The sequence below is a fragment of the Ochotona princeps genome, chromosome Y (genome assembly GCF_030435755.1).
Source record: "Ochotona princeps isolate mOchPri1 chromosome Y, mOchPri1.hap1, whole genome shotgun sequence".
NCBI classification, from domain to species: domain Eukaryota; kingdom Metazoa; phylum Chordata; class Mammalia; order Lagomorpha; family Ochotonidae; genus Ochotona; species Ochotona princeps.
The window spans coordinates 23,287,011-23,359,099 of record NC_080866.1 but is presented as its reverse complement, the minus strand read 5'-3'; positions in this window follow the sequence as shown (position 1 = coordinate 23,359,099).

Genomic DNA, 72,089 nt, shown 5'->3' with positions numbered 1-72,089 from the left:
CCTTGGGCTCAATAGGCATTGGACAGTGAGTGACCAAACAACGTTGCCGGGAGACCTGCTAGGAGAGCTGAATTTATGTGAAGTGACTGACCCTGTTGGAGTTGTTTTGGCACTGGAAGGCCTCTGCTACTGGATCGGACTGTTGCCATTCACCACCTAAATGTTTTCCCCAGGTTTCACCTCCACTTTCAGACATATGTGCTGCCAGATCACTTGTTTCCAAGGCAGCTGCAAATGGCTAGACTTTTGAACTTTTCTCTTGTTGTCGAGTTTTGTGTGGGGAATCAACCTGCATGTTTAATCCCATTAGGCTCAATGGCCACTGGACAGAAAATGACCAAACAGGGTTTCTGGGAGACCTAACAAGAGAGCAGATAGTATGTGACATGAATGAGGCCTTGATTTCCATGGTAGCTGCAAATGGCTTGTGCGCTCAATTTCTCTCTGGATATCGAGTTTTGAGCACCTTGAGTGAGGATTTCCATCTTTGTTACGTGTGTGGGTGTTCAGACAGCCTGATTCCATCACACTGGGCTGAGTGGGCTTTGGACAGAAAGTGACCAAATAGGGTATGCAGGAAACCTGATAGGACTGCTGATTCTATATGAATTGAATGAGCCAGGTGGAGTTGTTTTGGCACTGGAAGAGCTGTGCTGCTCTTTCAGGCAATTGCAATTCACTACCACACTGAGTTCTCTAGATGTCGCAGCCGCTTTCAGACATATGTTCTGCTAGAGCACTTGGTTTCCATGGCAGCTGGAAATGGCTTGGGCACTAAATTTCTCTCTTGGGGTGGAGTTTTTGGTGCCTTAATGAGGATCTCCTCCATGTTTTCTGCTGGTTCTCAGCCAGCTTGATTCCATTGCACTGGGCTCTGTTGTCATTGGACAGGAAGTGATCAAACAGGATTTCCGGGAGACTTGTGAGGACAGCTCATTCTATGTGTAGTGAATGAGCCAGATGGAGTTATTTTGCCACTGGAAGACCTGTGTTGCTGCTTCATGCACTTGCCATTCACCACTACACTGAGTTTCCCAGTTGTCACAGCCACTTTGATACATATGTGCTCCCAGAGCACTTGGTTTCCACGGTAGGTGGAAATGGGTTGTGCGTTGAATGTCTCTCTGGATGTCGGCTTTTGAGCGCCTTGAGTGAAGATCTCCATCTTAGTTTAGTGTGTGTGCTCAACCTGTATGTTTCCAACCCATTGGGCTCAATGCTCATTGGACACAAAGTGACCAAACAGGATATCCAGGAGACCTGCTAAGAGAGCTGATTTTATGTGAAGTGAATCAGACTCGTGGAGTTGCTTTCGCATTGGAAGGCCTGTGCTACTGCTTTGGGCAGGTGCCATTCACCACCACCTAAATGATTTTCCCAGGTTTCACATCCACTTTCAGACATATATGCTGCCAGATCACTTGTTTCCAAGGCAGCTGCAAAAGGCTAGGGTGCTGAACTTTTCTCTGGTTCTCGAAATTTAGTGCCTTGAGTGAGGATCTCCATCTTTGTTTAGTGCAGTTTGATTCGTTCAAATTTTGCTAAATTGGCATTGGACAGGAAGTGACTAAACATGGTTTCTTGGACACCTGTCAGGACAGTTGATTGCATGAGAAGTGAATGAGCCAGACAGAGTTGTTTTGGTACTATAAGACCTGTGCTGCTGCTTCAGGCAGTTTCCTTTCACCACAACACTGACTTCCCTAGGTGTCACATCTACTTTCAGACATATGTGCTGCCAGAGCACTTGGTTTTCATGGCAGCTGGAAATGGCTTGGGCGCTGAACTTCTCTCTGGCTCTGGATTTTTTCGCGCCTTGTGTGAGGATCTCCATTTATGCTTACTGTGTGTTCTCAACCTGCTTGATTCCATCACACTGGGCTCAATTGGCAGTGGAGAGGAAGTGACCATACAGGTTTTTTGGGAGACCTGTCAGGATAGCTGTGATGGTATGTGAAGTTCATGAGCCTGGTGGAGTTGTTTTGGCACTGGAAGACCTGTGCTGGTTTTTGCAGCAGCCTCCATTCACCACAACACTGAGTTTCCCAGGTGTCACATCCACTTTCAGACATCTGTGCTGCCACAGCACTTGGTTTCCATAGCAGCTGAAACTGGCTTGGGCGCTGAAATTCTCTCTGACTCTGGATTTTTTCGTGCCTTGTGTTAGGATTTCCATCTATGTTTTCTGTGTGTGCTCAACCTGCTTGGTTCCATCCTCCTGGGCTCAATTGGCATTGGACAGGAAGTGACCACACATGGTTTCTGGGCGTCTTGCTAGGACAGCTGATGGTAGGTGAAGTGAATGAGCCTGTGGAGTTTTTTTCACACTGAAGACCTGTGCTCATGCTTGTTGTAGTTGCCATTCAGCACTACACTGTGTTCCCTAGGTACCACATCCTCTTTCAGACTTATATGCTGTCAGAGCACTTGGTTTCCATGGCAGTTGTAAATGGGGAGACTCGCAAGATGGCCTACATAGGAGGAAGACTGTGAGGGAGCTCACAGACAGAGAGGGCTAGAACGTGACAAAAGAGTAAGTGGAGCAGCATAGAACTATAGGGAGAAGAACGTGAAGTTCCCTGGACAGTTTGGAGCCAAAAAAATCCACACAACTCGGAAGAGCAACCAGGGAAAAACAAAACAAAGGGCAGAGAAGACGACTTTCCGCTCCTGACCTGCTGAGTCACCTTTGAGTGCAGCCGCTGAAAGCCGCAGAAGACTTGCAGACTGACCCGCACACGCTGTGGCCGTGAGGACCGGCAGTGATTGGGACCCGCTGGCATCTGCTCACCCTGGTCACCAGGACCCACCAGGACCTGCGCCCGCTGCGGACATCAGGACCTGAAGTCACCGGGACCCGGCGGCATCCGCCCACCCTGGTCGCCAAGCCCCGCAGGGACCTTCACCAGCCACAGCCTCCAGGTTCCATCCACTTGCACCCGCCGGGACCTGCAACGGACGCAGTAGCCAAGAGACGCACCCACGGCGCTGGTTCCCACCAGAGGAAGAGGCAGACTGCAAGAACCTGAGGTTTGAGTGAGTTGGGTGGGGACAGTGGTGGGTTGGAGGCTCCGGGAGTTGGCCCCCCAGGGGCATGCACAGAGCCTGAACACAATTGGTGCTAGTCTCCCTGCCCCTCCCCCCCCGACTCCAGCGTCTAGGGACACATGGCGAGTGCCTTGAAACTGCCAAAACTGTGTCTGGAAGGCGACGCACAGTGGTCCTGAACACTAAGGAGAAAGGCAAAAGGCACACTGAATACTCCCCCGTGCCCTTGCGGTCTGGCACTCAGCTGGGCGGTGCTATCCCACAGGAACCCAAGCACGCCTTTGGGCTGGGCAGTCCTGTGCTAGTGCTGGGGCGGTCGGTCCCCTGCAAGCGCTGGGGTGGGTGGGCCTGCGCAGGAGGCGCTTCCAGAGAGCACCTGGAACACCCCACGCCCTATAGTCCCATGCTTGGGAGACGCACCAGGAGAGCACTGAGGACCCGCGTGCAGGAAGCATTCCCAGAGAGCACCTGGAACCTCCACGCCCTGCAGTCCCTGGCACTGGGGACACACCGAGAAAACACCTAGAATCCTCCGAGCCCTGTGATCCCACGCACTGGGGGCGCGCACAGAGAGTGCCTTCACTCCCCCACGCCCTGTGGTAGCATACCTGTAGGTAACGAGCTGAGAGTGTGCTTTGAATCCGCTGGGCCCTGGAAGCGGCGCCCTGAGGTCCAGTGTTCTGGAGACGCACCAAAAGTGCCTTGAAAATTCCCACACCCTGCTACTCCACGCCTGCAGACTCCGATCTCTACAGGATAGTGCTTGGAGACCCCTCAGCACACTGGTGCCTAGGTCTCTCAAAAAAGAAACACTAACACAATGGGAAGAAATACCAGAAAAGGTAATGATCCAGATGAGAGTGCCAACACCCTACCAATAAAGGATCAAAAGCCAATGTCTATTTTGGAGATGTGAGATGAAGACATAGATGATCTAACAGACAACGAATTCAAAAAAATGATGTTAAAATATGTCAGAGACAATGAGAAGAATTGGGAAGACTTCAAGGAATTCAAGAACCACATAGCATCAGAAATACAACAAATGACAATAAAATCCTTGACTTAGAGCACAAAATTGAGAGCCTAACCAACAGAACAAATACAGCAGAAGAGAGGATCTCTGAAACGGAAAACACACAAAACGAACATACCCAATTCATTAAACAGCTGGAGACAAGTCTGAACAAAGCCAATAAGACCATACAAGAAATGAAAGACAACCTCAGAAAATCGAATATTAGGATTATTGGCCTTCCTGAAGGAGCGGAAAAAGAGTCAGGAATGCAAATGGTGCTCGACGAAATTATACAGGAAAATTTTCAAAACACTTGGGACATGAACCCAGCCCAAATCCAGGACGGTCAGAGGACTCCCAGCACATATGACCAAAAGCGATCTTCACCCAGACATATGGTGCTCAAGTTCCACTCCAACGAAGACAAAGAAAGAATCCTAAGACAAGTACGAAGCAGAGAAAAGATCACATACCGAGGAAAACCAATCAGGATCACTGCTGACTTCTCTGAAGAGACTTTACAAGCAAGAAGAGAATGGACAAAGATCTTCCAAATCCTGAATCAGAACAACTGTCAACCAAGAATATTGTACCCAGCAAAGATCTCATTCGTATTTGAGAATGAAATCAAATACTTTCACAGCAAAGAGAAATTAGAAGAATATGCCAGCACAAAACCAGCTCTACAAAATCTCCTTAGAAATGCACTAAATCCAGAATAAAAGCAGGTGAATCATAAGCAAAGATGGCACACAGGAAGGTCTCCCCACTAAAGTCCACACAAGGAAGGGCAATTACACAGATATCAACACCCACAAAAACAAGTATTGCAGGGCAAAATCACAACCTCTCAATTTTAACTCTTAACACAAATGGCCTGAACTCACCAAAGTCATAGATTAACAGAATGGATTATCAAACAGCACCCAACTATCGGTTGCCTATAAAAGACACATCTAACCAGAAGAGATTCTAAGAAGCTGAAAGTGAAAGGTTGGAAACAGATATCTCATGCCAATGGACGAGAAAAAAAGGCTGGGGTAGCTGTCTTAATTTCAGATGATGTGGACTTCAATCTGACACACATCAAAAAGGACAGGGAAGGACATTATATATTGGTGAAGGGACTGATCTATCAGGAAGTAATTACCATTGTGAACATATATGAACCAAATGCAAACGCACCTAGCTACGTGAAGCAATTACTCATGGACTTAAGGGGAGACATAGATATACACACAAAAATAGTGGGTGATCTTAACACCCCGCTAACAACAATAGACAGATCAACAAAACAAAAACTCAACAAAGAAACAACAGAGCTCATACAAACAATAGAACAACTGGACATGACAGATATTTATAGAATTTTTTACCCTAAGGCCACAGATTATACATTTTTTTCAGCAGTGCATGGCACCTTCTCCAGGATCGACCACATGATAGGACACAAAGCAAACCTAAATAACTTCAAAAAGATAGGAATCATACCATGTATCCTCTCAGACCACCACGGAATGAAACTGGAAATCAGCAATTCAAAATGCCCCAGGAAATATAGAAACTCTTGGAGGCTGAACAATATGCTTTTAAACGAACAATGGATCAGAGAAGAAATTAAAGATGAGATCAAAAAATTTATGGAAACCAATGAAAACTCTGACACAACATTCCAAAATTTGTGGGACACTGCCAAAGCAGTGCTACGGGGTAAACTCATCGCAATTGGAGCTCATGTCAAGGCCCAAGAGAGGCGCCAAATACAGGAACTAAACACACACCTCCAGGAATTGGAAAAACAACAACAGAAGAGCCACACACAATAGGAAACAAGAAATCATCAAAACAAGGGAGGAAATCAACCAGATAGAAATAAAAAAAATACACAAAATCAATGAATCAAAAAGCTGGTTTTTTGAAAAGATAAACAAGATAGACATCCCACTGGCCCGACTGACAAAGAAAAAACAAGAGAAGGCAAGAATTAACAACATCAAAGATGAAAAAGGCAACATAACAACAGACACCGCATCCATTAAGGACATAATTAGAAATTACTACAAAGCACTGTACTCCAACAAATCAGAAGATCACCAAGAAATGGAAAAGTTCTTAGACTTCTACCACCTGCCAAAACTTAGCCCAGAGGCAACAAACGACCTGAACAAACCCATAACTGAAGTAGAGATTGAATCAGTGATTAAAGACCTCCCAACAAAGAAAAGCCCAGGCCCAGACGGCTTCACTCCAGAATTGTACAAAACATTCGGAACAGAACTGACCCCAATCCTCTACAAACTCTTCAAAACAATAGAAAAAGAGGCAACCCATTCAAACTCATTCTATGAAGCCAACATTACCTTAATCCCAAAACCCGACAGAGACCCAACTGAGAAGGAAAACTACAGACCTATCTCTTTGATGAACATGGATGCTAAGATTCTCAACAAAATCCTAGCCAATAGAACTCAAAAACACATCAGACAGATCATTCATCCAGACAAATCATTCATCCAGATCAAGTAGGATTCATCCCTGGAATGCAGGGATGACTCAACATTCGGAAATCCATAAATGTGATACACCACATCCAAAAATTGCAAAACAAGTACAACATGATAATATCAATAGATGCAGAAAAAGCTTTCGACAAAATCCAACATCACTTCCTACTAAAAACCCTAACCAAGGTAGGCATAGATGGAAAAATCCACAACATAATTAAAGCCATATATGAAAAATCCAACTTTTCTCTGTTATTTTGGACGGTATCTTGCTGGTTACGTCTTTTTCCATCTTGGGGCTGTTCGCATACACTATGGCTGTTGATTTTTGTTCATTAATTTTGTACCCTGCCACTCTTCCAAACTCTCATTTAAGATCTAGCAGTTTCTGTATTGAGTCTCTTGGGTCTTCTATCTAGAGAATCATGTCATCTGCGTGTAGTGAGAGTTTGACTTCTTCGATTCCCATTTGGATTCCTTTTGTTTTTTTTTTTTTTCTTGTCTTATGGCCTCAGCGAGTACCTCTAGGACTATGTTGAACAGCAGTGGAGAAAGCTGACATCCTTGTCTTGTTCCAGATTTCAGTGGGAAGGCTTCCAGTTTTTCTCCATTCAGTATGATGCTGGCGTTGGATTTTTCATATATTTGTTTGATTATGTTGTGGATTTTTCCATCTATGCCTACCTTGGTTAGGGTTTTTAGCAGGAAGTGGTGTTGGATTTTGTCAAAAGCTTTTTCTGCGTCTATTGATACTATCATGTGGTACTTGTTTTGCAATTTTTGGATGTGGTGTATCACATTTATGGATTTTCGGATCTTGAAACATCCCTGCATTCCATGGATGAATCCTACTTGATCTGGATGAATGATCTGTCTGGATGAATGATCTGTCTGATGTGTTTTTGAGTTCTATTGGCTAGGATTTTGTTGAGAATCTTAGTGTCGATGTTCATCAGAGAAATAGGTCTGTAGTTTTCCTTCTCAGTTGGGTCTCTGTCGGGTTTTGGGATTCAATCTCTACTTCAGTTATGCGTTTGTTCAGGTCGTTTGTTGCCTCTGGGCTAAGTTTTGGCAGGTGGTAGAAGTCTAAGAACTTTTCCATTTCTTGGTGATCTTCTGATTTGTTGGAGTACAGTGCTTTGTAGTAATTTCTAATTATGTCCTTAATGGATGCAGTGTCTGTTGTTATGTTGCCTTTTTCATCTTTGATGCTGTTAATTCTAACTTTCTCTTGTTTTTTTTTCTTTATCAGTTCGGTCAGCAGGGTGTCTATCTTGTTTATCTTTTCAAAAAACCAGCTTTTTGATTCATTGATTTTGTGTATACTTTTTTTGTTTCTATCTGATTAATTTCCTCCCTTGTTTTGATGATTTCTTATTTCCTGTTGTGTGTGTGGCTCTTCTGCTGTTGTTTTTCCAATTCCTGGAGGTGTGTGTGTAGTTCCTGTATTTGGTGTATCTCTTGGGCCAAGACATGGGCTCCAATTGCGATCAATTTACCCTGTAGCACTGCTTGGGCAGTGTCCCACAAATTTTGGAATGTTGTGTCAGAGTTTTCATTGGTTTCCATAAATTTTAGATCTTATCTTTAATTTTTTCTCTGACCCATTGTTCGTTTAATAACATATTTTTCAACCTCCAGGTGTTTCTGTGTTTCCTGGGGCATTTTGAATTGCTGGGGAAGGTGCCATATACTGCTGAAAAAAATGTATAATCTGTGGCCTTGGGGTAAAAAGTTCAATAAATGTCTATCAAACCAGTTATTCTATTGTTTGTATGAGCTCTGTTGTTTCTTTGTTGAGTTTTTGTTTTGTTGATCTGTCTATTGTTGTTAGCGGGGTGGTAAGGTCACCCACTATTATTGTGTGCATATCAATGTCTCCCCTTAAGTCTGTATGTAATTGCTTCACGTAGCTAGGTGCGTGGGAATTTGGTGCACATATATTCACAATGGTGATTACTTCCTGATGTATCAGTCTCTTCACCAATATATAATGACCTTCCTGTCTTTCTTCCTGTCTGTCAGCTTGAAGTCTATATCATCTGAAATTAGAAAGGCTACTCCTGCTTAGAGCTAGAGCCACAGATTATACATTTTTTTCAGCAATATATGGCAACTTCCAAAGGATCGACCACATGATAGGACACAAAGCAAAGCTAAATAACTGCAAAAATATAGGAATCATAACATGAACCACACAGACTACCATGGAATAAAACTGAAATCTAGCTCTAAGCATAATCATTCAGACATAGACTAGAACCTCACCATGATACTCAAATTCACACAAAACAACCTCTTCATCCTCAATGGAGCCACAGCTTTCATCCTAACCTCTAGAGTAACCCTAACTGTATTCTGAATCCACACAGTCCTTTCCACAGTCCTAACAATAACCCTCAATCAAAGCACTAACTCAAACCAAGCCTGAACCAGAAATGGAACCCAAACTCTCTATCCAGCATTAATCCAAACACTATACTTTACCTAGTACTAATCCTCACACAAATCCTACTTCATGCCACATACAAAACCTAAGTCTGGACCTAACCTTATTTGTCAGTGGAACCCTCACCCTCACCCTAACCCTAACCCTAACACTAACCCTAACCATTGGGATAACCATAACTCAAATCTCAAAACCTAAGAGTAACCTCACTACTAGACTTGACCTTTAGCATTAGACCTAGCTCTCACCTTAATTCCACCTAAGCAGAATCCTAGCTCTATTCCTACTAGTAACCCAAATCAGAAACCTCAATTGAACCTTAACACTCCACCTTGCCCTAACCTGAAATCTAGGCTTTGACATCACTGCAACCACAAGCCTAGATAGCATTCTAACCCTGATTCCAACCCTGTATCCAACCATGGTATTGATCCCAACCATCTCCCGGAAGTCATCTCTTTTACACTATGGTGATCCACTTACATGACACTGGACTGCACTAGGGAAACTGCACTGAGAGCCGTGACAAGAAATGGAATGTAAGGTCTGCCTATGGAAATCAGCTTGGCTTGGCTCTTCCACATTACATAGGTTATTCCACACACTACCTCTAATGGAGAACTAGGATTAGATTGGCTCCTTGAAGAGACACAAGGATTCTCATCGACGGAAAATGGAAATGCTTTCATAGTGCCGCTGTTGAAAAGGTCCTAAGCTTCAACACATTGTCAGCGGATTTACAAACTCACATTCAAGGGAAACCCAACCCCACACACTCACGCTCTGCTGGGTTCCATGGAGTCTGCACGTCTTCTCTGCTAGGGCCTGTGGTGAGAAGGAACAAAGAAAGCAGAGCTTGAAGCACTCACCATCTATCTCTACTCAACAGAGGAGACTGCCTGTCACCATGGCTTTTCTAGAAAGCTGAGGCTACAGGATTCTGGGCTGCTATAACCACGCAGTTGCTGATTGGACAGCTTGTAGGGCCACACAGCCCTGTGAGGTCTTAGAGATGCAGCCAATTAGAATGCTCCCTGTCATCAGGACAGCCACAGGGAGTGACGTGAGTGAAGCAAGAGTGATGCCCGAGCGTGTGCTGGGCAGAATCAGGCTGGATAGCAAGACGCATTGGTTCCAGTGGAAGACAGGCCTGCAAACACAACCAACCCAGCAACTGCAACAAGCAGCTGATCGGGCTGATGGGCTGTGCCGGGTCCTGGGCTTGCTAGTATAGACAGAACCTGGACTGGGAATACCTCAGACATAGAGGAGATCTTTGGGGATCTCCCCATTGAAACTGCTGCACTCAGAAATCTAACCATGAGAAGACAGAGGACAGAACAAGTCAATCACCCACTTCAGCCATGTATTGGCAGAAAAAACCTGGGCAAACGCAGACTCTAAGATGGACTGTGTCAATCAGTGTATGCTGCAGAGACCTCATCGTGCTTACAGTTGCATGATTGGCAGCAATTCATGACTATCAAAACCACTTGAGAAACAAAGAAACAAACAAGAAACCCACTTGAGCAGGACTCTCGCAGCAGGCCCCACATCAGGGTAATGGAGTCGGGAGGAGACTGGGTGGGGCTTCTTCCTTTATCTCTCTCCCCATTTACCCCTAGATATAGTCAAAGAATGGGATGTGGAAATAATAGCCTTACTCACTGTCCCATAGCCCTTGAACCTTTTGACCCAAATCAACTACATACAGATTGTCAACAATAGAATTCAACAAAAACAAAAGGAGTTAGGGTTAGCTTTAGGAGTTTGATTTGTGTTTGAGCTTGGAAAGCACTTAGTAGTAGTAGTAGAAATCGGGTCATGATTTGGTCTAGGGGTATGATCAGGTAAAGTCTAGGGCTTGGCTTAGAGTTACAGAAAGGGCTGGCCTCAGGGAAGATTTGTTTCAGGAAGCCAGTTGGTTCAGTTGAAGGGAATCTTTAGTGTTGTTTTTTGACACTTGGGGCTATGACTCTGCTTGGCTTTCTGTTGAGCTTGAATGCTGCTATTTCAGTTAGATTGTTGTAAAAATGTTGGGATTACGATTGGCGTAGGAGTAAGGTTAGGGCGAGGAGTAGAGATGGACAAAGATGAAGGTTAGTATTTGGGACAGGGTTAAGTCAAAGCAGAGGTCGATGAGAGTAGCGCTAGGTGTAAGATTAGAATTAGGGCTACTTCTACAGGAAGAGTTGAGACTAACCCTGCCTGTAAGGCTGACTGAGTCGCTTGACTTTTCATAGATGTAATCAGCAGACAGGCTAGAGGCCTAATCCTAAACCTCACGTTGACCCTAGTCATAATTTCAAGCTAGAGTAGCCATAACTCTTTTTGCATTTAGCAATTATGACGTTGTATTGGAAAGTAAGATATACAGCACTTACCCAACCCCTAGATCGAAGACTACTACAAATACGTATTACAACCTAGAGCACACCCAAAGCCAGATAGGTTGATCTCCAACCCTGGCCATCATCCTAACCCGCATGCTGATACTAGCTCTAGCTCTAGCTCTAGCCACAATCCTAAAAGTGATCCTAGCCCTAAACCCAACCAAATCCCTAGTCCCAACACCAACTCCAACCCTGACACAGATGGAGACATCACTGTCATACTAAGCCTAGCCCTAACACTGAACCCAATCCCAGCGACATTTCTAAACCTAAACAGCAATGCTAATGGGAATCATCACCCCCATTAGAACACTAAGCCTAAATCCAACTGTAGCCTAAAACTTCACCACAAGATTTGCACCTAACACTAGATTTGGACCTAACCTTAATCCTACAACAACTTTCACACTAGCATTAGCCCACACCCTAACATGAACTCTAGCTCTAAGCATAATCATTCGGACATAGACTAGAACCTCACCATGATACACAAATTTACACAAAACAACCTCTTCATCCTCAATGGAGCCACAGCTTTCATCATAACCTCAAGAGTAACCCTAACTGTATTCTGAATCCACACAGTCCTTTCCACAGTCCTGACAATAACCCTCAATCAAAGCACTAACTCAAACCAAGCCTGAACCAGAAATAGAACCCAAACTCTCTATCCGGCATTAATCCAAACACTATTCTTTACCTCGTACTAATCCTCACACAAATCCTACTTCATGCCACATACAAAACCTAAGTCTGGACCTAATCTTGTTTGTCTGTTGAAACCTCACCCTCACTCTCACCCTCACCCTCACCCTCACCCTAACCCTAACCCTAACCCTAACCATTGAGATAACCATAACTCAAATCTCAAAACCTAAGAGTAACCTCACTACTAGACTTGACCTTTAGCATTAGACCTAGCTCTCACCTTAATTCCACCTAAGCAGAATCCTAGCTCTATTCCTACTAGTAACCCAAATCAGAAACCTCAATTGAACATTTATACTCCACCTTGCCCTATCCTGAAATCTAGGCTTTGACATCACTGCAACCATAAGCCTAGATAGCATTCTAACCCTGATTCCAACCCTGTATCCAACCATGGTATGGATCCCAACCATCTCCCGGAAGTCATCTCTTTTACACTATGGTGATCCACTTACATGACACTGGACTGCACTAGGGAAACTTCACAGAGAGCCGTGACAGGAAATGGGATGTAAGGTCTGCCTATGGAAACCAGCTTGGCTTGGCTCTTCCACATTACATAGGTTATTCCACACACTACCTCTAATGGAGAACTAGGATTAGATCGGCTCCTTGAAGAGACACAAGGATTCTCATCGACGGAAAATGGAAATGCTTTCATAGTACCGCTGTTGTAAAGTTCCTAGGCTTCACTACATTGTCAGCGGATTTGCAAACTCACATTCAAGGGAAACCCAACCCCACACACTCACGCTCTGCTGGCTTCCATGGAGTCTGCACATCTTCTCTGCTAGTGATTGTGGCGAGAAGGAACAAAGAAAGCAGAGCTTGAAGCACTCACCATCTTTCTCTACTCCACAGAGGAGGCTGCCTGTCACCATGGCTTTTCTAGAATGCTGAGGCTACAGGATTCTGGGCTGCTATGACCAGGCAGCTGCTGATTGGACAGCTTGTAGGGCCACACAGCCCTGTGAGGTCTTAGAGATGCAGCCAATCAGAATGCTCATTGTCATCAGGACAGCCACAGGGAGTGACGTGAGTGAAGCAAGAGTGATGCCCGAGCGTGTGCTGGGCAGAATCAGGCTGGATTGCAAGACGCATTGGTTCCAGTGGAAGACAGGCCTCCAAACACAACCAACCCAGCAACTGCAACAAGCAGCTGATCAGGCTGATGGGCTGTGCCGGGCACTGGACTTGCTAGTATAGACAGAACCTGGACTGGGAATACCTCAGACACAGAGGAGATCTTTGGGGATCTCCCCATTGAAACTGCTGCACTCAGAAACCTAACCATGAGAAGACAGAGGACAGAACAAGTCAATCACCCACTTCAGCCACGTATTGGCAGAGAAAACCTGGGCAAACGCAGACTCTAAGAAGGACTGTGTCAATCAGTGTATGCTGCAGAGACCTCATCGTGCTTACAGTTGCATGATTGGCAGCAATTCATGACTATCAAAACCACTTGAGAAACAAAGAAACAATCAAGAAACCCAGTTGAGCAGGACTCTCGCAGCATGCCCCACATCAGGGTCCTGGGGTCGGGAGGAGACTGGTTGGGGCTTCTTCCTTTATCTCTCTCCCCATTTACCCCCAGATACAGTCAAAGAATGGGATGTGGAAATAATAGCCTTACCATTTGACCCAAATCAACTACATACAGATTGTCAACAATAGAATTCAACAAAATCAAAAGGAGTTAGGGTTAGCTTTAGGAGTTTGATTTGTGTTTGAGCTAGAGATGCACTTAGTAGTAGTAGTAGAAATCGGGTCATGATTTGGTCTAGGGGTATGATCAGGTAAAGTCTAGGGCTTGGCTTAGAGTTACAGAAAGGGCTGGCCTCAGGGAAGATTTATTTCAGGAAGCTGGCTGGTTCAGAATGAAGGGAATCTTTAGTGTTGTTTTTTGACACTTGGGGCTATGACTCTGCTTGGCTTTCTGTTGAGCTTGAATGCTGCTATTTCAGTTAGATTGTTGTAAAAATGTTGGGATTACGATTGGCGTAGGAGTAAGGTTAAGGCGAGGAGTAGAGATGGACAAAGATTAAGGTTAATATTTGGGACAGGGTTAAGTCAAAGCAGAGGTCGATGAGAGTAGCGCTAGGTGTAAGATTAGAATTAGGGCTACTTCTACAGGAAGAGTTGAGACTAACCCTGCCTGTAAGGCTGACTGAGTCGCTTGACTTTTCATAGATGTAATCAGCAGACAGGCTAGAGGCCTAATCCTAAACCTCACGTTGACCCTAGTCATAAATTCAAGCTAGAGTAGCCTTAACACTTTTTGCATTTAAAATTACGATGTTTTATTGGAAAGTAAGATATGCAGCCCTTACCCAATCCCTATTCCAAAGACTACCATAAATACGTATTACAACCTAGAGCACACCCAAAGCCAGATAGGTTGATCTCCAACCCTGGCCATCATCCTAACCCGCATGCTGATACTAGCTCTAGCTCTAGCTCTAGCCACAATCCTAAAACTGATCCTAGCCCTAAACCCAACCAAATCCCTAGTCCCAACACCAACTCCAACCCTGACACAGATGGAGACATCACTGTCATACTAAGCCTAGCCCTAACACTGAACCCAATCCCAGCGACATTTCTAAACCTAAACAGCAATGCTAATGGGAATCATCACCCCCATTAGAACACTAAGCCAAAATCCCACTGTAGCCTAAAACTTCACCACAAGATTTGCACCTAACACTAGATTTGGACCTAACCTTAATCCTACAACAACTTTCACACTAGCATTAGCCCACACCCTAACATGAACTCTAGCTCTAAGCATAATCATTCGGACATAGACTAGAACCTCACCATGATACTCAAATTCACACAAAACAACCTCTTCATCCTCAATGGAGCCACAGCTTTCATCCTAACCTCAAGAGTAACCCTAACTGTATTCTGAATCCACACAGTCCTTTCCACAGTCCTGACAATAACCCTCAATCAAAGCACTAACTCAAACCAAGCCTGAACCAGAAGTGGAACCCAAACTCTCTATCCAGCATTAATCCAAACACTATTCTTTACCTAGTACTAATCCTCACACAAATCCTACTTCATGCCACATACAAACCCTAAGTCTGGACCTAATCTTATTTGTCAGTTGAACCCTCACCCTCACCCTAAACCTCACCCTAAACCTAACCCTAACCCTAACCGTAACCCTAACCCTAAGCATTGGGATAACCATTACCCTAACACTAACCATCGGGATAACTATAACTCAAATCTCAAAACCTAAGAGTAACCTCACTACTAGACTTGACCTTTAGCATTAGACCTAGCTCTCACCTTAATTCCACCTAAGCAGAATCCTAGCTCTATTCCTACTAGTAACCCAAATCAGAAACCTCAATTGAACCTTTACACTCCACCTTGCCCTAACCTGAAATCTAGGCTTTGACATCACTGCAACCATAAGCCTAGATAGCATTCTAACCCTGATTCCAACCCTGTATCCAACCATGGTATTGATCCCAACCATCTCCCGGAAGTCATCTCTTTTACACTATGGTGACCCACTTACATGACACTGGACTGCACTAGGGAAACTGCACTGAGAGCCGTGACAGGAAATGGAATGTAAGGTCTGCCTATGGAAATCAGCTTGGCTTGGCTCTTCCACATTACATAGGTTATTCCACACACTACCTCTAATGGAGAACTAGGATTAGATCGGCTCCTTGAAGAGACACAAGGATTCTCATCCACACAAAAAGAAAATGTTTTCATAATACCAGTAATGATAAGGTCCTAGGCTTCTACATATTTTCAGCGGATTTGCAAACTCACATTCAAGGGAAACCCAACCCCACACACTCACGCTCTGCTGGCTTCCATGGAGTCTGCACATCTTCTCTGCTAGGGCCTGTGGCGAGAAGGAACAAAGAAAGCAGAGCTTGAAGCACTCACCATCTTTCTCTACTCCACAGAGGAGGCTGCCTGTCACCATGGCTTTTCTAGAATGCTGAGGCTACAGGATTCTGGGCTGCTATGACCAGGCAGCTGCTGATTGGACAGCTTGTAGGGCCACACAGCCCTGTGAGGTCTTAGAGATGTAGCCAATCAGAATGCTCATTGTCATCAGGACAGCCACAGGGAGTGACGTGAGTGAAGCAAGAGTGATGCCCGAGCGTGTGCTGGGCAGAATCAGGCTGGATTGCAAGACGCATTGGTTCCAGTGGAAGACAGGCCTGCAAACACAACCAACCCAGCAACTGCAACAAGCAGCTGATCAGGCTGATGGGCTGTGCCGGGCCCTGGACTTGCTAGTATAGACAGAATCTGGACTGGGAATACCTCAGACACAGAGGAGATCTTTGGGGATCTCCCCATTAAAACTGCTGCACTCAGAAACCTAACCATGAGAAGACAGAGGACAGAACAAGTCAATCACCCACTTCAGGTACGTATTGCCAGGACAGCTAATGGTATGTGAAGTTGATGAGCCAGGTGGAGTTGTTTTGGCACTGAAAGAGCTGAGTTGCTGCTTCAGGAAGTGGCCATTCATCACCACACTACTTTCCTTAAGGCGGCATATCCACTTAGAGACATATTTGCTGAAGAGCACTTGGTTTCCACAGCAATGGGAAATGGTTTGGGAGCTGAACTTGTCTTTGGCTGTGGAATTTTGAGCGCCTTGATTGAGGAGTTACATGTTAGTTGTGTTTGTGTGCTCAACATGCTTGATTCCATCCCACTGGTCTAAAAACTCATTGGAGCGCAAGTGACCAAACAGGGTTTCCTAGATAACTGCCAGGACAGATGATAGTATGTGAAGTTCATGAGCCAGGTGGAGTTGTTTTGGCACTGGAATTGCTGAGTTGCTGCTTCATTCAGTGGCCATTCACCAACATCCTACCTTCCCTTGGTGTCATATCCACTTAGAGACATATGTGCTGCCTGAGCACTTGGTTTCCACAGCAATGGGAAATGATTTGATCGCTGAACTTGTGTTTGGCTGTGGAATTTTGAGCGCCTTGAGTGAGGAGTTACATGTTAGTTGTGTTTGTGTGCTCAACATGCTTGATTCCATCCCTCTGGTCTTAAAACTCTTTGGAGCGCAAGTGACGAAACACGGTTTCCTAGATAACTGCCAGGACAGATGATAGTATGTGAAGTTCATGAGCCAGGTGGAGTTGTTTTTGCACTGGAACAACTGTGCTGCTGCTTCGGGCAGTGGCCATTCACCACCACCCTACCTTCCCTTGGTGTCATTTCCACTTAGAGACGTATGTGCTGCCAGAGCACTTGGTTTCCTTGGAAACGGAAAATGGCTTCGGAGTTGAACTGTCTTTGGCTGTGCAGTTTTGAGCGCCTTGAGTGAGGAGTTCCATCTTAGTTGTGTGTGTGTGTGATCATCCTGCTTGTTTAAATCACACTGGGCACCAGGGGCATTGGAGTGGAAGTGACCAAACAGGGTTTCCTAGATAGCTGCCAGGACAGCTGATGGTATATGAAGTTCTGAGCCAGGTGGAGTTGTTTTGGCACTGGAAGAGCTGTGTTGCTGCTTCGGGCAGTGGCCATTCCCCACCAATTTGCTTTCTTTAAGTGTCGCATCAAATTACAAACATAAGTGCTGCCAGAAGCACTTGGTTTACATGGCAACGGATATGACTTGAGTGCTAAACTTGTCTTTGGCAATGGAGTTTTGAGCGCCTTGAGTGGGCAGTTTGATATTAGTTTTGTGTGTGTGCTCAAGCTGCTTGATTCCATCACACTGGCCCCAATGGTATTCGGAGTGGAAGTGACCAAACAGGTTTTCCTAGATAGCTGCCAAAACTGCTGATGGTATGTGAAGTTCATGAGCCAGGTGGAGTTGTTTTTGCACTGCAAGAGCTCTGCTGCTGCTTCGGACAGTTGAAATTCACCACCACAATACCTTCCTTAGCTGTCACAGCCACTTACACACATAAGAGCTGGCAGAGCACTTGGTTTCCATGGCATCGGGAAATGGCTTGGGCGCTGAACTTGTCTTTGACTGCGGAATATTAAGCGCCCTGAGTGAGGAGCTCCATGTTAGTTGTCTGTTGGTGCTCAACATGCTTGATTCCAACACCATGGTCTTAAAGGGCATTGGACCGCAAGTGATCAAACAGGGTTTCCTAGATAGCTGCCAGAACAGCTGATGGTATGTGAAGTTCGTGAGCCAGCTGGAGTTGTTTTGGCACTGGAAGATCTCTGTTGCTTCTTCGGGCAGTGGCGATTCACCACCACAATACCTTCCATATGTGTCATATCCAGTTTCAGACATATGTGCTGTCAAAGCACTTGGTTTCCCTGGCAACGGGAAATGGCTTGGGCGCTGAACATGTCTTTGACTGTGGAGTTTTGAGCGCCTTGAATGAGGAGCTACTCTTTAGTTTTTTGTGGGTGCTCAAGCTGTTTGATTCCATCACCCGCGCCCAATGGGATATGGAGTGGAAGCGACCAAACAGGTTTCCTAGATAGCTGCCAGGACAGCTGATGGTATGTGAAGTTCATGAGGCAGGTGGAGTTGTTTTTGCACTGGAAGAGCTGTGCTGCTGCTTCTGGCAGTGGCCATTCACCACCACACTAACTTCTTTAGGTGTCATATCCAGTTTCAGACATATGTGCTGCCAGAGTACTTGGTTTCCATGGCAACGGAAAATGGCTTGGACGCTGAACTTGTCTTTGGCAATGGAGTTTTGAGCGCCTTGAGTGAGTAGCTCCATGTTAGTTTTGAGGGGGTGCTCAATCTGGTAGATTCCATCTACTGGGCTCAATGGGCATTGGAGTGCAAGTGACCAAACAGGGTTTCCTAGATAGCTGCCAGGACAGCTGATGGTATGTGAAGTTCATGAGTCAGGTGGAGTTCTTTTAGTACTGGAAGAGCTGCACTGGTGCTTCGTGCAGTTGTCATTCATCACAGAACCTACAATCCCTTGGTGTCACATTCAGTGTTCCACATAAGTGCTGCCAGAGCACTTGGTTTCCATGGCAACAGGAAATGGCTTGGGCGCTGAACTTGTTTTTGGTGATGGATTTTTGAGCGCCTTGAGTGAGGAGCTCCATGTTACTTTTGTGTGGGTTCTCAAGCTGTTTGTTTCCTTCACACTGGGCCCACTGGGCATTTGGACCGGAAGGGACCAAACAGGGTTACCTCAATAGCCGCCAGGACAGCTGATGGCATGTGAAGATGATGAGCCAGGTGGAGTTGTTTTGGCACTGGAAGAGCTGTGCTGCTGCTTCGGGCAGTGGCTATTGACCACCACAGTACCATTCCTTGTTGTCATATCCATGTACAGACATATGTGCTGCCAGAGCTCTTGGTTTCTTTGGCAACGGGAAATGGCTTGTGCGCTGAACTTGTCTTTGGCTGTGGAGTTTTCAGCGTGTTGAGTGAGGAGCTCCATGTTAGTTGTGTCTGGGTGCTCAACATGCTTGATTCCATCCCAATGGTCTCCATAAGCATTGGAGCGTTAGTGATCAAAAAGGGTTGCCTAGATAGCTGCCAGGACAGCTGATAGTATGTGAAGTTCATGAGCCAGGTCTAATTGTTTTGGCCTTGGAAGAGCTGTGCTGCTGCTTCAGGCAGTTGCCATTCACCACCACACTACCTTCCATAGGTGTCATATCCACTTATACACATATGTGCTACCAGAGCACTTCGTTTACATGGTAATGGGAAATATCTTGATCGCTGAACTGGTCTTTGATTTGGAGTTTTGAGCGCCTTAAGTCGGCAGCTCCATGTTAGTTGTGTTAGCTGCTTGATTCCATCACAATTGACCCAATTGACATTTGACCAGGAGTGACCAAACAGGGTTTCCTAGATAGCTGCCAGGGCAGCTGATGGTATGGGAAGCTCATGAGCCAGGTGGAGTTGTTTTGGCACTGGAAGAGCTCTTCTGCTGCTTCGGACAGTTGAAATTCACCACCACATTACCTTCCTTAGGTGTCATATCCACTTTCGCGCCTATGTGCTGCCAGAGCACTTGGTTTCCATGGCTAAAGGAAATGGCTTGTGCGCTGAACATGTCTTTGGCTGTGGAGTTTTGAGCGCCTTGAGTGAGGAGTACCATGTTAGTTTTGTGTGTGGGTGCTCAACATGCTTGATTCCATCACACTGGGCTCAAAGTGCATTGGAGCGGAAGTGATCTATGAGGGTTTCCTAGATAGCTTACAGGATAGCTGATGTTATCTGAAATTCATGAGCCAGGTGGAGTTGTTTTTGCACTGGAAGAGCTGTACTGCTACTTCGGGCTGTGGCCATTCACCACCACATTAGCTTCCCTCGGTGTCATTTCAACTTTCAGAAATATGTGCTGCCAGAGCACTTGGTTTCCATGGCAACGGCAAATGGCTTAGGCGCTGTTCTTGTCTTTGGCTGTGGAGTTTTGAGCTCCTTGAAAGAGGAGCTCCATGTTAGTTGTGTGTGGATGATCATCCTGCTTGGTTAAATCACACTGGGCTCCAGGGGCATTTGAACCGGAAGTGAGCAAATGTGGTTTCCTCGATAGCTGCCAGGACAGATGATGGTATGTGAAGTTGATGAGCCAGGTGGAGTTGTTTTACACTGGATGAGCTGTGCTGCTGCTTCGGGCAGTTTTGTCATTCATCAGAGAATCTACATTCCCTTGGAGTCACATTCAGTGTTCCACATAAGTGCTACCAGAGCACTTGGTTTCCATGCGCATGGGAAATTTCTTAGGCTCTGAACTTGTCTTTGGCTGTGGGGTTTTGAGGACCTTGAGTCAGAAGCTCCATGTTACTTGTGTGTGTGTGATCATCCTGCTTGATTAAATCACACTGGGTTCCATGGGAATTTGGACCAGAAGTGATCAAACAGGGTTTCCAGGATAGCTGCCAGGACAGCTGATGGTATGTGATGTTCATGAGCCAGGTGTACTTGTTTCGGCAACCGAAGAGCAGTACTGCTGCTTGGGGCAGTGGCCATTCACCCCCACACTATCTTATATAGGTGTCATATCCACTTAGAGTCATATGTGCTGCCAGAGCAGTTTTGTCATTCATCAGAGAATCTACATTCCCTTGGAGTCACCTTCAGTGTTCCACATATGTGCTGCCACAGCCCTTGATTTCCTTGGCAACGGGAAACTGCTTTAGGCGCTGAACTTGTCTTTGGTTGTGGAGTTCGGAGCTCTTTGAATGAGAAGCTACATGTTAGTTGTGTGTGGGTGCTCAACCTGCTTGATTCCATCCCACTTGGCCCAACGGGTCTTGGAGCTCTAGTGACCAAACAGGGTTTCCTAGATAGCTCCCAGGACAGCTGATGGTATGTGAAGTTCATGAGCCATGTGGAGGTGTTTTGGCACTGGAAGAGCTGTGCTGCTGCTTTGGACAGTTGAAATTCACCACCACACTGCCTTCCTTAAGTGTCATATCCACTTTCATACATATGTTTGACAGAGCAATTGGTTTTCATGGCAACGGGAAATGGCTTGGGCGCTGAACTTGTCTTTGGCTGTGGAGTTTTGAGCGCCTTGAGTGAGGAGCTCCGTCTTATTTTTGTGTGGGTCCTCAACCGGCTTGATTCCACCACACTGGGCCTAAATTTCATTGGAGCACAATTGACCAAACAGGGTTTTCTAGATAGCTGCCAGGACAGCTGATGGTATGTGAAGTTCATGAGCCAGGTGGAGTTGCTTTGGCTCTGGAAGAGCTGTGCTGCTGCTTTGGGTATTGCCATTTACCACCACACAGTGTTCCCCAGGTGTCACTTCCACTATTCCATATATGTGCTTCCAGACCACTTGGTTTATATGGTAACGGGTAATGTTTTGGGTATTATACTTGGCTTTGGCTCTGGAGTTTTCAGCACCTTTAGTGAGGAGCTTCATGTTAGTTTTGTGTTGGTGCTCCAGCTGTTTGATTGCATCACACTGGGAAAAATGGTCACTGGAGCGGAAGTGACCATACTGGGTTCACAAGATTGCTGTCAGGACAGCAGATGTTATGTGAAGTTCATGAGCCAGGTGGAGGTATTTTGGCACTGGATGAGCTGTGTTGCTGCTTTGGGCAGTGTCCATTCACCACCACACTACCTTCCCTAGGTGTCATATCCACTGTTCCACATATGTGCTGCCAGAGCACTTGATTACCATGGCAGCGGGAAATGGCTTGGACACTGAGCATGTGTTTGGCTGTGGAGTTTTGAGCCCCTTGAGTGAGGAGCTTTATGTTATTTTGTATGGCTGCCCGAGGTGCTTGTTTCCATCACACTGGACACAATTGTCATTGGATCACAAGTGATCAAACAGGGTTTCCTAGATAGCTACCAAGACAGCTGATGGTATGTGAAGTTCATCAGCTAGGTGTAGTTGTTGTGGCACTGGAAGACCTGATCTGCTGCTTCGGGCAGTGTCCATTCACCAATGAACATATATTTCCTTGGTGTGACATCCAATGTTCCACATATATGCTGCCAGATCACTTGGTTTCCATGGCAAACTGAAATGGCTTGGGCGCTGAACTTGTGTCTGGCTGTGGACATTTGTTCACTTTGAATTGGAGCTCCAGTTTGGTTTTGTGTTGGTGTTCAACCTCCTTGATTCCTACCCTCTGGTCTCCATCTGCATTGGAGCAGAAGTGCCCAAACAGGGTTTCCTAGTGAGCGGCCCCGACAACTGATGGTATGTGAAGTTCATTAGCCAGGTGGAGTTGTTTTGGCACTGGAAGAGCTGTGCTGCTGCTTCGGTCATTGGCCATTCACCACCAAACTACCTTCCATAGGTCTCATATCCACTTACACACATATTTGCTGCCAGAGCACTTAGTTTCCATGGCAACGGGAAATGGCTTGTGCGCTGAACTTGACTTTGGCTGTGGAGTTTTGAGCGCCTTGAGTGAGGAGTTCCATGTTGGTTGTGTGTGTGTGCTCATCCTGGTTGTATAAATCACCCTGAGCTCCAAGGTTATTTGAACCGCAAGTGACCAAACATTGTTTCCTAGATAGCTGCCCGGACAGCTGATGGTATGTGAAGTTGATGAGCCAGGTGGAGTTGTTTTGGCACTGAAAGAGCTGTGCTTCTGCTTCAAGCAATTGCCATTCACCACCACTCAGTGTTCCCCAGGTGTCACATCCACTTTAAGACATATGTGCTGCCAGAGCACTTGGTTTCCTCTGCAACGGGCAATGGCAAATGCGCCTAACTTTTTCTTTGGCTGTGGAGTTTTGAGCACCTTGAGTGAGGAGCTCCATGTTAGATTTGTGTCGGTGTTCAATCTGTTTGATTCCATCGCAAAGGCTAAATGGGTATTGGACCGCAAGTGACCAAACAATGTTTCCTAGATAACTGGGAGGACAGCTGATGGTATGTGACGTTCATGAGCCAGGTGCAGTTGTTGCGGCAATGGAAGAGCAGTGCTGCTGCTTTGGGCAGTGGCCATTCACCAGTGAACCTACATTTCTTTGGTGTGAAGTCCACTGTTCCACATATGTGCTGCAGAAGTTCTTGGTTTCCATGGCAACGGATAATGGCTTGTGTGCTGAACTTGTCTTTGGTTGTGGAGTTTTGAGCGCTGTGAATGAGGAGCTCCATGTTAGTTTTGTGTGGGTGTTCAACCAGCTTGATTCCATACCACTTGGCTCAATGTGTATTGTAGCGCATGTGATCAAACAGGGTTTCCTAGATAACTGCCAGGACAGCTGATGGTATGTGAAGTTCATGAGCAAGGTGGAGTTGTTTTGGCACTGGAAGAGCTGTGCTGCTGCTTCTGGCAGTTGCCATTCACCACCAAACTGTGTTCTGTATGTGTCACGTCCACTGTTCCACATATGTGCTGCCAGAGCACTTGGATTCCATTCCAATGGGAAATGGCTTAGGCGCTGAACTTGTATTTGGCTGTGGAGTTTTGAGTGCCTTAAGTGAGTAGCTCCATGTTAGGTTTGTTTGGGTGCTCCACCTGCTTTATTCCATCACACTGGGCTCAATCGGCATTGGACGAAAGTGACCAAACAGGGTTTCCTAGATAGCTCCCAGGACAGCTGATGGTATGTGAAGTTCATGAGCCAGGTGGGGTTGTTGGGCACATGAAGTGCTGTGCTGCTGCTTCGGGCAGTTGAAATTCACCACCACACTACCTTTCTTAGGTGTCATATCCACTGTTCCACATTTGTGCTGCCAGAGTACTTGGTTTCCATGGCAATGGGAAATGGCTTGGGCGCTGAACTTGTCTTTGGCTGTGGAGTTTTGAGCGCCTTGAGTGAGAAATTCCATGTTAGTTGTGTGTATGTCATCATCCTGCTTGATTAAATCACACTATGCTAAATGAGCACTTGGACCACACGTGACAAAATACTGTTTCCTAGATCACTGCCAGGACAGCTGATGGTATGTGAAGTTCATGAGCCAGGTGCAGTTGTTTTGGCACTGGAAGAGCTGTGTTCTGCCTCACTCAGTTGTCATTCACCCCTACTCTACCTTCCCTAGTTGTCATATCCTCTTTCAGACATAAGTGTTGCCCGTTGCACTTGGTTTCAATGGCAATGGGAAATGGCTTGGGCGCTGAACTTGTCATTGGCTGTTGAGTTTTTAGCACCTTGAGTGAGGAGCAACATGTTAACTTAGTGTGGATGCTCAACCTGCTTGATTCCATCACACGGGTATCAATTGGCATTTCTCAGGAAGTGACCAAACAGGGTTCTCTAGATAGCTGCCAGGACAGCTGATGGTATGTGAAGTTGATGAGCCAGGTGGAGTTGTTTTGGCACTGGAAGAGCTGTGCTGCTGCTTCGAGCAGTTGTCATTCACCAGCGAAGCTGCATTCCCTTGGAGTCACATCCAATGCTCCACATGTGCTGTCAAATCACTTGTTTTATATGGCAGTGGGAAATGGCTTGGGAGCTGAAACTTGTCTTTGGCTGTGGAGTTTTGGGCACCCTGAGTTAGGAGCTCCATTTTTGTTGTGCCGTTGTGATCAAGCTGCTTAATTCCATCACACTGATTCCAATGGTCATTTGGCCGGAAGTGACCAAACAGGGTTTCCTAGATAGCTGCTAGGACAGCTGATGGTATGTGAAGTTCATGAGCCAGGTGGAGTTGTTTTGGCACTGTAAGACCTGTTCTGCTGCTTTGGGTTGTTGCCTTTTACCACCACTCTGTGTTCCCTAGGTGTCACATCCACTGTTCCACATATGTGCTGCCAGAGCTCTTGGTTTTCATAGCTCGGGAAATGGCTTGATCACTGTACTTGTCTTTGACTGTGGAGTTTAAATGCCTTGAGTGTGGAGCTCCATGTTATTTGTGTGTGGTTGCTCAACCTGCTTGATTGCATCACATTGGGTCAATGGGCCTTTGACTGAATGAAATCAGACAGGGTTTCTTACATAGAAGCCAGGACAGCTGATGGTATGTGAAATTCATGAGTCAGGTGGAGTTGTTTTGGCACTGGAAGACCTGTGCTGCTTCGGTCATTTGTCATTCACCAGTGAACCTACATTCTCTTGGTTTCACATCCACTGTTTCACATATGTGCTGCCAGAGCACTTGGTTTCCATGACAGGTCTAAATGTCTTGGGCGCTGAACTCTTTTGTAACTGTGGATATTTACATGAGTTCTTTGAGGATTTCCATCTTTTTTTTCTTTGTGTACTCAAGCTGCTTCATTTTATCCCCTGGGCTCCATGGCTATTTGACTGGAAGTGACCAAACAGGAGCTCCGGGAATCCTTCAAGGACTTCTGATGGTATGTGAACTTCATGAGACAGGTGGAGTTGTTTTGGCACTGGAAGAGCTGTGCTTCTGCTTCAGGCAGTTGCCATTCACCAATACGTTTCACATCCAATTACAGACATTAGTGCTGCCAGAGCACTTGTTTACCTTGGGAGGCTGTAAATGGCTTTGGCACTGAATTTCTCTTTGGCTGTGGAATTTTTCATGGTTTTTGTGACGATCTCCATCTGTTTTTTGTGTGGTTGCTAAACATATAAATTACATCACCCTGGGCTCAATGGGCATTTTACAGAAAGTGACCAAAGAAGATATCCCAGAGACCTGACTGGACAGCTGATTGTATGTGAAGTGAAAGAACCAAGTGGAGTTGTTTTTACACTATAAGACCTGTGCTGCTGCTTCAGGCAGTTGTCATTCACCAACACACAGAGTTCTTCAAGTTTCACCTTCCAGCTACTTTCAGACATATTTGTTGGCAGATCACTTGGTTTCCATGGCAGCTTGAAATGTCTTGGGCGCTGCTATGCTCTGTGGCGGTTACTGAAACTATAAATTACATCATACTGAACTCTATAGGCATTGGAAAAAAAGTGACCAAACAAGTTTTCCCAGAGACCTGCAAGTACAGGTTATAGAATGTGAAGTGAATGACCCAGGTTGAGTGTTTTGGCACTGAAAGAGCTGTGATGCTGCTTCGGGCAGTTACCATTTACCAACACACAGCCTACTCCAAGTGTCACGTCTCAGCCGCTTTCAGAAATGTGTGCTGTCAGAGTACTTGGTTTCCATCTCAGCTGGAAATGGCTTGGTCACTGAACTTCTCTCTGGCTGTGCAGTTTTGAGTGATTTGAGTGAGGATCTCCATCTTTGTTTTGAGTGTTTGCTCAAGTTGCTTGATTCCATCCAACTGGGCTCAATCGGCATTGGACAGCAAGTGACCAAACAAGATTTCCCGGATACCTTGTGGACAGGTGATGGTATGTGAAGTGAATGGGCCAGATGGAGTTGTTTTGGCATTGGAAGACCTTTTCTGCAGCTTCGGACAGTTGCGATACACCACCACATTGAGTTCTCTAAGTGTCCCGTCCACTATCACACAAATCTGCTGCCACAGCACTTGGTTTCCATGGCAGCTGGAAATGGCATGGGCGCTGAAATTGTCTCTGGCCATCCAGGTTTTCACACCTTGAATGAGGATCTCCATCTTTGTTTTGTGTGGATATTTAACCCTCTTGATTCCATCAACCTGGGCTCAGTTGACATTGGATAGGAAGTAACCAAACTTGATTTTTGGGAGATCTGCCAGGACAGATGATGGTATGTGAAGTGAATGAGTCAGGTGGAATTGTTTTGGCACTGGGAGAGCTGTCCTGTTGATTCGGGCAATTGTCATTCACCAACACACTGAGTTCCTCAGGTGTCACGTCGACTTTCAGATATATGTGCTGCCAGAACACTTGATTGCCATGGCAGGTGGAAATGGCTTTTGCGCTGAAATTGTTTCTGGGTGTCGAGTTTGCCACTCCTTGAGTGCAGATCTCCATCTTTGTTTTGTGCTGTTGCTGAGCCTACACATTCCATCAGCCTGGGCTCAATGAGCATTAGAGCGGGAGTGACCAAACAACATTTCGTGGAGACCTGTTTGGACAGCTGATGGTATGTGAAGTGAATGTGACAGTTCGAGTTATTTTGGCACTGGGAGAGCTGTCCTGTTGATTCGGGCAATTGTCATTCACCAACGCACTGATTCCTCAGGTGTCATGTCGACTTTCAGATATATGCTGCCAGAGCACTTGGTTGCCATGGCAGGTGGAAATGGCTTTTGCGCTGAAATTGTTTCTGGGTGTCGAGTTTGTCATGCCTTGAGTGCGGAACTCCATCTTTGTTTTGTGCTGTTGCTGAGCCTACACATTCCATCAGCTTGGGCTCAATGAGCATTGGAGCGGAAGTGACCAAACAAGATTTCGTGGAGACCTGTTTGGACAGCTGATGGTATGTGAAGTTCATGAGCCAGGTGGAATTGTTATGGCACTGTACGTGTTGTACTGCTTCTCCAGGCAGTTGCCATTCACCAACACACTGAGTTCGCCAAGTGTCACGTCCACTGTCATACATATGTGCTGTGAAAGCACTTGGTTTTTTTTTAAAACATATTTTTGTTGCCTTTCATTTTTTTACTTAATTACATTTCATTATGTGATACATTTTTTATGTACTGGGATTATCCCTGCCCCTACCCACACCCTCCCCTATGACAGATTGCTCCACCTTGTTGCATTTCCATAATTCAAATTCAGTTGACATTCTTTCATTGGAGGTATTTACCAAGCATAAAGTCCAGCATCTTATTGTCTTGGTAAGTTCCATGGTTTGTTTGTGAGACCATCTCTGGTCTGATGGTAGAGCCAGCAGAGTATCATCCCAATCCATTAAAAGCCCCAACATAATATTTCCAACCATTTACCACATTGTGCCAATAATTGACATGGTATTGATTAACTAATATATTACTAGGAAAATGCAGGTTCTCAACCACAACCTGTAGCTTCTTCTTAGACATTTCAATTTTGCTTTATATTCAACCATGCTCTATACACATTAAATGGCTATAGATTGCTATTCAGCTGTCTCATGCGTATTTAAATTTTAGTCTTTAGCAGTTTATAGCATTGAAGCATGTTTTCGCTGAACCTGGCTGTTTTTCAGGTGTTCTAACTGTATGATTCCAATGGGATTTAAGTCAACTGTTTAGGTGAGCATGTTTAGGAGGGGTGTGCAGAGAAATCATCCATACCCCAGTGAGGAGTAACGAATCTTTGTGTCCCACCCAGTGAGTTATAAGTTCATCCCCGCTGAATGTTTCCTGTCAGTTTCTAAGCTTTGCTTGTTGTTCTCTATCTATTCTAGTTTTGTTTGTTTATTTGTTTTGAGGGGTTTCTGGGATGCTCCTGATGGTTATAACGAGAGGGGGTGGGGACCCAAAATTGGAAGCAGAAAAGGACCAGAGAAAGTTCCTCTCCCTAGTCCCAAAGGAAGTTTACTGTTCTTCTGTTTCTGCGGACCACTCAGGGATACTGGTTGTTGTTCCAATGACCTTGGATCCTGCAAGGTAGGATTTGGGCTTCTTCCATCCTATGTGGTAGATCCAAATGGGGGTGGTTGACCTCAGAGTTCTTGGTCTCCGAAGGCACTGCATTTCCCCATGGTCTCCTTGGCAGTAGGGATGTAGTCCTCGGTGCTCATACTGATAGTCCTTGGTGAGGATCTACGAGTCTTGGGATAAAAGCCTCCTTCTGTCCACCTGCTCCACTCTGGGGACCCCTCCCTGCTCTAAGGGCATGACCTCCTGTTAAGAGGTTGTTAGGATTATTCTTGATTCCTCCATTTGCCTTTGTAGTTTTGCTATTGTCTAATGCTAATTCGAGTCTGTTGTCTATGAGTTACCAGTTATGATCCTGATAGGTTATATTTCCCGTCTTCCTCACACCTTCTGGGTGATGCAAGATTTCTCTGCTCTTCCTCCCCATTTCCAAGTATCATGGGTTCTTACAAGTACATTAGGTTTTACAATTCTTTGATGTAGATCATAAGCAATCTGCCTCATATCATTGGTTACTTCACAAAATCTTATTGCATGAGATACAGGCTGTTGGGGGTTGAGATAATATTACTGGTTTTGGATTGACATCATTTCATAACAGCCACATCGATCACAATAACAACAACAACATCAACAACAAATTGTAGCACCCTGCGAAAATCATGTGCCACTGAGTATGCAACACATGCTGAACCAAAAGGAAACACAGAAGTCTTTTGGGAAATGTGATGCCCTCGTATACTTCATGAGCACTTGATGAATTCTACTAGAGAATAGAGATTATTTGGAAGCAAACAAACTGACATAAAAACATCAAAACATATATGATACAGCCAAAAGAGCAAACAGATAATCACCGGAAAAAAAAAAGTATAGATTGGACTGTTGGAGTTACACTTTCCATGTTGGCCTCCTTATATGAAAGAGAATATATGGTATTTGTTCTCTTGCGAATGACTCATTTCACTGAGCATAATGACTTCTAGTTGGGACCACCAGAATTTAAATAGAATAATATCATCCTTCTTAATAACTGAATAATATTCCATAGAGTAGATGTACCACAGTTTCTTTAACCACTCTTCCTTGGACGCACATCTGTTTTGTTTCCATGACTTTGCTATTGTAGATTGTGCTGCTGTAAATATACGATTAAAGATCCCCTTCTCATATGCAGATTTCACTCCTTTTGGGTATATTCCTAAGAGTGGGATTGCTGGGTCATATGGCAGGTTTATTTGCAATTTTCCAAGCACTCTCCATACTGATTTCCACAGTGCTTGTACTAGCCTACACTCCCACCAGCAGTGAAGGAGGGTGCCGGAGTCCAGCTCTGGCTGAGTTTGGAGCTCGGGAAGGGTGCGTGGATGAGGCGTGAAGAGAGAAAGAAAGGAGACGGACCACCAGGATTCCTTGAACATAGTGGATAAAGCGAGAAAGCTGTCCGCTTTATTTATACAGAAGCAGTACAAAGTTTTTTTCTTAGGGCATATTGACATAGCTTCAGGGGGCACAATTTACAACTTCTTGAGAAATGATTGAGGAAGGATTCCACATTCCTTGCTTATCTTGGCTTGCCAGTCTTCATCTGCTCTCCTCAGGTCTGGACTATAACCTAGGCGCCGCCTGTGTCAACCAGACCCCTATCTTGTATGAGTTAAAAGGTCTGGGGCCTTGGTCTATGGGGATTGGGGTTATTGACATTAGTTGGCCATTAGGTCTGTAAGCTCACACAGTTTGTTGACCAAACAAGTAAAGCAAGGATTATAACGGTGGAAAGAATTGAAGTTAGCAATGAGCTAAGTTACTCTATTTAAGTTTCAACTCTACAATGGATGAGTGAGTGTTTCCAAAGACAATTCTACAAATTATTTCAGTATTAGACAAGGCATTATCCATTCCAACGTTGCAGCCAAGAGTTTCTCAGTAGACAACACATCTTATGCAGTAATACACTCCTACTACAATTCTTATTCTACAACTTAGCTATCACGAAATGGGAGAAATACATCAAGAGAGAAAAAACATGAAGATCTAAGACAAAAAGCTTTAAACATTACATTCCTCTACAACTGCAGGCTCTACAACTTCATAAGTGATCAAACAATAATCAAAAATATATCTTTATGATATTAGTGAAATCACCCTGTATTTCCTCTAGCTAAAAATTTGTGAAAACAACTAAAGCAAATACATTTTCTATATTCTAAAGAATTGCAAGGACAGGCTAACCTTTTAAGACCACAGTGACTATATTTTTTGCCTTAGCAGGAAAGCCTTCAGATTTACAGTAGCTATATTCTTCATCATAGCAGGATGGCCTTTAGGGTCACAGGAACTATATTCTTTGTCATAGCAGGATGGCCTTTAGAGTCATAGTAACTAAATTCTTTGTCATAGCAGGATGGACTTTAGGGTCACAGTAACTATATTTTTGTCATAGCAGAATGAGCTTTAGGGTCACGGTAACAGGATAAATTTTAGGGTCCCTCTTATCAAGCCATTTCCTAGAAAGCATGATAAATATCTGGCCAGAATTTCTGGCAATGGGTAAACAGCACAGACTTAATTATACTCCTGTGTGTAGTTAAAGGCCCACTCACCAGGACATCCTCAGTCACATTAACTCTTAACCTCACGTTGGTTGTAAAAGCCATCTCACAGGGGCAGACAATGCATCAATAGATTACAAAATTCTTAGTGGGGTGGTTGAGTGCCCATGCGAAGGGGGGTGAAAACTGTGTCAAGGTGGTGAGAAATGAATCCACATAGTCCTGCTAAGCAGCTGGTAGCTCCACGGGCCGGGCCAGCCAGGGAGCTGTTCTCTTTACACCTTCGTGTTATTCACACCTACTGCATGGACCCCATCAGGAGGGTGCCTTTCTCCCCACATCCACGCCAGCAGGTGTTGTTTTTTAAGTTCTGAATGTAGGCCAGTCTCACTGGAGTTAGGTGGTACCTCAAGGTGGTTTTCATTTGTATCTCTGTGATGGCTAGAGAGCCTGAGCATCTTTTCATATGTCTGTTAGCCATTTGAACCTGTTCTTTTGAGAAATGTCTGTTCATTTCTTTTGCCCATTTTGCTACAGGGTTGGTTTATTTTACTGTGCCTGTGTTTCTGAAGCTCTTTGTAGATTCTGGATGTTAGTCCCCTATCACTCGTGTAGAATGCAAACATTTTCTCCCATTCTGTTGGTTGCTTCTTCACTTTGTTAATTGTTTCTTTTGCTGTACAGAAGCTTTTTAGTTTGATGTAGTCCCATTTGTTCATTTTGGATTTGATTGCCTTTGCTTTAGGCGTCTTTTCTAAGAAGTCTTTCCCTGTTCCTATATCTTGGAATGTGTTTCCTATGTTTTCCTTTAATAGTTTGATGGTTTCTGGGTGTAGATTTAGGTCCTTGAGCCAGTTAGAGCTGATTTTTGCATAGTGCGACAGGTGCGGGTCTTGCTTCTTTATTTTGCAAGCTGCTATCCAGTTGTCCCAACAGCATTTGTTGAATAGACCAGGTTTTTTTTTTAACCCGGATTGTTTTCCATTTTCTTGTCAAACATTATTTGACTATACATGTGTGGATTCCCTTCTGGTGTTTCTGTTCTGTTCCACTGATCTTCTTCTCTGTTTCTGTACCAGTATCAGACTGTTTTGATAACCACTGCTCTGTAATATGTCTTGAGGTCTGCAATTGTGATTCCTCCAGTTTGATTTCTATTTTTCAGGACAGCTTTAGCTACTCGTGGTCTTTTGTGATTCCAGATGAACTTCTGTATCATCTTTTCTATTTCTGAGAAGACTGTTGCTGGGATTTTGATTGGGATTGCGTTGAATCTATATATTGCTTTTGGTAATACGGCCATTTTGATAATGTTGATCCTGCCAATCCAAGAACATGGTAAGGTTCTCCATTTTTCGTGGTCTTCTTCTATTTGTTTTTTAAATGATTTATAGTTTTCATCATAGAGGTCTTTCACATCTTTAGTTAGCTTAATTCCTAGGTATTTAAGATTTCTTTCCTTTATTTTAAAGGGAACTGCACTTATAATCTCTCAGCAGTGGAATTATTTGTGTACACTAGTGCCATCAATTTGTGTTAATTAATTTTGTATCCTGCTACTTTGCCAAAGTCTCTTAGGAGTTTCAACAGTCTCTAGACTGGGTCTTTTGGTTCTCCTATGTAGAGAATCATGTCATCTGCGAATAGCGATAATTTCAATTCCTCATTTGCAAGTTGCATTCCTTTAATTGCTTTTTCTTGCCTAATAGCTCTGGCAAGGACTTCCAAAGCTACATTGAAGAGTAGCAGTGAGAGTGGACATTCCTGTCTAGTTCCAGATTTTAGCGGGATGACTTCCAGTCTTTCCCCCTTTAGTATGATACTGGCATTGGGTTTATCGTAAATTGCTCTGATTGTGTTATAGATTGTTCCTTCTATGCCTATCTTGTTTAGGGTTTTTAACATGAAGTGGTGCTGGGTTTTATCAAATGCCTTCTCTGCTTCTATTGAGAGGATCATATGGTTTTTATTTGTCAATTTGCTGATATGATGTATCACATTTATTGTTTTGCGAATGTTGAACCATCCCTGCATGCCTGGGATGAATCCCACCTGGTCCTGGTGAATGATCTGCCTGATGTGTTGTTGGAGCCTGTTGGCTAGTATTTTATTGAAGATCTTTGCATCTATTTCATCAAGGATATCGGTCTGTAGCTCTCTTTTTCTGTTGTTTCTCTCTCTGGCTTTGGTATTAAGGTGATATTAGCTTCATAGAAAGAGCTTGGAAGGATTGCCTCTTTTTCTATTGTTTGGAAAAGCTTGTGTAAGATTGGGGTAAGTTCCTCTTGGAATGCTTGGTAGAATTCGGCAGTGAAGCCATCTGGTCCTGGACTCTTCTTGGTTGCGAGGGCTTTAATTACTGATTCAATCTCAGTATATGTTATTGGGCTGTTTAGATTGTTAATTGCTTCTTGACTCTATTTTTTCTGATTTGTTCGCATATAGTTGCTTGTAACAGTTCCTGATGATTCTTTGTATTTCTGAGGTATCTGTTATATCTCCTTTCTCATCTCGGATGCTATTGATGTGTATTTTCTCCCTCCTTTTTTTAATTAGTCGAGCTAGTGGGGAGTCTATTTTGTTGATTTTCTCAAAGAACCAGCTCTTTGATTGATTGATCTTGGTCTCTATTTGGTTTATTTCCTCCCTTATTTTGATGATTTCTTTTTTCCTACCCATTTTGGGATTGCTTTGTTGTTGTGTTTCTAGTTCCTTCAACTGTAAGGTTAGCTGATTTACTTGGTGCTTTTCTTGTTTCTTGACATAAGCACTGATTGAAATGAACTTTCCTCTCAGCACCGCCTTGATTGTGTCCCATAAGTTTTGATAAGTTGTGTTGATGCCTTCATTTGTTTCCAGCAATTTTTTAATTTCCCCTTTGATTTCGTCTCTAACCCATTGCTCATTTAGTAACATATTATTCAGCCTCCATATGTTTGTAAGTCTTCCTTGGTGTTTTGAATTCTTGGTCTCAAGCTTCACTCCTTGGTGGTCTGAGAAGATGCATGGTATGATTTCCACTTTTTTAAATTTGCTGAGGCTTGTTTTATGGCTTATAATATGATCAATTCTGGAGAAAGTTCCATGTACTGATGAAAACAAGGTGTATTCTCTGTAGGATGAAAGGTTCGATAGATGTCAACTAAGTCCATTTGCTCTAGAGTTTGGGTGAGTTCTATTGTTTCTTTGCTGAGTTTCTGGTTCTTTGATCTGTCCATTTGCATTAATGGGGTATTATGGTCTCCCACTATGATCGTATTGGAGTCTATTTCTCCCTTTAAGCCCGTTAATATTTGTTTCACATAGCTAGATGCTTTGGCATTTGGAGCGTAAACATTTATTATGCTGATCTCTTCCTGCTGGAGGCTTCCTTTGATCATTATGTGGTATCCTTCTTTGTCTCTTTTGAGGCTCTTCACATCAAAGTCTATGTCATCTGATGTAAGAATGGCTACACCTGCTCGCCTTTCTTTACCATTAGCTTGAAATATCTTTTTCCATCCTTTCACTTTCAATTTTTTCTGATCTTTGTTGGTGAGATGCGTCTCCTGTAAGCAGCAGATAGTTGGGTTTTGTTTTTTGATCCAATCCTCCAATATATGGTGTTTGAATGATGAGTTTAAGCCATTTACATTCAGCGTTATTATGGATAAGGGGCAGTTTGGTCCTGTCATTTTGGCGATGTGTTGTTCTATGATTGGGTTTTCGGTTAACCTTTTAGTGGGATGTTCTCCACATTTGCCTTTGTTTCTGGTGGTTGCTGTTTCTTTTTTCTTTCATGGGAACATCCTTGAGTATCATTTGCAGGACAGGTTTAGATGAGACAAAATCTTGAAGTTTTTCTTTATTGTGGAAGAATTTTATTTCATTTTCAAAGAGAAAAGAGAACTTTGCAGGGTAAGTTATTCTGGGTTGAAAATTTTTCTCTTTTAGAATCTGGAATATGTCACTCCAGTCTCTTTTGGCCTGTAGTGTTTCCTCTGAAAGGTCAGCTGTGAGTTTGATTAGGGTTCCCCTATATGACACCTGATTTTTTTCTCGTGCACATTTAAGGATTTTTTCTTTTTGTTCAACTGAAGAGAGCTTGATTATCATGTGTTGTGAGGAAGTTTGTTTTTGGTCAACTCTGTTAGGGGTTCTGTAGCCTCCTGTATATTACTTTCTAATTTTTTGCTCAGATTAGGAAAGTTTTCCTGTATTATTTCACTGAATAGGCCTCTAATCCCAGCTTCTCTTTCTGCACCTTCTGGAACTCCCATAACTCTTATGTTAGACCTTTTAATTATATCTTTTAATTCTTGGATACTTTTTTTAGCTTGACCTAGCTCTGCTTCCAGCTTTTTGCTTGTTTCTTCATGGTGACAGAAACTATCTTCTAATTCTGAAATTCTTTCTTCTGCCTCATTCATTCTGTTGTTGAGACTCTCCACTGTATTTTTAGTTTGCTCTACTGTATTCTTCATTTCTGATATATCAGCCTTAATTTGATGTATTACGGCTATTTCTTCTTTGAACTCTTGTTTGTACTTCTCATTGTTGACCAGCAGCTTTGCAATGAGTTTTCTGAGTTCTTTGTCCCCCATTTTCTCAATGTCTTCCTCAGTTAACTCTGGGAGTGGGCGAAGCTTTTGCTCCTTTGTTGGAGAGACTTCAGTAACATTCATAGTGCTTTTGTCTTGTCTTTTACCTTTTGTAGTTGCCAATCTGGTTGGTGAAATCATCTCTATGGTGTATTACCTACAGGTCTATAAGTTGATTGTTATGTTCAATCAGTGCCCTGGGTTTGGGGAACACAGCTGCCAGGAATAGTTGCTTCCTCTGTGGCACTGATTTTGTAAGCAGCACTGAGCTTGTTGTCCCCTACTGGCCAATAAGTTTAAGTACCTCTTGCGGTTATTTGGGGTGGAGTTGGAAGCGTGCCTTTTCGGAGCTGTTTTTTTTTCGTGGAGCTAAGACAGAGGTATTTTTGTCCCCAGGTCAGCTCTTGGGTGATTCAGCTGACCTCCCTTCAGTGTAAGAGCGTCTGCTCCCATGACACTGTTATCTGAGAGTTGCTGAAATAGCGCTTGCGCAGTTTGCCACTCCTCCTCTTGCAATTTATCAGTGTTTGGAGCACATGCGTCAGTGTCCAAGATGGCACCCGTATGAGGCAACAATAAAGATCAGGGGGCTGTCTCCATCAACTCCAGGGACCACACAGACCCCACAGGCTGCAAGGCTGTTGCCGTGGGCTCAGCTCCGTGCAATTAACCAGCAACACGCCCACTCTGGATCTCCACTTAGGGTTCACACCTGCTGCCCTGCCACCCAATATGGCTCCAGGTGGAGAACTGCAGCTGCTGTCTTTCAGTTCCACGGACCACACAGACCCTGCAGGGAGCAAAGCTGGTGCTCCCCTCCACCCTTGGATCAGTCCCGTATGAACAGCCAGAAAGGAGCCTGTGTGTTGCTCTGTCAACTCCGTGTTCTGTCTCTCCACACAAGATGGCACCCTCAGTCCCCGACTTTCTCTGCCTGCAGCTAGTCCCAGTCACTCAGATTGTCTGTCCGCTCCCAGACCACACTCACTTTCCTAGCTCACCACGTGGACACAGGCTCATCTGGCGGTCACAACGTCTGTGTGGAGGCCACTGCTGGATGTTTGGCTGGCGCTGGAAACGGATTGCTGGAGCCTGGATCACCGGAGCCTGGATCATTGGAGACCGGATCACTGGGATTTGAGTTGCTGCTTGCCGACTGCTGGTGGGAACTTCTATCCACTACAACACTGCTGTCTCATTTCCGCAGCTTCCCTGTGTCCAGGGGGGTTCCTGGTAACACTGCTTACTGCCTGAGCCCTACTTATCCCCTGTAATCTGCTTATTGTACTACTCCCTGCCTAAAGATTCTCCACCTTATCAAATGTGCTGAACTCTTTGCTGTCATCTTGGTTCCTCAGCACTTGGTTTCGATGGTAGCTGGAAATGGCTTGGGCATTGAAATTCTCCCTGGCTGTTGACTTTTGCATGAATTCTATGAGGATCTCCATCTTTGTTTTGTGTGGTTGCTGAACCTATAAATTATGTTATACTGGACTCAATGGGCATTGGACAGGAAATGACCAAACAAAATTTCCTGGAGACCTGCCAGGACAGCTGATGGTATGTGAAGTGAATGAGCCAAGTGGAGTTGATCTGTTACTGTAGAAACTGTCCTGCTGCTTTTGGCAGTTGCCATTCATTAACACACTGAGTTCCTCAAGTGTCATGTCCACTTTCAGAAATATGTGCTGCCAGAGAACTTGGTTTCCATGGCAGCTGGAAAAGGCTTGGGAGCTGAACTTGTCTATGGCTGTCACTTTTACATGTGCTCAGCCTGCTTGATTCTCTCCAACTGGACTCAATGGGCATTGGAACGGAAGTGACCAAACAGGGTTTCCTAGATAGCTGCCAGGACAGCTATGGTATGTGAAGTGAATAATCCAGGTGCATTAGTTTTGGCACTAGAAGAGCTGTGCTGCTGCTTCGGGCAGATGCCACTCACCACCACAAGCAGTTCCCCAAGTTCACCTCCCAGCCACTTTCAGAAATATGTGCTGCCAGAGTTCTTAGTTTCCACAGCAGCATGAAATGACTTGGGCGCTGAAATTCTCTCTGGCTTTGCAGTTTTGAGTGCCTTGAGTGAGGATCTCCACCTTCGTTTTTTGTGGGTGCTCAACCTGTTTGATAACATCACACTGGGTTCAATGGACATTGGACTGGAAGGGATCAAACAGGGTTTCAGAAGACCTGCAAGGACAGCAGTTGGTATGTGAAGTGAATGAGCCAGGTGGAGTTGTTTTTCCCTGGATGAGCTGTGATGCTGCTTCGGGCAGTTGCCATTCACCAACACACAGAGTTCCCCAAGTGTCACCTCCCAGCCACTTTCAGAAATATGTGCTGCCAGAGCACTTGGTTTCCATGGTAGCTGGAAATACCTTGGGCGATAAACTGCTCCCAGACTGTGGAGTTTTGAGCGCCTTGAGGGAGTATCTTCATTTTTTATTTCTGTGTGTACTCATCCTGCTTGATTACATACCCTCGGGCTAAATAACATTGGATAGGAAGTGACCAGACAGGGCTCCGGGAGACCTGCAAGGACAGCTGATGATATGTAAAGTGAATGACTCAGGTGGATTTGTTTTTTTCCCTGGATGAGCTGTGCTGCTGCTTCGTTCAGTTGCCATTCACCAACAAACTGAGTTTTTCAAGTGTCATGACCCAGCCACTTTCAGACATATTGGCTGCCAGAGCACTTGGTTTCCATGGCAGCTGGAAATGGCTAGGGCGCTGAACTTCTCTCTCGCTGTGAAGTTTTGAACGCTTTGAGTGAGGATCTCCATTTTTGTTTTTTGTGGGTGCTCAACCTGTTTGATTCTATCCCCCTGTGTTCACTGGGCGTTGGACAGGATGTGACCAACTACGGTTCCAGGAGAACTGCAAAGAGAGCTGACGGTATGTGAAGTGAATGAGCCAGGTGGAGTTGTTTTACCAATGGAAGATGAGCTGCTGCTTCTTGCATTTGCCATTTATCAGCTCACTGTGTTCCCTAGGTGTCACATCCACTTTCAGACAAATGTGCTGCCAGAGCACTTGGTTTCCAAGGCAGCTGGAAATGGCTTGGGCACTGAAATTCTCTGTGGCTATCAAGTTTGTTACGCCTTGAGTGAGGATCTCCATCTTTGTTTTGTGCGATTGTTGAACATACAGATTCCATCAGCTGGGGCTCAATGGGCTTTGGACAGAATGTGACCAAACAAGATTTCCTGGAGACCTGTTTGGACAACTGATGATATGTGAAGTGAATAACCAATGTGGAATTGTTTTGGCACTGGAAGAGCTATGCTGCTGATTAGGGCAGTAGCCACTCACCAACAGACAGAGTTAAGCATGTGTCACGCCCACTTTCAGACTTATGTGCTGCCAGAGCTTTTTGTTTCCATGGCAGCTGGAATTGGCTTGGGCGCTTAACTTCTCTCTGGCTCTGAAGTTTTGAGTGCCTTTAGTTTGGATCTCCATCTATGTTATCTGTGTGTGTTCATCCAGCTTGATTCCATTCCCCTGGGCTCCTTGGGCATTTGACAGAAAAGAACCAAACAGGGATTCCGGGAGACCTGCAAAGATTATTGATGTTATGTGAAGTGAATGACTCAGATGTAGTTGTTTTGGCACTGGAAGAGCTGTCCTGCTGCTTCAGGCAGTTGCCATTGATCAACATACTGAGTTCCCCAAGTGTCACGTTCACTTTCAGACATATGTGCTGCCAGAATTTTTGGTTTCCATGGCAGCTGGAAATGGTTTGGGTGCTGAACTTCTCTCTGATTGTGGACTATAAGCGCCAGTAGTGAAGATCTCCATCTTTGTTTTGTGCGTGTGTGCTCGACCTACAAATTCCACCTCCCAGGGCTCAATGGGCAATGGACATGCAGTGAACAAACAAGATTTCTGGGAGATTTGCTAGGACAACTGCTGCTATTAGAGTGAATGTGCCAGATGCAGTTGTTTTGGCACTAGACGAGCTGTGCTGCTGCTTCGAGCAGTTGGAAGTCACCACCACACTGAGTTTCCTAGGTGCAATAACACTGCTAGATATATGTGCTGCCACAGTTCTTGGTTTCCATGGCAGCTGAAATGTCATGGCGCTGAATTTCTTTCTGGCTGTGTAATTTGTCATGCCTTGAGTGAGGATTTCCATCTTAGTTTTTTGTGTGTGCTCAACCTGCTTGATTCCATCCCACAGGGCTCAATGGGCATTGGACAAGAAGTGACCAAACAGGATTTTACATAAACGTCTTAGAAGGTCTCCTGAAAAGCATGTCTGGTCACTTCCTGTGCAATGTCGTTTGAGAGCAGGGGGATGAAATCATCCTGCTTGATTCCATCCCACTGGCCTCAATGGGCATGGGGCAGGAAGTGACCAGATAGGGTTTCTGGGAGACCTGCAAGGACAGCTGATGGTATGTGAATTGGAGGAGCCAGGTGGAGGTGTTTTGGCACTGGTAGATCTGTGCTGCTGCTTCAGGCAGTTGTCATTTACCAGCACTCTGTGTTACCTAGGTGTCACATCCACTTTAAACAAGTGCGCTGCAAGAGCACTTGGTTTCCATGGTAGCTGGAAATGACTTGGGCGCTGAAATTCTCTCTGACTGCCTAGTTAGTCACGCCTTGAATGAGGATCTCTATCTTTGTTTAGCGGGGTTGCTGAACAAACAGACTATATCACACTGGGCTCAATGGGCATTAGACAGGAAGTGCCCAAACAAGATTTCCTGGAGACGTGACAGGGCAGCTGATGGTATGTGAAGTGAATGAGCCAGGTGGAGTTGTTTTGGCACTGGAGAGCGGTGCTGCTGCTTCGGGTAGGTGCCATTCACCAACACACAGAGTTCCTCAAGTGTTGCCTCCAAGCCACTTTCAGAAATATGTGCTGCCAGAGCACTTGGTTTCCATGGCAGCTGGGAATGTCTAGGGTGCTGAGATTCTCCCTGGCTGTGTAGATTTGAGCGCCTTGAGTGAGTATCTCCATCTTTGCTTTGTGTGTGTGCTCAACCTGCTGGATTCCATCCCTCTGGGCTAAATAGGCATTGGAAAGGAAGTGACCAAACAAGGTTTCAGGGAGGTCTGCAGGGACAGCCGATGGTATGTGAAGTGAAGGAGCGAGTTGGAGTGTCACGTTCATGTTCAGACATGTGTATTGTCAGAGCACTTGGTTTTCATTGTAGTTGGAAATAGCTGGGGCACCGAATCTTCTCTGGCTGTGCAGTTTTATATGAATTCTGTGAGGATCTGCATAACACTGGGCTCAATATGCATTGGACAGAAGGGACCAAACAAGATTTCCCAAAGACCTGATTGGACAGCTGATGGTATGTGAAGTGAATGACCCAGGTGCATTTGTTTTGCCACTGGATGAACTGTTCTTCTGCTTTTTGGGGCAGTTGCCATTCACCACCACACTGTTTTCTCAATTGTCACATCCAATTACAGACATATGTGCTGCCACAGCAATTGGTTTCCATGTAAACTGGAAATGGCTTGAGCGCTGAATTCTTCTCTGTCTGTTGAGTTTTACATGAATTCTGTGAGGATCCCCATCTTTGTTTTGTGAGTGTGCTCAAACTGCTTGATTGTATCCACCTGGGCTCAATGGGCATTTGACAGGAAGTGACCAACCAGGATTTGGGGGAGACATGCAGGGACTGCTGTTGGTATGTGAAATGAATGAGCCAGGTTGAGCTCTTTTGGTACTGGAAAAGCTGTGATGCTGCTTCGGGCAGTTGTCATTTAACAATCCACTGTGTTTCCTAGGTGTGACAGCCACTTTGACATATGTGCAGCCAGAGCACTTGGTTTCCATGGCAGCTGGAAATGGCTTGGGCACTGAACTTATATCGTGTTGTCGAGGTTGTCACGCCTTGACTGAGGATCTACTTCTTTGTTTAGTGTGGTTGCTGAAACTCCAGATTACATCACATTGAGCTCAATGGGTATTAGACAGGAAGTGACCAAACAGGGTTTCAGGGAGACCTCACGGAGTGCTGATGGTATGTGAAGTGAATGAGCAAGGTGGAGTAGTTTTGGTACTGGAAGTTCTGTGCTGCTGTTTTGGGCAGTTGCCATTCACCACCACACTGCTTTCCCAAGTGTCACGTCCCAGCCAGTTTCAGACAAATGTGTTGCCAGAGCACTTGGTTTCCATTGCAGCTGTAAATGGCTTGATCTCTGAATTTCTCCCTGGGTGTGAAGTTTTAAGCGCCTTTAGTTATGATCTCCATCTTTGTTTTGTGCGGTTGCTGAACCTACAGATTCCATCACACTGTGCTCAATGATCATTGGACAGGACGTGCTCAATGATCATTGGACAGGACATGATCAAGCAAGATTTCCTGGACACCTGCTGGACAACTGATGGTATGGGAAGTGAATGAGCTAGGTGGTGTTGTTTTGGCACTGGAGAGCTCTGCTGCTGCTTTTGGCAGTTGCCATTCACCAACACAGTTTTCCATAGGTGTCACATCCCCTTTGTTTTTTGTTGCCAGAGCATTTGGCGTCCATGGCAGCTGAAAATGGCTTGGACGCTGACCTCTTGTCTAGCTGTGGGGTTTTACAGGAATCTTGTGAGAATCTCCGTCTTTGTTTTGTGCGGATGATGAACCTATATATTACATCACACTGGGTTCAATGGGCATTGGACAGGAAGTGACCAAACAAGAAATCCTGGAGACCTGCAGGGACAGCTGAAGGTATTTGAATGAATGAGCCAGGTGGAGTTGTTTTGGCACTGGACAAGCTGTGTTGCTGCTTTGGGCAGTTGCCTTTCTCACGGCACTGATTTCCCCAAGTGTCATGTCCCAGGCTCTTTCAGAAATAGGTGCTGCCAGAGCACTTGGTTTCCAAAGCAGCTGGGAAATATCTTGTATGCTGATCTTCTCTCTGGCTGTGGAGTTTAGAGCACCTTGACTGAGGATCTCCATCTTTGTATTGAGTGTGTGCTCAACCTGTATGATTCTATCCCCCTGGGGCTTAATGGGCATTGGACAGGAAGTGACCAAACAGTGTTTCCGGAAGACCTGCTAGGACAGCTGATGGTATGTGAAGTGAATGAGCCAGGTGGAGTTGTTTGGGTCCTGGAAGACGTGTGTTGCTTCTTCAGGCAGTTGACATATACCACCGCACTGAGTTCCTCAAGTGTCACCTCCCAGTCACTTTCAGAAATATGTGCTGCCAGAACACTTGATTTCCATGACAGCTGGAAAAGGCTTGGGTGCTGAAATTCTCTCTGGCTGCGGAGATGTGAGTGCCTTGAGTGAGTATCTTCATCTTTGTTTTGTGTGCGTGGTCAACCTACTTTATTGTACCCCCTGGGCTCAATTGGCATTGAACAGGAAGTGACCAAATATGGTTTCCTGGAGACCTGCCAGGACAGCTGATGGTATGTGAAGTGAATGAGCCAATTGGAGTTGTTTTGGCACTTTAGAGCTCTTCTGCTTTTTGGGGCAGTTGCCATTCACCACCACATTGAGTTCCTCACGTGTCACATCCGCTTTCAGACATATGTGCTGCCAGAGCACTTGGTTTCCATAGCATCTGGAAATTGGTTGGGGACTGAAATTCTCTCTGGCTCAAGAAATTTATGTGCATTGAGTGTTAATCTCCAACTTTGTTTTGTGTGTGTGCTCAACCGGATTGATTCCAACTGATTGAGCTCAATGTGCTTTTGGGCAGGAAGTGACCAAACATGGATATCGGGATACCTAAAAGGACAGCTGAGGGTATGGGAGTTGGATGATCCAGGTGGAGTTGTTTTGCAGCGAATGCCTGTGCTGCTGCTTTGGGCAGTTGCTATTCACAACCACACTATGTCCCCTAGGTGTCCCATCCACTTTCAGACATATGTTCTGCCAGAGGTTTTGGATTCCATATCAGCTGGAAGTGGCTTGGACGCTGAACTTCACTATGGCTCTGGAGTTATTAGCGCCTTGAGTGAGGATCTCCAACTTTATTTTGTGTGTGTGCTCAACATTCGTGATCCCATTACCCTGGGCTCAATCGGCATTTAATAGGATGTGTCCAAACAGGGTTTTCTAGGAAACCTGGAAGGACAGCTGATTGTATGTGAAGTGAATTAGCCCAGAGGTGTTGTTTTGGCATTAGGAGGCCTGCGCTGCTGCTTCGGAAAGTTGCCATTCACAAACACACTGAGTTCCCTAGGTGGCACATCCAGTGTTCCACATATGTGCTGCCAGAGCACTTGGTTTCCATGGCAGCTGATACTGGCTTGGGCATTGAACTTCCCTCTGTCTGTGGAGTTTTGAGCACCTTGAGTGTGAATCTCCATCTTTGTTTTGTGAGTGTGCTCAACCTGCTTGATTCCATCCCACTGGGCTCAACGGGCATTGGACAGGAAGTGACCAAACAGGGTTTCCGGGAGATCAGCCATGATAGCTGAAGGTATGTGAAGTGAATGAGCCAGGTGGAAATGTTTGGCACTGGAAGGGCTGTGTTGCTGTTTCTTGCGGTTGCCATTCACCACTACACTGTTTTCCCTAGATAGATGTACATCCACTTTCAGACATATGTACTGCCAGAGCTTTTGGTTGCCATGGCAGGTAGAAATGGCTTTGATGCTGAAATCCTCTCTGGGTCTGGAATTTTCAACGTTTTGAGTGGGGATCTCCATCTTTTTTCTGTGCGTATGCTGAACATGTTTGATTCCACCACACGGGGCTCCATCGGCATTGAACAGGAATTGTTCAATCAGGGTCTCTGATAGACCAGTAAGGACAGCCGATGGTATGTGATTTGACTGACGAAGTTAAAGTTTTTCTGGACTGGAAAAGCTGTGCTGCTACTTCAGGCAGTTGCAATTACCACCACACTGAGTTCCCCAGGTGTCACATCCACTTTCAGATATATGTGCTGCCAGAGCACTTGGTTTCCATGGCAGCTAAAAATGGCTTGGACGCTGAATTTCTCTCTGGCTCTGGAATTTTTAGCGCATTGAGTGAGGATATCCATCTTTGTTTTGTGTGGGTGTTCAATTTGCTTGATTCCATTACCATGGTTTCAATGGGCATTAAACAAGGGGTCCAAACAGGGTGTCTGGGAGACATACTAGGACAGCTGATAAAATCTGAAGTGGATGACTCAGGTGGAGTTGTTTTGGCACTGGAAGTCGTGTGCTGCTAATTCGGGCAGTTTCCATTCACCACCTCACTGAGTTTAATTCTTGTCACATCCATTTTCAGACATATGTGCTGCCAGAGCACTTGGTTTCCATGGCAGCTGGAAATATCTTTGTTCTGAACTTCTACCTGGCTGTGGAGTTTACATGCCTTGACTGAGGATCTCCACCTTTTTTTTAAGTGTGTGCTCCACCTATATCATTCCATTATCTGGGCTATGGATTTGGGACATAAGTGTTCAAACAGGGTTTCTGAGAGACCTGCTAGGGCAGCTGATGATATGTGAAGTGAATGAGTCAGATGGAGTTGTTTAGGCCCTGGAAGACCTGTGCTTCTGCTTAGGGCAGTTATCATTCAATACCACACTGAGTTCTCCAAGCGTCACATCCACTTTCAGACATATGTGCTGCAAGAGCACTTGGTTTCCATGGCACCTGCAAATGGCTTGAGTGCTGAACTTCTCTCTGGCTGTGGAGTTTAAGCGCCTTGAGTGAGAATCTACATCTTTGTTATGTGTGAGTGCTCAGCATGCTTCATTCCATCACACTGTACTGAATAGGCACTGGACAGCAATTGAGCAAACAGGGTTTTCGCGAGGCCTGCTATGACAGCTGATGGTAATTGAAGTTCCTGAACCAGGTGGAGTTGTTTTGGCACTGGAAGAGCTGTGCTGCTGCTTCGGAAAGTTGCCATTCACCACCAAATTTAGATCCCCAAGTGTCACATCAACTTTCAGACATATGTGCTGCCAGAGCACTTGTTTTCCAAGGCAGCTGGAAATGCTTGAGCACTGATCTCTCTGGCTGTGGCGTTTTCGTGCCTTGAGTGAGAAACTCCACCTTTGTTTTCTGTGTGTCCTCCCCCTACTTGATTCCATAATGCTGGGCTTTGAATATTGGAAAGCAAGTGACCAAACAGGGTTTCCTAGATACCTGCCAGGACAGCTGATGGCATGGGAGGTGAATGAGCCAGGTGGAGTTGTCTTGGCCCTGGAAGACATGTGCTGCTGCTTTGAGCAATTACCGTTCAATACCACAATGAGTTGCCTAGCTTATCAGCCACTTTGAGACATCCGTGCTTCCAGAACACTTAGCTTCCATGGCAGCTGGAAATGGCTTGGGAGCTGAACTTCTCTCTGGCTCTGGAGTTATGAGCATCTTGAGTGAGGATCTCCATCCTTGTTTTGTGTGTGTGCTGAAACTGCTTGATTCTTTTTCACTGGTGTCAATGGGCAATGGATAGGAAGTTAGCAAACATGGTTTCAGGAGACCTGCAAGGATAGCTGAAGGTAATTGATGTGAATGAGGCAGTTGGAGTTGTTTTGGCACTGGAAGACCTATCAGGCTGCCTTGGACAGTGGCCATTCAACAACACACTGTTTCCTAGGTGGCACATCCAGTGTTAAACATATGTGCTGCCAGAGTACTAGGTTTCCATGGCAGCTGAAATTGGCTTGCGCCTTAAACTTCCCTTTGAGGAATTTTGAGCACCTTGAGTGTGAATCTCCATCTTTGTTTTGTGTGGGTGCCAAATCTGCTTGATTCCATTCCATAGGGCTCAATGGGCATTGGACAGGAAGTGACCAAACAGGGTTTCCGGGAGATCAGCCATGATAGCTGATGGTATGTGAAGTGAATGACGCAGGTGGAGATGTTTGGCACTGGAAGGCCTGTGCTGTTGTTTCATGCAATTGCCATTCACCACCACACTTTGTTCCCTAGGTGTCCCATCCACTTTCAGACATATGTGCTGCCAGAGTATTTGGTTGCCATGGCAGCTGGAAATGGCTTTGATGCTGAACTCCTCCCTTGTTCTTGAATTTTCAGCGTTTTGCGTAAGGATCTCCATCATTTTTCTTTGCGCATGCTGAACATGCTTGATTTGATCACACAAGGCTCAATTGGCATTGAACAGGAAGTGTTCATACAGGGTATCTGGTAGACCTGTAAGGAGAGCTGATGGTATGTGATTTGACTGATGTGAGTCGAGTTTTTTCTGAAACTGGAAAAGCTGTGCTGCTATTTTGGGCAGTTGCAATTCACCACCACACTGAATTCCCAAGGTGCCACATCCACTTTCTGATATATGTGCTGCCAGAGCACTTGGTTTCCACGGCAGTTGGAAATGGCTTGATGCTAAACTTGTTCTTTAGTTCTGGAATTTTTAGCGAATTGAGTGAGGATCTGTTTTGTTTGTGTGATCAACATGCTTGATTCCATTCCCTTGGGCTCAATAGGCATTGGACAGGAAGTGACCAAACAACGTTGCTGGGAGACCTGCTAGGAGAGCTGATTTTATGTGAAGTGACTGACCCTGTTGGAGTTGTTTTGGCACTGGAAGGCCTCTGCTACTGCCTCGGGCTGTTGCCATTCACTACCTAAATGTTTTTCCCAGGTTTCACCTCCACTTTCAGACATATGTGCTGCCAGATCACTTGTTTCCAAGGCAGCTGCAAATGGCTAGGCTTCTTAACTTTTCTCTTGTTGTCGAGTTTTGTGTGGGGGATCAACCTGCATATTTAATCCCATTAGGCTCAATGGTCACTGTACAGAAAATGACCAAACATGGTTTCTGGGAGACCTAATAAGAGAGCAGATAGTATGTGACATGAATGAGGCCTTGGTTTCCATGGTAGCTGCAAATGGCTTGTGCGCTCAATTTCTCTCTGGATATCGAGTTTTGAGCACCTTGAGTGAGGATTTCCATCTTTGTTACGTGTGTGGGTGTTCAGACAGCCTGATTCCATCACACTGGGCTGAGTGGGCTTTGGACAGAAAGTGACCAAATAGGGTATGCAGGAAACCTGATAGGACTGCTGATTCTATATGGATTGAATGAGCCAGGTGGAGTTGTTTTGGCACTGGAAGAGCTGTGCTGCTCTTTCAGGCAATTGCAATTCACTACCACACTGAGTTCTCTAGATGTTGCAGCCGCTTTCAGACATATGTGCTGCCAGAGCACATGGTTTCCATGGCAGCTGGAAATGGCTTGGGCACTAAATTTCTCTCTTGGGGTGGAGTTTTTGGTGCCTTAATGAGGATCTCCTCCATGTTTTCTGCTGGTTCTCAGCCAGCTTGATTCCATTGCACTGGGCTCTGTTGTCATTGGACAGGAAGTGATCAAACAGGATTTCTGGGAGACTTGCGAGGACAGCTCATTCTATGTGTAGTGAATGAGCCAGATGGAGTTGTTTTGCCACTGGAAGACATGTGCTGCTGCTTCATGCACTTGCCATTCACCACTACACTGAGTTTCCCAGTTGTCACAGCCACTTTGATACATATGTGCTGCCAGAGCACTTGGTTTCCATGGTAGGTGGAAATGGGTTGTGCGTTGAATGTCTCTCTGGATGTCGGCTTTTGAGCGCCTTGAGTGAAGATCTCCATCTTTGTTTAGTGTGTGTGCTCAACCTGTATGTTTCCAACCCATTGGGCTCAATGCTCATTGGACACAAAGTGACCAAACAGGATTTCCGGGAGACCTGCTAACAGAGCTGATTGTATGTGAAGTGAATCAGTCTTGTGGAGTTGCTTTCGCATTGGAAGGCCTGTGCTACTGCTTCGGCAGGTGCCATTCACCACCACCTAAATGATTTTCCCAGGTTTCACAACCACTTTCAGACATATATGCTGCCAGATCACTTGTTTCCAAGGCAGCTGCAAAAGGCTAGGGTGCTGAACTTTTCTCTGTTTCTCAAAATTTAGCGCCTTGAGTGAGGATCTCCATCTTTGTTTAGTGCAGTTTGATTCGTTCAAATTTTGCTAAATTGGCATTGGACAGGAAGTGACTAAACATGGTTTCTTGGACACCTGCCAGGACAGTTGATTGCATGAGAAGTGAATGAGCCAGGCAGAGTTGTTTTGGTACTATAAGACCTGTGCTGCTGCTTCAGGCAGTTTCCTTTCACCACAACACTGAGTTCCCTAGGTGTCTCATCCACTTTCAGACATATGTGCTGCCAGAGCACTTGGTTTTCATGGCAGATGGAAATGGCGTGGGCGCTGAACTTCTCTCTGGCTCTGGATTTTTTTGCGCCTTGTATGAGGATATCCATTTATGTTTACTGTGTGTTCTCAACCTGCTTGATTCCATCACACTGGGCTCAATTGGCAGTGGAGAGGAAGTGACCAAACAGGCTTTTTGGGATACCTGTCAAGATAGCTGTGATGGTATGTGAAGTGAATGAGCCAACTGGAGTTGTTTTGGCACTGGAAGTCTGTGCTGGTTTTTCGAGCAGCCTCCATTCACCACAACACTGAGTTTCCTAGGTGTCACATCCACTTTCAGACATCTGTGCTGCCACAGCACTTGTTTTCCATGGCAGCTGAAACTGGCTTGGGCGCTGAAATTCTCTCTGGCTCTGGATTTTTTCGCACCTTGTGTTAGGATTTCCATCTATGTTTTCTGTGTGTGCTCAACCTGCTTGATTCCATCCCCCTGGGCTCAATGGGCATTGGACAGGAAGTGACCACACATGGTTTCTGGGAGTCCTGCTAGGACAGCTGATGGTAGGTGAAGTGAATGAGCCAGTGGAGTTGTTTTCACACTGAAGACCTTTGCTCATGCTTGTTATAGTTGCCATTCACCACTACACTGTGTTCCCTAGGTACCACATCCTCTTTCAGACTTATATGCTGTCAGAGCACTTGGTTTCCATGGCAGTTGTAAATGGGGAGACTCGCAAGATGGCCTACATAGGAGGAAGACTGTGAGGGATCTCACAGACAGAGAGGGCAAGAACGTGACAAAAGCGTAGGTGGAGCAGCATAGAACTATAGGGAGAAGAACGTGAAGTTCCCTGGACAGTGTGGAGCCAAAAAAATCCACACAACTCAGAAGAGCAACCAGGGAAAAACAAAACAAAGGGCAGGGAAGACGACTTTCCGCTCCTGACCTGCTGAGTCACCTTTGAGTGCAGCCGCTGAAAGCCGCAGACGACCCGCAGACCGACCCGCAGACGCTGTGGCCGTGAGGACCTGCAGTGATTGGGACCCGCTGGCATCTGCTCACCCTGGTCACCAGGACCCGCCAGGACCTGCGCCCGCTGTGGACATCAGGACCTGAAGTCATCGGGACCCACTGGCATCTGCCCACCCTGGTCGCCAAGCCCCGCAGGGACCTGCACCAGCAGCCTCCTCCAGGTTCCATCCGCCTGCACCCGCCGGGACCTGCAAAGGACGCAGTAGCCGGGAGATGCACCCACGGTGAGGGTTCCCACCAGTGCAAGAGGAAGACTGCAAGAACCTGAGGTTTGAGTGAGTTGGGTGGGGACAGTGGTGGGTTGGAGGCTCCAGGAGTTGGCCCCTTAGGGGCATGCACAGAGCCTGAACACAATTGGTGCTAGTCTCCCTGGCCCTCCCCCCCCGACTCCAGCGTCTAGGGACATAGGGCGAGTGCCTTGAAACTGCCAAAACTGTGTCTGGGAGGTGACACACAGTGGTTCTGTGCACTAAGGAGAAAGGCAAAAGGCACACTGAATACTCCCCCATGCCTTTGCGGTCTGGCACTCAGCTGGGCGGTGCTATCCCACAGGAATCCAAGCACGCCTCTGGGCTGGGCAGTCCCGTTCTAGCGCTGGGGCGGTTGGTCTCCTGGAAGCGCTGGGGTGGGCTGGCCTGCGCAGGAGGCGCTTCCAGAGAGCACGTGGAACACCCCACACCCTATAGTCCCGTGCTTGGGAGACGAACCAGGAGAGCACTGCGGACCCGCGTGCAGCAGGCGTTCCCAGAGAGCACCTGAAACCTCCACGCCCTGCAGTCCCTGGTACTGGGGAAACACCAAGAAAACACCTAGAATCCTCCGAGCCCTGTGATCCCGCGCACTGGGGGCGCACACAGAGAGTGCCTTCACTCCCCACGCCCTGTGGTAGCATACCTGTCGGGGACGAGCTGAGAGTGTGCTTTGAATCCGCTGGGCCCTGGAAGTGGCGCCCTGAGGTCCAGTGTTCTGGAGACGCACCAAAAGTGCCTTGAAAATTCCCACACCCTGCTACTCCATGCCTGCAGACTCCAATCTCTACAGGATAGTGCTTGGAGACCCCTCAGCACACTGGTGCCTAGGTCTCTCAAAAAAGAAACACTAACACAATGGGAAGAAATACCAGATAAGGTAATGATCCAGATGAGAGTGCCAACACCCTACCAATAAAGGATCAAAAGGCAATGTCTATTTCGGAGATGTGAGATGAAGACATAGAAGATCTACCAGACAACAAATTAAAAAAATCATGTTAAAATATGTCAGAGACAATGAGAAGAATTGGGAGGACTTCAAGGAATTCAAGAACCACATAGCCTCAGAAATACAACAAATGACAATAAAATCCTTGACTTAGAGCACAAAATTGAGAGCCTAACCAACAGAACAAATACAGCAGAAGAGAGGATCTCTGAAACGAAAGACACACAAAACGAACATACCCAGTTCATTAAACAGCTGGAGACAAGTCTGAACAAAGCCAATAAGACCATACAAGAAATGAAAGACAACCTCAGAAAATCAAATATTAGGATTATTGGCCTTCCTGAAGGAGCGGAAAAAGAGTCAGGAATGCAAATGGTGCTCGACGAAATTATACAGGAAAACTTTCAAAACACTTGGAATATGAACCCAGCCCAAATCCAGGACGGTCAGAGGACTCCCAGCAGATATGACCAAAAGCGATCTTCACCCAGACATATGGTGCTCAAGTTCCACTCCAATGAAGACAAAGAAAGAATCCTAAGACAAGCACAAAGCAGAGAAAAGATCACATACCAGGGAAAACCAATCAGGATCACTGCTGACTTCTCTGAAGAGACTTTACAAGCAAGAAGAGAATGGACAAATATCTTCCAAATCCTGAATCAGAACAACTGTCAACCAAGAATATTGTACCCAACAAAGATCTCATTCGTATTTGAGAACGAAATCCAATACTGTCACAGCAAAGAGAAATTAGAAGAATATGCCAGCACAAAACCAGCTCTACAAAATCTCCTTAGAAATGCACTAAATCCAGAAAAAAAAGGAGGTGAATCATAAGCAAAGATGGCAAACAGGAAGGTCTCCCCACTAAAGTCCACACAAGGAAGGGCAATTACACAGATATCAACACCCACAAAAACAAGTATTGCAGGGCAAAATCACAACCTCTCAATTTTAACTCTTAACACAAATGGCCTGAACTCACCAATCAAAAGACATAGATTAACAGAATGGATTATCAAACAGCACCCAACTATCTGTTGCGTATAAAAGACACATCTAACCAGAAGAGATTCGAAGAAGCTGAAAGTGAAAGGTTGGAAACAGATATTTCATGCCAATGGACGAGAAAAAAAGGCTGGGGTAGCTGTCTTAATTTCAGATGATGTGGACTTCAATCTGACACACATCAAAAAGGACAGGGAAGGACATTATATATTGGTGAAGGGACTGATACAGCAGGAAGTAATTACCATTGTGAACATATATGCACCAAATTCAAACGCACCTAGCTACGTGAAGCAATTACTCATGGACTTAAGGGGAGACATAGATATACACACAATAATAGTGGGTGATCTTAACACCCCGCTAACAACAATAGACAGATCAACAAAACAAAAACTCAACAAAGAAACAACAGAGCTCATACAAACAATAACAATAACAATACAATAACAATAACAATAAAACTGGACATGACAGATATTTATAGAATTTTTTACCCTAAGGCCACAGGTTATACATTTTTTTCAGCAGTGTATAGCACCTTCTCCAGGATCGACCACATGATAGGACACAAAGCAAACCTAAATAACTTCAAAAAGATAGGAATCATACCATGTACCCTCTCAGACCACCACGGAATGAAACTGGAAATCAGCAATTCAAAATGCCCCAGGAAATACAGAAATGCTTGGAGGCTGAACAATATGCTATTAAACGAACAATAGAACAGAGAAGAAATTAAAGATGAGATCAAAAAATTTATGGAAACCAATGAAAACTCTGACACAACATTCCAAAATTTGTGGGACACTGCCAAAGCAGTGCTACGGGGTAAACTCATCGCAATTGGAGCTCATGTCAAGGCCCAAGAGAGGCGCCAAATATAGGAACTAAACACAAACCTCCAGGAATTGGAAAAACAACAACAGAAGAGCCCCACACACAATAGGAAACAAGAAATCATCAAAACAAGGGAGGAAATCAACCAGATAGAAATAAAAAAAAATACACAAAATCAATGAATCAAAAAGCTGGTTTTTTGAAAAGATAAACAAGATAGACACCCCACTGGCCTGAATGACAAAGAAAAAACAAAAGAAGGCAAGAATTAACATCATCAAAGATGAAAAAGGCAACATAACAACAGACACCGCATCCATTAAGGACATAATTAGAAATTACTACAAAGCACTGTACTCCAAAAATCAGAAGATCACCAAGAAATGGAAAAGTTCTTAGACTCATACAACCTGCCAAAACTTAGCCCAGAGGCAACAAATGACCTGAACAAACCCATAACTGAAGTAGAGATTGAATCAGTGATTAAAGACCTCCCAACAAAGAAAAGCCCAGGCCCAGACGGCTTCACTACAGAATTCTACAAAACATTCCGAACAGAACTGACCCTAATCCTCTACATACTCTTCAAAACAATAGAAAAAGAGGCAACCCTTCCAAACTCATTCTATGAAGCCAACATCACCTTAATCCCAAAACCAGACAGAGAACTAACAGAGAAGGAAAACTACAGACCTATCTCTTTGATGAACATTGATGCTAAGATTCTCAACAAAATCCTAGCCAATAGAATTCAAAAACACATCAGACAGATCATTCATCCTATCAAGTAGGATTCATCCCTGGAATGCAGGGATGGTTCAACATTGGAAAATCTATAAATGTGATACACCACATCCAAAAGCTGAAAAACAAGAATCACATGATAGTATCAATAGATGCAGAAAAAGCTTTCGACAAAATCCAACATCACTTCCTACTAAAAACCCTAACCAAGGTAGGCATAGATGGAAAATTCCACAACATAATTAAAGCCATATATGAAAAATCCAACACCAGCATCATACTGAATGGAGAAAAGCTGGAACCCTTCCCACTGAGATCTGGAACAAAACAGGGATGTCAGCTTTCTCCACTACTATTCAACATAGTCCTAGAGGTACTCGCTGAGGCCATAAGACAAGAAAAAGAAATCAAAGGAATCCAAATGGGAAACGAAGAAGTTAAACTCTCACTATATGCAGATGATATGATTCTTTATGTAGAAGAGCCAAGAGACTCAATACAGAGACTGCTAGAACTTGTACGAGAGTTTGGTAGAGTGGCAGGGTACAAAATTAATGAACAAAAATCAACAGCCATAGTGTATGCGAACATCCCCAAGATGGAAAAAGACTTAACCAGCAAGATACCATCCAAAATAACAGAGAAAAGTATGAAATATCTGGGAATAAATCTAACCAAAAATGTAGAAGACTTATTTGAAGAAAACTACAAACTACTTAAAAAAGAAATTGAACAAGACCTCAAAAGATGGAGTAACATCCCATGCTCCTGGATAGGTAAAATCAATATCATTAAAATGTCTATACTGCCAAAAGCAATATATACATTCAATGCAATCCCAATCAAATTGCCCAAAACATTCTTCATGGAAGTGGAAACAATGATCCAAAGGTTCATCTGGAAGCACAAAAAACCACGGATAGCTAGAACTATCCTGAAGAACAGGAAGTTAGCAGGGGGAATCACAGTTCCGGACCTCTGGACATACTATAGGGCAGTGGTTATCAAAACAGCGTGGTACTGGCACAAAGATAGAGAGGAAGATCAATGGAGCAGAATAGAAACGCCAGAAGGAAACCCACACAGATACAGCCAAATAATCTTTGACAAAAAGACAAACGACAATCCAGGCAAATGGGAAGGTCTGTTCAATAAATGCTGTTGGGACAACTGGTTGATAGCCTGCAGAAACAAAAAAATAGATCCACATCTCTCACCATACACTAAGATCAGATCTAAATGGATAACAGATCTAAACCTACATCCAGAAACCTTCAAACTTTTGGAAGAAAATGTTGGAAACACACTGGAACACTTAGGGGTAGGCCCTCACTTCCTAAAAAAGACTCCAGATGCAATAGAAACCAAGACCAAAATAAATAATTGGGACCTCATCAAACTAAGAAACTTCTGTACAGCTAGAGAAACAATCAACAAAGTAAAAAGGCAACCCACAGAATGGGAGAAGATCTTCGCACACGACATAGGTGATAGAGGGCTAATCTCCAGAATATACAAAGAGCTACAAAACAACCAAAATGTCAAAACAAACAAGCCACTCAAGAAATGGGCACGGGAAATGGGCAAACACTTCACAAAGGAACAAACCCAAATGGCAAATAAACATATGAAAAAATGCTCAAGTTCTCTGGCAATAAGGGAAATCCAAATTAAAACATCAATGAGGTACCACCTAACGCCAGTAAGACTGGCCCACATGAATAAAAGCACCAATGACACTTGTTGGCGAGGTTGCGGGGAAAAGGGAACCCTATTCCACGGCTGGTGGGGCTGCAGGCTGGTACAGCCTCTATGGAAACCAGTATGGAGAATATTCAAACAACTCAAATTCAACATACCCTATGATCCAGCAATAGCACTCCTAGGAATATATCCAGAACAATTATTTTATGAGAAACCAACATGCACTCCTATGCTCATAGCAGCACAATCAGTAATTGCAAAAACATGGAAGCAACCAAAATGCCCATCAACAGAGGATTGGATAAGAAAGCTATGGTTCATCTACTCCATGGAATACTACTCAGCTATCAAAAAAAACCAAAATGCAGTTCTTTGTGGCCAAATGGGCCAAACTGGAAACCATAATGCTAAGGGAAATGAGCCAATCCCAAAAGGTTAAATACCACATGTTTGCCTTAATTTAAGATGATATGATGTTATGTATAACATGTTATGTTTTGAATGTTATATGTTGTGTATAAACTAAAATTGAAGTATAGGTGAGGTGGTCACTGAAGGTGGCTGGGAACTCGCATTTATCTTTAACATATTGGTTACTCATTACCATGTCAATTAATTCCATAATGATGTAAATTTTTGCTGATGGTATGTTGGAGCTTTCAATTGACTGGGATGATACTCTGCTGGCTCTGTCTTCAGACCAGAGAGGGTATACCTAAGAAGCCGTTGAACTTGATTGGACAATAAGATGTTGGACTCTATGTTTGGTATACGCTTGCAATGGGGAAATCTCAACTGAACTTGAGCTGTGGTTATGCAACAAGGTGGAGGAATCCACCATGGTAGGAGGGTTTGGGGCAGGGTGTGGAGAACCCAAGTATCTATGCAACTGTGTCACATAATACAATGTAATTACTGAAGTTAAATAATAAATAATTAAAAAAAGAAAAATAAAAATAGAAAATAAAAAAAAAGAAGAGGATGTGGAAATAATAGCCCTACTCACTGTCCCGCAGCCCTTGAACCTTTTGACCCAAATCAACTACGTAAAGATTGTCAACAATAGAATTCAACAAAAACAAAAGGAGTTAGGGTTAGCTGTAAGAGTTTGATTTGTGTTTGAGCTAGGGATGCGCTTTGTAGTAGTAGTAGAAATTGGGTCATGATTTGGTCTAGGGGTATGATCAGGTAAAGTCTAAGGCTTGGCTTAGAATTACAGAAAGGGCTGGCCTCAGGGAAGATTTGTTTCAGGAAGCCGGCTGGTTCAGGATGAAGGGAATCTTTAGTGCTGTTTTTGACACTTGGGGCTATGACTCTGCTTGGCTTTCTGTTGAGCTTGAATGCTGCTATTTCAGTTAGATTGTTGCAAAAATGTTGGGGTTACGATTGGCGTAGGACTAAGGTTAGGACGAGGAATAGAGATGGACAAGGATTAAGGTTAGTATTTGGGACAGGGTTAAGTCAAAGCAGAGGTCGATGAGAGTAGCGCTAGGTGTAAGATTAGAATTAGGGCTACTTCTACAGGAAGAGTTGAGACTAACCCTGCCTGTAAGGCTGACTGAATCACTTGACTTTTCATAGATGTAATCAGCAGACAGGCTATACGCCTAATCCTAAACCTCACGCTGACCCTAGTCATAATTTCAAACTAGAGTAGCCATAACTCTTTTTGCATTTAAGAATTACGATGTTTTATTGGAAAGTAAGATATACAGCACTTACCCAACCCCTAGATCGAAGACTACTACAAATACGTATTACAACCTAGAGCACACCCAAAGCCAGACAGGTTGATCTCCAACCCTGGCCATTATCCTAACCCACATGCTGATACTAGCTCTAGCTCTAGTTCTAGCCCCAATCCTAAAAGTGATCCTAGCCCTAAACCCAACCAAATCCCTAGTCCCAACACCAACTCCAACCCTGACACAGATGGAGACATCACTGTCATACTAAGCCTAGCCCTAACACTGGACCCAATCCCAGCGACATTTCTAAACCTAAACCTCAATGCTAATGTGAATCATCACCCTCATTAGAACACTAAGCCTAAATTCAACTGTAGCCTAAAACTTCACGAAAAGATTTGCACCTAACACTAGATTTGGACCTAACCTTAATCCTACAACAACTTTCACACTAGCATTAGCCCACACCCGAACATGAACTCTAGATCTAAGCATAATCATTCGGACATAGACTAGAACCTCACCATGATACTCAAATTCACACAAAACAACCTCTTCATCCTCAATGGAGCCACAGCTTCCATCCTAACCTCAAGAGTAACCCTAACTGTATTCTGAATCCACACAGTCCTTTCCACAGTCCTAACAATAACCCTCAAACAAAGCACTAACTCAAACCAAACCTGAACCAGAAATGGAACCCAAACTCTCTATCCAGCATTAATCCAAACACTATTCTTTACCTAGTACTAATCCTCACTCAAATCCTACTTCATGCCACATACAAAACTTAAGTCTGGACCTAATCTTGTTTGTCAGTTGAACTCTCACCCTCACCCTCACCGTCACCCTCATTCTAACCCTCACCCTCACCCTCACCCTCACCCTAACCCTAACTATTGGGATAACCATAACTCAAATCTCAAAACCTAACAGTGACCTCACTACTAGACTTGACCTTTAGCATTAGACCTAGCTCTCACCTTAATTCCACCTAAGCAGAATCCTAGCTCTATTCCTACTAGTAACCCAAATCAGAAACCTCAATTGAACTTTTACACTCCACCTTGCCCTAACCTGAAATCTAGGCTTTGACATCACTGCAACCATAAGCCTAGATAGCATTCTAACCCTGATTCCAACCCTGTATCCAACCATGGTATGGATCCCAACCATCTCCCGGAAGTCATCTCTTTTACACTATGGTGACCCACTTACATGACACTGGACTGCACTAGGGAAACTGCACTGAGAGCCGTGACAGGAAATGGAATGTAAGGTCTGCCTATGGAAATCAGCTTGGCTTGGCTCTTCCACATTACATAGGTTATTTCACACACTACCTCTAATGGAGAACTAGGATTAGATTGGCTCCTTGAAGAGACACAAGGATTCTCATTGACGGAAAATGGAAATGCTTTCATAGTACCGGTGTTGAAAATGTCCTAGGCTTCAACACATTGTCAGCCTATTTGCAAACTCACATTCAAGGGAAACCCAACCCCACACACTCACGCTCTGCTGGGTTCCATGGAGTCTGCACGTCTTCTCTGCTAGGGCCTGTGGTGAGAAGGAACAAAGAAAGCAGAGCTTGAAGCACTCACCATCTTTCTCTACTCCACAGAGGAGGCTGCCTGTCACCAGGGCTTTTCTAGAATGCTGAGGCTACAGGATTCTGGGCTGCTATGACCAGGCAGCTGCTGATTGGACAGCTTGTAGGGCCACACAGCCCTGTGAGGTCTTAGAGATGCAGCCAATCAGAATGCTCCCTGTCATCAGGACAGCCACAGGGAGTGATGTGAGTGAAGCAAGAGTGATGCCCGAGCGTGTGCTGGGCAGAATCAGGCTGGATTGCAAGACGCATTGGTTCCAGTGGAAGACAGGCCTGCAAACACAACCAACCCAGCAACTGCAACAAGCAGCTGATCAGGCTGATGGGCTGTGCCGGGCCTGGACTTGCTAGTATAGACAGAATCTGGACTGGGAATACCTCAGAGACAGAGGAGATCTTTGGGGATCTCCCCATTGAAACTGCTGCATTCAGAACCCTAACCATGAGAAGACAGAGGACAGAACAAGTCAATCACACACTTCAGACACGTATTACCAGGACAGCTGATGGTATATGAAAATGATGAGCCAGGTGGAGTTGTTTTGGCACTGGAAGAGCTGTGATGCTGCTTCAGGCAGTGGCCATTCACCACCAGACTACCTTCCTTAAAGGGGCCTATCCACTTAGAAACATATATGCTGCCAGAGAACTTGGGTTCCACAGCAGCGGAAAATGATTTGGTCGCTGAACTTGAGTTTGGCTGTGGAATTTTGAGCGCCTTGAGTGAGGAGTTACATGTTAGTTGTGTTTGTGTGCTCAACATCATGATTGCATCCCACTGGTATTAAAACGCATTGGAGCGCAAGTGACAAAACAGGATTTCCTAGATAGCTGCCAGGACAGCTGATGGTATGTGAAGTTCATGAGCCAGGTGGAGTTGTTTTGGCACTGGAAGAGCTGTGCTGCTGCTTCGGGCAGTCGCCATTCACCACCACACTACCTTACCTTGGTGCCATATCCATTTAGAGACATATGTGCTGCCAGAGCACTTGGTTTCCTTGGCAACGGGAAATGGCTTCGGAGCTGAACTTGTCTTTGGCTCTGCAGTTCTGAGCGCCTTGAGTGAGGATCTCCATGTTAGTTGTGTGTGGGTGCTCAACATGCTTGATTCCATCACTTTTGGCTCAATGGGCATTGGACGGCAAGTGACCAAACAGGGTTTCCTAGATAGCTGCCAGGTCAAATGATGGTATGTGAAGTTCATGAGCCAGGTGGAGTTGTTTTGGCACTGGAAGAGCTGTGTTGCTGCTTCGGACAGTTGAAATTCTCCACCAACCTATCTTCCTTAGGTGTCATATCCAGGTTCAGACTGATGTGGTGCCAGAACACTTGGTCTCCGTGCAACGGGAAATAGTTTGGACACTGAACTTGTCTATGGTGATGGATTTTTGAGCGCCTTGAATCAGCAGCTCCATGTTAGTTTTGTGTGGGTGCTCAACATGCTTGATTCCATCACACGGAGTTCAAGTGGCATTTGACAGGAAGTGACCAAACAGGATTTCCTAGATAGCTGACAGGACAGCTGATGATATATAAAGTTCATGAGCCAGGTGGAATTGTTTTGGCACTGAAGAGCTTTCTTGCTGCTTTGTTCAGTGGCCATTCACCACCACACTTCCTTACATAGGTGTCATATCCACATAGAGACGTATGTTTTGACAGAGCACTTGGTTTCCATGGCAATGGGAAATGGCTTGGGCGCTGAACTTGTCTTTGGCTGTGGAGTTTTGAGCGCCTTAAGTGAGGAGCTCCAAATTAGCTTTGTGTGTGTGTGATCATCCTGCTTATTTAAATCACACTGGGCTCAAAGAGCAATGGAGCGGAAGTGATCAAACAGGGTTTCCTGGATAACTTCCAGGGCAACTGATGGTATGTAAAGATCATGAGCCAGGTGCAGTTGTTTTGGCACTGGAAGAGCTGTGTTGCTGCTTCGGACAGTGGCCAATGACCACCACAGTACCTTCCCTTGGTGTCATATCAACTTTCAGAAATATGTGCTTCCCGAGCACTTGGTTTCCATGGCAACGGGAAATGCTTGGGCGCTTAACTTGTCCTTGGCTGTGGAATTTTGAGGAACTTGAATGAGGAGCTTCATGTTAGTTTTAAATGTGTGATCATCCTGAATGTTTTTATCACACTGGGCTACATGAGCATTGGTAAGTGATCAAACAGGGTTTCCTAGATAGCTGCCAGGACAGCTGATGCTATGTGAAGTTCATGAGCCAGGTGGAGTTGTTTTTGCACTGGAAGAGTTGTGCTGCTGCTTCGCGAAGTTGCCATTCATCACCAAACTGTGTTCTGTATCTGTCACATCCACTATTCCACTTATGTTCTGCCAGAGCACTTGATTTCCATGGCAGCGGGAAACGGCTTGGACATTGAACTTGTCTTTGGCTATGGAGTTTTGAGTGCCTTGAGTGGGGAGCTTCATATTAGTTGTGTTTTGGAGCTCAAGCGGCTTGATTCAATCACAATGGGCCCAACAGGCATTGGAGCGGAAGTGACCAAACAGGGTTTCCTAGATAGCTGCCAGGACAGCTGATGGTATGTGAAGTTGATGAGCCAGGTGGAGTTGTTTTGGCAGTGGAAGAGCTGTGTTGCTGCTTCGGGCAATGACCATTCACCACCACACTGTGTTCTCTTTGTGTCACATCCTCTATCTACATATTTGCTACCAGAGCACTTGGTTTCCATGGCAATGGGAAATGACCTGGGCGCGGAACTTCGGGCACTTGCCATTCTCCACCAAACTACCTTTCATAGGTTTCACATTCAGTGATCCACATATGTGCTGCCAGAGCACTTGGTTTCCATGGCAACGGGAAATAGCTTGGGCTCTGAACTTGTCTCCATGTTAGTTGTGTGTGGGTGCTCAACATGCTTGATTCCATCACTTTTGGCTCAATGGGCATTGGACGGCAAGTGACCAAACAGGGTTTCCTAGATAGCTGCCAGGTCAAATGATGGTATGTGAAGTTCATGAGCCAGGTGCAGTTGATTTGGCACTGGAAGAGCTGTGCTGCTGCTTCGGGCAGTGGTCATTCTTCAGACAACCTACCTTCCCTAGGTGTCATATCCACTTACAGATATATGTGCTGCCAGAGCACTTATTTTCCATGGCAACGGAAAATGGCTTAGGCGCTGAACTTGTCTTTGGCTGTGGAGTTTTGAGAGCCTTGAGTGAGGAGCTCCGTGTTAGTTTTTTTGGGTGCTCAAGCTGTTTGATTCCATCACACTGTGCTCAACGGGCGTTTGACCTGAAGTGACCAAACAGGGATTCCTAGATAGCTGCCAGGACAGCTGATGATATGGGAAGTTCATGAGCCAGGTGGAGTTGTTTTGTCACTGGAAGAGCTGTGCAGCTGCTTTGGGCAGTGGCCATTCACCATCAAACTCTGTTCTGTATGTGTTATATCCACTGTTCCACATACGTACTGACAGAGTACTTGGTTTATATGGCAGCGAGAAATGCCTTAGGCGCTGAACTTGTCTTTGGCTGTTTAGTTTTGAGCGGCTTGAGTGAGGAGCTCCATGTTAGTTGTGTGTGTGTGATCATCCTACTTGTTTAAATCACACTGGGCTCAATAGGCCTTTGAACCGCAAGTAACCAAACAGGGTTTCCTAGATAGCTGCCAGGACAGCTGATGGAATGTGAATTGGATGAGAAAGGTGCAGTTGCTTTGGCACTGGAAGAGCTGTGCTGCTGCTTCGGGCAGGTGCCATTCACCACCACACTATCTTCCTTAGGTGTCATATCCACTTCCACACGTATGTGCTGCCAGAGCACCTGGTTTCCATGGCAACGGGAAATGGCTTGGGCGCGGAACTTGTCTTTGGCTGTGGAGTTTTGAGCGCCTTGAGTGAGGAGTTCCATGTTAGTTTTATGTTGGTGCTCAAGCTGCTTGATTCCATCACACTGGTCCAATGGGCATTGGAGCGGAAATGACCAAACAGGGTTTCCTAGATACCTGCCAGGACAGCTGATGGTATGTGAAGTTCATGAGCCAGGTGGTGTTGTTTTGGCACTGGAAGAGCTCTTCTGCTGCTTCGGACAGTTGAAATTCCCCACCACACTATCTTCCTTAGGTGTCATATCCACTTTCACACATATGTGCTGCCAGAGCACTTGGTTTCCATGGCAACGGGAAATGGCTTTGGCGCTGAACTCGTCTTTGGTTGTGGAGTTTTGAGCGCCTTGATTGAGGAGCTCCATGTTAGTTTTGTGTGAGTGCTCAAGCTGCTTGATTCCATCACACTGGGCCCAAGGGCATTTGACTGGAAGTGACCAAACAGGTTTTCCTAGATAGCTGCCAGGAGAGCTGATGGTATGTGAAGATCATGAGCCAGGTGGAGTTGTTTTGGCACTGGAAGAGCTGTGCTGCTGCTTAGGACAGTTGAAATTCACCACCACATTACTTTCCTTAGGTGTCATAACCACTTTCAAAAAAAGGTGCTGCCACAGCACTTGGTTTCCATGCAAAGTGTAATGGCTATGGCGCTGAACTTGTCCTTGGCTGTGGAGTTTTGAGAGCCTTGAGTGAGAAGCTCCATATTAGTTTTGTTTGGATTCTCAATATGCTTCAATCCATCACACTGGGACCAACGGGCATTGAAGGAGCAAGTGACCAAACAGGGTTTCCTAGCTAGCTGCCAGGACTGCTGATGGTATGTGAAGTTCATGAGCCAGGTGGAGTTGTTTTGGCACTGGAAGAGCTGTGCTGCTGCTTCGGGCAGTCGCCATTCACCACCACATTGTTTTCTGTATATGTCACATTCAGTATTCCACATATGTGCTGCCAGAAAACTTGGTTTCCATGGCAGCGTCAAATGGCTTATGCGCTGAACTGGTCTTTAGATGTGGAGTTTTGAACACATTGAGTGAGAAGGTGCATGTTATTCGTGTGTGTGTGATCAACATGCATGTTTAAATCACACCTGGCCAGCGGGCATTTGGACCGCAAGTAACCAAACATGGTTTCCTAGATAACTGCGAGGACAGCTGATGGTATGGGAAGTTCATGAGCCAGGTGGAGTTGTTTTGGGACTGTAAGAGCTGTGCTGCTGCTTCGGGGAGTTGCCATTCACCACCACACTTCCTTTCATAGTTGTCATATCCAGTTTCAGACATATGTGCTGTCAGAGCACTTGGATTCCATGGAAACGGGAAATGGCTTGGGCGCTGAACTTGTCTTTGGTGATGGAGTATTGAGCGCATTGAGTGAGGAGCTCCATGTTACTTGTGTGTGGGTGCTCCAAATGCTTGATACCATCCAACTGGTCTCAATGGGTATTGGACCGCAAGTGACCAAACAGGGTTTCCAGATAGCTGCCAGGACAGCTGATGGTATGTGAAGTTGATGAGCCAGGTGGAGTTGTTTTGGCACTGGAAGAGCTGTGTTGCTGCTTCGGGCATTTGCCATTCACCACCACACTACCTTTCATAGGTTTCACATTCAGTGATCCATATATTTGCTGCCAGAGCACTTGGTTTCCATGGCAACGGGAAATGGCTTAAGCGCTGAACTTGTCTTTTGCGTTGGAGTTTTGAGCGCCTTGAGTGTCTAGCTCCATGTTAGTTTTGTTTGGGTGCTCAAAATGCTTGATTCCATCACACTGGGCTCCATGGGCATTGGAGCGGAAGTGTCCAAACAGTGTTTCCTAGTGAGCTGCCAGGGCAGCTGATGGTATGTGAAGTTCATGAGCCAGGTGCAGTTGTTTTGGCACTGGAAGAGCTGTGCTGCTGCTTCGGACAGTTGAAATTCACCACGACACTAACTTCCTTAGGTGTCATATCCTCTGTTCCACATATGTGCTGTCAGAGCACTTGGTTTCCATGGCAACGGGAAATGGTTTGGGCGCTGAACTTGTCCTTGTCTGTGGAGTTTTGAGCGCCTTGAGTGAGCATCTTCATGTTAGTTGTGTTTGGGGGCTCAACATGCTTGATTCCATCTCACTGGTCTCCAAGGACATTTGACCAGAAGGGACCAAACAGGGTTTCCTAGATAGCTGCCAGGACAGCTGATGGTATCTGAAGTTCATGAGCCAAGTGGAGGTGTTTTGGCACTGGAAGAGCTGTGCTGCTGCTTCGGGCAGTTGGCATTCTTCAGACAACCTACCTGCCCTAGGTGTCATAACCACTTACAGATATATGTGCTGCCAGAGCACTTGCATTCCATGGCAATGGGAAATGGCTTGGGCGCTGAACTTGTCTTTGGTGATGGAGTATTGAGTGCCTTGAGTGAGGAGCTCCATGTTAGTTTTGTTTGGGTGCTCAAAATGCTTAATTCCATCCTACTGGTCTCAATGGGTATTGGACCGCAAGTAACCAAACAGGGTTTCCAGATTGCTGCCAGGACTGCTGATGGTATGTGAAGTTCATGAGCCAGGTGGAGATGTTTTGGCACTGGAAGAGTTGTGCTGCTGCTTCCGGCAGTGCCCATTTACCACCACACAGCCTTCTTTAGGTGTCATATCCACTGTTCCACATATGTGCTGCCAGAACACTTGGTTTCCATGGCAGCGGGAAATGGCTTAGGCACTGAACTTGTTTTTCCCTGTGGTTTTTGAGCGGCTTGAATGAGGAGCTCCTTGTTAATTGTGTGTGTGTGATCATCCTGCTTGTTTAAATCACTCTGGGATCCAAGGGCATTTGGACCGCAAGTAACCAAACAAGGTTTCCTTGATAGTTGCCGGGACAGCTGATCGTATGTGAAGTTGATGAGCCAAGTGGAGCTGTTTTGGCACTGGAAGAGCTGTGCTGCTGCCTCAGGAAGTAGCCATTAACCACCACATTACCCTCCCGGGTGTCATATCCAATTTCACACATATTTGCTGCCAGAGCTCTTGGATTCCATGGAAACGGGGAAATGGCTTGGACGCAGAACTTATTTTTTGCTGTGGAGTTTTTAGCGCCTTTAGTGAGGAGGTACATGTTAGTTTTGTGTGGGTGTTTAACATGCTGGATTACATCCCTCTGGTCTCAATGGGCATTGGAGCGCAAGTGACAAAACAGGGTTTCCTAGATAGTTGCCAGGAGAGCTGATGGTATGAGAAATTCATGAGCCAGGTGGCGATGTTTTGGCACTGGAAGAGCTGTGCTGCTGCTTCGGTCAGTGAATATTCACCACTGCACTACCTTCCGAGGTGTCATATCCACTTTCACACATATGTGCTGCCAGAGCACTTGGTTTCCATGGCAACGGGAAATGGCTTGGGTGCAAATCTTGTCTTTGGCTGTGGAGTTTTGAGCGCCTTGAGTGAGCAGCTCCATGTTAGTTGTGTTTTGGTGCTCAACATGCTTGATTCCATCACACTGGGCCCAATGGGCATTGCAGCGGAAGTGACCAAACAGGGTTTCCTTGATAGCTGGCAGGACAGCTGATGGTATGTGAAGTTGATGACCCAAGTGGAGTTGTTTTGGCACTGGAAGAGCTGTGCTGCTTCTTAGGGCAGTGGCCATTCACCACCACACTAACTTCCTTAGGTGTCATATCCACTGTTCGAAATATGTGCTGCCAGAGCACTTGGTTTCCTTGGCAGCCAGAAATTGCTTGGGCGCTGAACTTGTCTTTGGCTGTGACGTTTTAGTGATTTGAGTGAGGAGCTCCATGTTAGTTGTGTGTGTGCGATCATCCTGCTTGTTTAAATCACGCAGGGCTCCCTGGGCATTGGAGCGGAAGTGACCAAACAGAGTTTCCTAGATAGGTGCCAGGACCACTGATGATATGTGAAGTTCTTGAGACAGGTGTAGATGTTTAGGCACTGGAAGAGCTGTGCTGCTGCTTTGGGCATTGGCCATTCACCACCACACTACCTTCCAGAGGTTTCATATCCATTTACACACATGTGCTGCCAGAGCACTTATTTTCCATGGCAACGGAAAATGGCTTAGGCGCTGAACCTGTCTTTGGCTGTGGAGTTTTGAGAGCCTTGAGTGAGGAGCTCCGTGTTAGTTTTTTTGGGTGCTCAAGCTGTTTGATTCCATCACACTGTGCTCAACGGGCGTTTGACCTGAAGTGACCAAACAGGGATTCCTAGATAGCTGCCAGGACAGCTGATGGTATGGGAAGTTCATGAGCCAGGTGGAGTTGTTTTGTCACTGGAAGAGCTGTGCAGCTGCTTTGGGCAGTGGCCATTCACCATCAAACTCTGTTCTGTATGTGTTATATCCACTGTTCCACATACGTACTGACAGAGTACTTGGTTTATATGGCAGCGAGAAATGCCTTAGGCGCTGAACTTGTCTTTGGCTGTTTAGTTTTGAGCGGCTTGAGTGAGGAGCTCCATGTTAGTTGTGTGTGTGTGATCATCCTACTTGTTTAAATCACACTGGGCTCAATAGGCCTTTGAACCGCAAGTAACCAAACAGGGTTTCCTAGATAGCTGCCAGGACAGCTGATGGAATGTGAATTGGATGAGAAAGGTGCAGTTGCTTTGGCACTGGAAGAGCTGTGCTGCTGCTTCGGGCAGGTGCCATTCACCACCACACTATCTTCCTTAGGTGTCATATCCACTTCCACACGTATGTGCTGCCAGAGCACCTGGTTTCCATGGCAACGGGAAATGGCTTGGGCGCGGAACTTGTCTTTGGCTGTGGAGTTTTGAGCGCCTTGAGTGAGGAGTTCCATGTTAGTTTTATGTTGGTGCTCAAGCTGCTTGATTCCATCACACTGGTCCAATGGGCATTGGAGCGGAAATGACCAAACAGGGTTTCCTAGATACCTGCCAGGACAGCTGATGGTATGTGAAGTTCATGAGCCAGGTGGTGTTGTTTTGGCACTGGAAGAGCTCTTCTGCTGCTTCGGACAGTTGAAATTCCCCACCACACTATCTTCCTTAGGTGTCATATCCACTTTCACACATATGTGCTGCCAGAGCACTTGGTTTCCATGGCAACGGGAAATGGCTTTGGCCCTGAACTCGTCTTTGGTTGTGGAGTTTTGAGCGCCTTGATTGAGGAGCTCCATGTTAGTTTTGTGTGAGTGCTCAAGCTGCTTGATTCCATCACACTGGGCCCAAGGGCATTTGACTGGAAGTGACCAAACAGGTTTTCCTAGATAGCTGCCAGGAGAGCTGATGGTATGTGAAGATCATGAGCCAGGTGGAGTTGTTTTGGCACTGGAAGAGCTGTGCTGCTGCTTAGGACAGTTGAAATTCACCACCACATTACTTTCCTTAGGTGTCATAACCACTTTCAAAAAAAGGTGCTGCCACAGCACTTGGTTTCCATGCAAAGTGTAATGGCTATGGCGCTGAACTTGTCCTTGGCTGTGGAGTTTTGAGAGCCTTGAGTGAGAAGCTCCATATTAGTTTTGTTTGGATTCTCAATATGCTTCAATCCATCACACTGGGACCAACGGGCATTGAAGGAGCAAGTGACCAAACAGGGTTTCCTAGCTAGCTGCCAGGACTGCTGATGGTATGTGAAGTTCATGAGCCAGGTGGAGTTGTTTTGGCACTGGAAGAGCTGTGCTGCTACTTAGGGCAGTGGCCATTCAACTCCACATTGTTTTCTGTATATGTCACATTCAGTATTCCACATATGTGCTGCCAGAAAACTTGGTTTCCATGGCAGCGTCAAATGGCTTATGCGCTGAACTGGTCTTTAGATGTGGAGTTTTGAACACATTGAGTGAGAAGGTGCATGTTATTCGTGTGTGTGTGATCAACCTGCATGTTTAAATCACACCTGGCCAGCGGGCATTTGGACCGCAAGTAACCAAACATGGTTTCCTAGATAACTGCGAGGACAGCTGATGGTATGGGAAGTTCATGAGCCAGGTGGAGTTGTTTTGGGACTGTAAGAGCTGTGCTGCTGCTTCGGGGAGTTGCCATTCACCACCACACTTCCTTTCATAGTTGTCATATCCAGTTTCAGACATATGTGCTGTCAGAGCACTTGGATTCCATGGAAACGGGAAATGGCTTGGGCGCTGAACTTGTCTTTGGTGATGGAGTATTGAGCGCATTGAGTGAGGAGCTCCATGTTACTTGTGTGTGGGTGCTCCAAATGCTTGATACCATCCAACTGGTCTCAATGGGTATTGGACCGCAAGTGACCAAACAGGGTTTCCAGATAGCTGCCAGGACAGCTGATGGTATGTGAAGTTGATGAGCCAGGTGGAGTTGTTTTGGCACTGGAAGAGCTGTGTTGCTGCTTCGGGCATTTGCCATTCACCACCACACTACCTTTCATAGGTTTCACATTCAGTGATCCATATATTTGCTGCCAGAGCACTTGGTTTCCATGGCAACGGGAAATGGCTTAAGCGCTGAACTTGTCTTTTGCGTTGGAGTTTTGAGCGCCTTGAGTGTCTAGCTCCATGTTAGTTTTGTTTGGGTGCTCAAAATGCTTGATTCCATCACACTGGGCTCCATGGGCATTGGAGCGGAAGTGTCCAAACAGTGTTTCCTAGTGAGCTGCCAGGGCAGCTGATGGTATGTGAAGTTCATGAGCCAGGTGCAGTTGTTTTGGCACTGGAAGAGCTGTGCTGCTGCTTCGGACAGTTGAAATTCACCACGACACTAACTTCCTTAGGTGTCATATCCTCTGTTCCACATATGTGCTGTCAGAGCACTTGGTTTCCATGGCAACGGGAAATGGTTTGGGCGCTGAACTTGTCCTTGTCTGTGGAGTTTTGAGCGCCTTGAGTGAGCATCTTCATGTTAGTTGTGTTTGGGGGCTCAACATGCTTGATTCCATCTCACTGGTCTCCAAGGACATTTGACCAGAAGGGACCAAACAGGGTTTCCTAGATAGCTGCCAGGACAGCTGATGGTATCTGAAGTTCATGAGCCAAGTGGAGGTGTTTTGGCACTGGAAGAGCTGTGCTGCTGCTTCGGGCAGTTGGCATTCTTCAGACAACCTACCTGCCCTAGGTGTCATAACCACTTACAGATATATGTGCTGCCAGAGCACTTGCATTCCATGGCAATGGGAAATGGCTTGGGCGCTGAACTTGTCTTTGGTGATGGAGTATTGAGTGCCTTGAGTGAGGAGCTCCATGTTAGTTTTGTTTGGGTGCTCAAAATGCTTAATTCCATCCTACTGGTCTCAATGGGTATTGGACCGCAAGTAACCAAACAGGGTTTCCAGATTGCTGCCAGGACTGCTGATGGTATGTGAAGTTCATGAGCCAGGTGGAGATGTTTTGGCACTGGAAGAGTTGTGCTGCTGCTTCCGGCAGTGCCCATTTACCACCACACAGCCTTCTTTAGGTGTCATATCCACTGTTCCACATATGTGCTGCCAGAACACTTGGTTTCCATGGCAGCGGGAAATGGCTTAGGCACTGAACTTGTTTTTCCCTGTGGTTTTTGAGCGGCTTGAATGAGGAGCTCCTTGTTAATTGTGTGTGTGTGATCATCCTGCTTGTTTAAATCACTCTGGGATCCAAGGGCATTTGGACCGCAAGTAACCAAACAAGGTTTCCTTGATAGTTGCCGGGACAGCTGATCGTATGTGAAGTTGATGAGCCAAGTGGAGCTGTTTTGGCACTGGAAGAGCTGTGCTGCTGCCTCAGGAAGTAGCCATTAACCACCACATTACCCTCCCGGGTGTCATATCCAATTTCACACATATTTGCTGCCAGAGCTCTTGGATTCCATGGAAACGGGGAAATGGCTTGGACGCAGAACTTATTTTTTGCTGTGGAGTTTTTAGTGCCTTTAGTGAGGAGGTACATGTTAGTTTTGTGTGGGTGTTTAACATGCTGGATTACATCCCTCTGGTCTCAATGGGCATTGAAGCGGAAGTGACAAAACAGGGTTTCCTAGATAGTTGCCAGGACAGCTGATGGTATGAGAAGTTCATGAGCCAGGTGGTGATGTTTTGGCACTGGAAGAGCTGTGCTGCTGCTTCGGTCAGTGAATATTCACCACTGCACTACCTTCCCTAGGTGTCATATCCACATTCACACATATGTGCTGCCAGAGCACTGGTTTCCATGTCAACGGGAAATGGCTTGTGTGCAAATCTTGTCTTTGGCTGTGGAGTTTTGAGCGCCTTGAGTGAGCAGCTCCATGTTAGTTGTGTTTTGGTGCTCAACATGCTTGATTCCATCACACTGGGCCCAATGGGCATTGCAGCGGAAGTGACCAAACAGGGTTTCCTTGATAGCTGGCAGGACAGCTGATGGTATGTGAAGTTGATGACCCAAGTGGAGTTGTTTTGGCACTGGAAGAGCTGTGCTGCTTCTTAGGGCAGTGGCCATTCACCACCACACTAACTTCCTTAGGTGTCATATCCACTGTTCGAAATATGTGCTGCCAGAGCACTTGGTTTCCTTGGCAGCCAGAAATTGCTTGGGCGCTGAACTTGTCTTTGGCTGTGACGTTTTAGTGATTTGAGTGAGGAGCTCCATGTTAGTTGTGTGTGTGCGATCATCCTGCTTGTTTAAATCACGCAGGGCTCCCTGGGCAGTGGAGCAGAAGTGACCAAACAGAGTTTCCTAGATAGGTGCCAGGACCACTGATGATATGTGAAGTTCTTGAGACAGGTGTAGATGTTTAGGCACTGGAAGAGCTGTGCTACTGCTTTGGGCAGTGGCCATTCACCACCACACTACCTTCCAGAGGTTTCATATCCATTTACACACATGTGCTGCCAGAGCACTTAGTTTCCATGGCAACGGGAAATGGCTTGGGCGTTGAACTTGTCTTTGGTTGTGGAGTTTTGAGCACCTAGAGTGAGGAGCTCTATGTTAGTTGTGTTTCGGGGCTCAACATGCTTGATTCCATCACATTGGACTCCATGGGCATTTGGACCAGAAGGGACCAAACAGGGTTTCCTAGATTGCTGCCAGGACAGCTGATGGTATGTGAGTTCATGAGCCAGGTGGAGTTGTTTTGGAACTGGAAGAGCTGTGTTGCTGCTTCGGGCAGTTGCCATTCACCACCACACTACCTTTCATAGGTTTCACATTCAGTGATCCACATATGTGCTGCCAGAGCACTTGGTTTCCATGGCAACGGGAAATGGCTTAGGCGCTGAACTTATCTTTTGCTGTGGAGTTTTGAGCTCCTTGAGTGATTAGCTCCATGTTAGCTTTGTTTGGGTGCTCAAGCGGTTTGATTCCGTCAGACTGGGCTCCATAGGCATTGGACCGCTAGTGACCAAACAGGGTTTCCTAGATAGCTGCCAGGACAGTTGATGGTATGAG